The sequence below is a fragment of the Panulirus ornatus genome, chromosome 16 (assembly GCF_036320965.1).
Source record: "Panulirus ornatus isolate Po-2019 chromosome 16, ASM3632096v1, whole genome shotgun sequence".
Classification (NCBI taxonomy): Eukaryota; Metazoa; Arthropoda; class Malacostraca; order Decapoda; family Palinuridae; genus Panulirus; species Panulirus ornatus.
Window position 1 is genome coordinate 45,201,104 of NC_092239.1, and position 72,089 is coordinate 45,273,192.

The 72,089-nt window shown below is 39.5% G+C and overlaps 1 protein-coding gene across 1 annotated transcript; it reads left to right on the forward strand.

Moving 5' to 3' along the window:
• Positions 1 to 17,745: 17,745 nt before the first annotated feature.
• On the forward strand, positions 17,746 to 55,750 carry LOC139753924 (probable glutamate receptor). The gene is given in 13 exon segments (XM_071670882.1): positions 17,746 to 17,817; positions 18,496 to 18,612; positions 19,447 to 19,670; positions 19,828 to 19,956; positions 27,812 to 27,884; positions 27,886 to 27,971; positions 30,917 to 31,007; positions 32,565 to 32,865; positions 44,242 to 44,459; positions 54,529 to 54,709; positions 54,972 to 55,071; positions 55,379 to 55,508; positions 55,634 to 55,750. Coding segments are annotated over 13 exon segments (1,839 nt in total).
• Positions 55,751 to 72,089: the final 16,339 nt, after the last annotated feature.

Genomic DNA, 72,089 nt, shown 5'->3' on the forward strand with positions numbered 1-72,089 from the left:
GGGATAGGGATATCTCTGGGGATACGGGAGAAAGAATACTTCCCACGCATTCCTCACGTGTCGTAGAAGGCGACTAAAGGGGATAGAAACCCTCCCCTCCTTGTATTTTAACTTTCTAAAGTGGGAAACAGAAAAAGGAGTCACGCGGGGAGTGCTAATCCTCCTCGAAGGCTCAGACTGGGGTGTCTAAATGTGTGTGGATGTAACCAAGATGAGAAAAAAGGAGAGATAGGTAGTATGTTTGAGGAAAGGAACCTGGATGTTTTGGCTCTGAGTGAAACAAATCTCAAGGGTAAAGGGGAAGACTGGTTTGGGAATGTGTTGGGAGTAAAGTCAGGGGTTAGTGAGAGGACAAGAGCAAGGGAAGGAGTAGCACTACTCCTGAAACAGGAGTGGTGGGAGTATGTCACAGAGTGTAAGAAAGTGAATTCTAGATTGATATGGGTAAAACTGAATGTTGTTGGAGAGAGATGGGTGATTATTGGTGCATATACACCTGGTCATAAGAAGAAAGATCATGAGAAGCAAGTGTTTGGGGAGCAGCTGAATGAGTGTGTTAGTGGTTTTCATGCACAAGACCGGGTTATAGTTATGGGTGATTTGAATGTAAAGGTGAGTAATGTGGCAGTTGAGGGAATAATTGGTATACATGGGGTGTTCAGTGTTGTAAATGGAAATGGTGAAGAGCTTGTAGATTTATGTGCTAAAAAAGGACTGGTGATTGGGAATACCTGGTTTAAAAAGCGATATATACATAGTATTCGTATGTAAGTAGGAGAGATGGCCAGAGAGCGTTATTGCATTACGTGCTAATTGATAGGAGCGCGAAAGAGAGACTTTTGGATGTTAATGTGCTGAGAGGTGCAACTGGAGGGATGTCTGATCATTATCTTGTGGAGGGGAAGGTGAAGATTTGTAGGGGTTTTCAGAAAAAAAGAGTGAATGTTGGGGTGAAGAGAGTGGTGAGAGTAAGTGAGCTTGAGAAGGAGACTTGTGTGAGGAAGTACCAGGAGGGACTGAGTATAGAATGGAAAAAGGTAAGAACAAAGGAGGTAAGGGGAGTGGGGAAGGAATGGTATGTATTTAGGGAATCAGTGATGGCTTCCGCAAAAGATGCTTGTGACATGAGAAGCGTGAAAGGTGGGTTGTTTAGAAAGAGTAGTGAGTGGTGTGACGAAGAAGTAAGATTATTAGTGAAAGAGAAGAGAGAGGCATTTGGACGATTTTTACAGGGAAAAAATGCAAATGAGTGGGAAATGTATAAAAGAAAGAGGCAGAAATTCAAGAGAGAGGTGCAAGAGGTGAAAAAGAGGGCAAATGAGAGTTGGGGTGAGAGAGTTTCATTGAATTTTAGGGAGAATAAAAAGATGTTTTAGAAGGAGGTAAATAAAGTGCGCAAGACAAGATAGCAAATGGGAACTTCAGTGAAGGGGGCTAATGGGGAGGTGATAACAAGTAGTTGTGATGTGAGAAGGAGATGGAGTGAGTATTTTAAAGGTTTGTTGAATGTTTGATGATAGAGTGGCAGAAATAGGGTGTTTTGGTCGAGGTGGTGTGCAAAGTGAGAGGGTTAGGGAACATGATTTGGTAAACAGAGAAGAGGTAATAAAAGCTTTGCAGAAGATGAAAGCCGGCAAGGCAGCAGGTTTGGATGGTATTGCAGTGGAATTTATTAAAAAAGAGGTGACTGTATGGTTGACTGGTTGGTAAGGTTATCTCATGTATGTATGATTCATGGTGAGGTGCCTGAGGATTGGCGGAATGCTTGCATAGTGCCATGGTACAAAGGCAAAGGGGATAAGAGTAAGTACTCAAATTACAGAGGTATAAGTTTGTTGAGTATTCCTGGTAAATTATATGGGAGGGTATTGATTGAAAGGGTGAAGGCGCGTACAGAGCATCAGATTGGGGAAGAGCAGTGTGGTTTCAGAAGTGGTAGAGGATATGTGGATCAGGTGTTTACTTTGAAGAATGTATGTGAGAAATACTTAGAAAAGCAAATGGATTTGTATGTAGCATTTATGGATCTGGAGAAGGCATATGATAGAGTTGATAGAGATGTTCTGTGGAAGGTATTAAGAATATATGGTGTGGGAGGCAAGTTGTTAGAAGCAGTGGAGAGTCTTATTCGAGGATGTAAGGCATGTGTGCGTGTAGGAAGAGAGGAAAGTGATAGGTTCTTAGTTAATGTAGGTTTACGGCAGGGGTGTGTGATGTCTCCATGGTTGTTTAATTTGTTAATGGATGGGGATGTTAGGGACGTGAATGCAAGAGTTTTGGAAAGAGGGGCAAGTATGAAGTCTGTTGTGGATGAGAGAGCTTGGGAAGTGAGTCAGTTGTTGTTCACTAATGATACAGCGCTGGTGGCTGATTCATGTGAGAAACTGCAGAAGCTGGTGACTGAGTTTGGGAAAGTGTGTGAAAGAAGAAAGTTGAGAGTAAATATGAATAAGAGCAAGGTTATTAGGTATAGTAGGGTTGAGGGTCAAGTCAATTGGGAGGTAGGTTTGAATGGAGAAAAACTGGAGGAAGTAAAGTGTTTTAGACATCTGTGAGTGGATCTGGCAGCGGATGGAACCATGGAAGCGGAAGTGAATCATCGGGTGGGAAAGGGGGAGGAAATTCTGGGAGCCTTGAAGAAATTGAGGAAGTTGAGAACATTATCTCGGAAAGTAAAAATGTGTATTTTTGAAGGAATAGTGGTTCCAACAATGTTGTATGGTTGCGAGGCATGGGCTATGGATAGAGTTGTTCGCATTAGGGTGTATGTGCTGGAAATGAGATGTTTGAGGACAAAATGTGGTGTGAGGTGTTTAATCGAGTAAGTAATGATAGGGTAAGAGAAATGTGTGGAAATAGAAAGAGTGTGGTTGAGAGAGCAGAAGAGGGTGTTTTGAAATGGTTTGGTCACACGGAGAGAATGAGTGAAGAAAGATTGAACAAGAGAATATATGTGTCAGAGGTGGAGGGAACGAGAAGTGGGAGACCAAATTGGTGGTGGAAAGATGGAGTGAAAAAGATTTTGAGTGATCGAGGCCGGAACATGCAGGAGGGTGAAAGGCGTGCAAGGAATAGATTGAATTGGAACGATGTGGTATACCGGGGCCGGCGTGCTGTCAGTGGATTGAACCAGGTCATGTGAAGCGTCTGGGGTAAACCCTGGAAAGTTTTGTGGGGCCTGGATGTGGAAAGGGTGCTGTGGTTTCGGTGCATTATTACATGACAGCTGGAGACTGAGTGTGAACGAATGGGGCCTTTGCTGTCCTTTCCTAGCGCTACCTCGCACACATGAGGGGGGAGGGGGTTGCTATTCCATGTGTGGCGAGGTGGCGATGGGAATAAATAAAGGCAGACAGTATGAATTATGTACATGTGTATATATGTATATGTCTGTGTGTGTATATATATGTATACATTGAGATGTATAGGTATATACATTTGTGTGTGTGGACGTGTATTTATATTCATGTGTATATGGGTAGGTTGGGCCATTCTTTCGTCTGTTTCCTTGCGCTACCTCGTTAACGCAGGAGACAGCGACAAAGCAAAATTATATCATTATTACTATCAATAATTTCCTTTGTCGCTGTCTCCCGCAATAGCGAGGTAGCGCAAGGAAACAGACGAAAGAATGGCCAAACCCACCCATATATACTTGTATTTACATACACGTCCACACAGCAAATATACATATCTACACATCTCAACGTAAACATATATATATATATACACACACAGACATATACACACATAAATGATTCATACTGTCTGACTTTATTCATTCCCATCGCCACTCCGCCACACATGAAATAATAACCCCTTCCCCTCGCATGCGAGCGAGGAAGCGCTAGGAAAAGACTACAAACTACACATTCGTTCACACTCAGGCTCTTTTTGCCATGTAATAATGCACCGAAACCAAAGCTCCTTTTCCACATCCAAGCCCCACAGAACCTTCCATGGTTTACGCCAGACGCTACACATGCCCTGGCTCAATCCTTTGACAGCACGTCGACCTTGGTATACCACATCATACCAATTCACTCTATTCCTTGCACGCCTTTCACCCTCCTGCATGTTCAGGCCCCGATCACTCAAAATCTTTTCCACTCCATCTTTCAACCTCCAATTTGGTCTCCCACTTCTCCTACTTCCCTCCACCTCTGACATATATATCCTCTTGGACAATCTTTCCTCACTCATTCTCTCCATGTGGACAAACCATTTCAAAACACCCTCTTCTGATCTCTCAACCACATTCTTTTTATTACCACACATCTCTGTTACCCTATTATTACTTACTCGATCAAAACAACTCACACCACATATTGTCCTTAACCATCTCATTTCCAGCACATCCACCCTCCTCCACAAAACACGCCTCGCAACCATATAACTTTGCTGGAACCACTATTCCTTCAAACATACCCAATTTTGCTCTCTGAGATAACGTACTCCACTTCCACAATTCAACGCTCCCAGAGTTTTCGCCCACTACCCCACCCTATGTCTCAATTCCACTTCCATGGTTCCATCCGCTGCCAAATCCACTCCCAGATATCTAAAACACTTCACTTCCTCCAGTTTTTCTCCATTAAAACCTACCTCCCAATTCACTTGTCCCTCAACCTTAATGTACATAATAATAACCTTGCTCTTATTCACATTTACTCTCAGCTTTCTTCTTTCACATACTCTACCAAAGTCAGTTCCTAGCTTTTGCAGTTTCTCACACGAATCAGCCACCAGTTCGGTATCATCAGCGAACAACAGCTGATTCACTTCCCAATCTCTCTCATCCACAAGAGACCGAACACTTGCCCCTCTTTTTTCAAAACTCTTGCACTTACCTCCCTAGCAACCCCATCCATAAACAAATTATCAACCGTGGAGACATCACACACCCCTGCCGCAAACCAACATTCACTGAGAACCAATCACTTTCCCCTCTTCTTACACATACACATGCATTACATCATTGATAAAAACTTTTCACTGCTTCTAACAACTTGCCTCACACACCATATTTTCTTAATACCTTCCACAGAGTATCTCTATCATCTCTATCATAGTGCTTCACCAGATCCATAAATGCTACAAACAAATCCCTTTGCTTTTCTAAGTGTTTCTCACATATATTCTTCAAAGCAAACACCTGATCCACACATCCTCTACCACTTCTGAAACCACACTGCTCTTCCCAAATCTGATGCTCTGTACATGCCTTCATCCTCTCTATCAACACTCTCACATATAATTTCCCTGCAATACTCAGCAAACTTATGCCTCTCTAATATGAGGACTCACCTTCATCCTCTGTGCCTTTGTACAATGGCACTATGCAAGCATTCCGCCAATCCTCATGCACCTCACCATGAGTCATATATATATCAAATAACCTTACCACCCAGTCAACAACACAGTCACGTTCTTTCGTAATAAATTCCACTGCAATACCATCGAAAACCGCTGCCTTGCCGGCTTTCATCTTCTGCAAAGCTTTTACTACCTCTTCTCTGTATATCAAATCATTTTCCCTAACCCTCTCACTTTGCACAGCACATCGACCAAAACACCACACATCTGCCTCTCTATCATCAAACATATTCAACAAAGTTTCACAATACTCACTCCATCTCCTTCTCACATCACCACTACTTGTCATCACCCCCCCCTATTAGCACCCTTCACTGAAGTTCCCATTTGTTCCCTTGTCTTACGAACTTTATTTTCCTCCTTCCAAAACATGTTTATATTCTCCCTAAAATTTAATGATACTCTTTCACCACATCTCTCATTTGTATAAAAGAAAGAGACAGGAGGTCAAGAGAAAGGTGCAAGAGGTGAAAAAGAGGGCAAATGAGAGTTGGAGTGAGAGAGTATCATTAAATTTTAGGTAGAATAAAAAGATGTTCTGGAAGGAGGTAAATAAAGTGCGTAAGACAAGGGAGCAAATGGGAACTTCACTGAAGGGGGCAAATGGGAGGTGATAACAAGTAGTGGTGATGTGAGAAGGAGATAGAGTGAGTATTTTGAAGGTTTTTTGAATGTGTTTGATGATAGAGTGGCAGATATATGGTGTTTCGGTCGAGGTGATGTGCAAAGTGAGAGGTTTAGGGAAAATGATTTGGTAAACAAAGAAGAGGTAGTAAAAGATTTGCGGAGGAAGAAAGCCAGGAAGGCAGGAGGTTTGGATGGTATTGCAGTGGAATTTATTAAAAAAGGGAGTGACTGTATTGTTGACCGGTTGGTAAGGTTATTTAATGTATGTATGATTCATGGTGAGGTACGTGAGGATTGGCGAAATGCGTGCATAGTGCCATTGTACAAAGGCAAAGGGGATAAGAGTGAGTGCTCAAATTACAGAGGTATGACTTTGTTGAGTATTCCTGACAAATTATATGGGAGGGTATTGACTGAGACGGTGAAGGAATGTAGAAAGCATCAGATTGAGGAAGAGCAGTGTGGTTTCAGAAGTGGTAGAGGATTTGTGGATCAGGTGTTTGCTTTGAAGCATCTATGTGAGAAATACTTAGAAAAGCAAATGGATTTGTATGTAAGCATTTATGGATCTCGAGATGGCATATGATAGAGTTGATAGAGATGCTCTGTGAAAGGTACTAAGAATATATGGTGTGGGAGGCAAGTTGTTAGAAGCAGTGAAAAGTTTTTATCGAGGATGTAAGGCATGTGTACGTGTAGGAAGAGAGGAATGTGATTGGTTCTCAGTGAATGTAGGTTTGCGGCAGGGGTGTGTGATGTCTCCATGGTTGATTAATTTGTTTATAATGGTGTTGTTAGGAAGGTGAATGCAAGAGTTTTGGAAAGAGGGGCAAGTATGAAGTCTGTTGTGGATGAGAGAGCTTGGGAAGTGAGTCAGTTGTTGTTCGCTGATGATACAGCGCTGGTGGCTGATTCATGTAAGAAACTGCAGAAGCTGGTGACTGAGTTTGGTAAAGTCTGTGAAAGGGGAAAGTTAAGAGTAAATGCGAATTAGAGCAAGGTTATTAGGTACAGTAGGGTTGAGGGTCAAGCCAAATGGGTGGTAAGTTTGAATGGAGAAAAACGGGAGGAAATAAAGTGCTTTAGATATCTGGGAGTGAATCTGGCAGCGGATGGAAACATGGGAGCGGCAGTGAATCACAGGGTGGGGAGGGGGAGAAAATCCTGGGTGCCTTGAAGAATGTGTGGATGTCGAGAACATTATTTCCGAAAGCAAAAATGGCTATGTTTGAAGGAATAATGGTTCCAACAATGTTGTATGGTTGCGAGGCGTGGGCTATGGATAGAGTTGTGCGCAGGAGTGTGCATGTGCTGGAAATGAGATGTTTGAGGACAATATGTGGTGTGAGGTGGTTTGATCGAGTAAGTAATGTAAGGGTAAGAGAGATGTGTGGAAATAAAAAGAGCGTGGTTTAGAGAGCAGAAGAGGGTGTTTTGAAATGGTTTGGTCACATGGAGAGAATGAGTGAGGAAAGATTGACTAAGAGGATATTTGTGTCATGGATGGAGGGAAAGAGGAGAAGTACGACACCAAATTGGAGGTGGAAAAATGGAGCGAGAAAGATTTTGAGTGATCGAGGCCTAAACATGCAGGAGGGTGAAAGGTGTGCAAAGAATATAGTGAATTGGAATGTTGTGGTATACCGTGGTCGACGTGCTGTCAATGGATTGAACCAGGGCATGTGAAGCTTCTGGGGTCAACCATGGAAAGTTCTGTGGGGTCTGGATGTGGAAAGGGAGCTGTGGTTTCATTGCATTGTTACATGACAACTAGAGACTGATTGTGAACGAATGGGGCCTTTGTTGTCTTTTCCTAGCGCTACCTCGCACACATGAGAGGGGAGGGAGCTGTTATTTCATGTGTGGCGAGGTGGCGGTGGGTATGAATAAAGGCAGACAGTATGAATTATGTACATGTGTATTTATATATATATATGTCTATGTGTGAATATATTTTGAGATATATAGGTATGTATATTTTGTGTCCGTAGATGTGTATGTATATACATGTGTATGTTGGTGGGTTGGGCCATTCTTTCGTCTGTTTCCTTGCGCTACCTCGCTAATGCGGGAGACAGCGACAAAGCAAAATAAATAAAAAAAATGTACATATATATACATATATATATATATATATACATATATATATATATATATATATATATATATATATATATATATATATATATATATATATCTATATATATATATATATATATATATATATATATATATATATATATATATACATATATATATACATATATATATATATATACATATATATATATATATATATATATATATATATATATATATATATATATATATATATATATATATATATATATATATACATATATATATATTTATATATATATATATATATATATATATATATATATATTTTTTTTTTTTTTCTTTTTTTTTTTTGCTTTGTCGCTGTCTCCCGCGTTTGCGAGGTAGCGCAAGGAAACAGACGAAAGAAATGGGCCAACCCACCCCCATACACATGTATATACATACGTCCACACACGCAAATATACATACCTACACAGCTTTCCATGGTTTACCCCAGACGCTTCACATGCCTTGATTCAATCCACTGACAGCACGTCAACCCCGGTATACCACATCGCTCCAATTCACTCTATTCCTTGCCCTCCTTTCACCCTCCTGTATGTTCAGGCCCCGATCACACAAAATCTTTTTCACTCCATCTTTCCACCTCCAATCTGGTCTCCCTCTTCTCCTCGTTCCCTCCACCTCCGACACATATATCCTCTTGGTCAATCTTTCCTCACTCATTCTCTCCATGTGACCAAACCATTTCAAAACACCCTCTTCTGCTCTCTCAACCACGCTCTTTTTATTTCCACACATCTCTCTTACCCTTACGTTACTTACTCGATCAAACCACCTCAAACCACATATTGTCCTCAAACATCTCATTTCCAGCACATCCATCCTCCTGCGCACAACTCTATCCATAGTCCACGCCTCGCAACCATACAACATTGTTGGAACCACTATTCCTTCAAACATACCCATTTTTGCTTTCCGAGATAATGTTCTCGACTTCCACACATTCTTCAAGGCTCCCAGAATTTTTGCCCCCTCCCCCACCCTATGATCCACTTCCGCTTCCATGGTTCCATCCGCTGCCAGATCCACTCCCAGATATCTAAAACACTTCACTTCCTCCAGTTTTTCTCCATTCAAACTTACCTCCCAATTGACTTGACCCTCAACCCTACTGTACCTAATAACCTTGCTCTTATTCACATTTACTCTCAACTTTCTTCTTCCACACACTTTACCAAACTCAGTCACCAGCTTCTGCAGTTTCTCACATGAATCAGCCACCAGCGCTGTATCATCAACGAACAACAACTGAGTCACAAGTATATATGGCGGATGTTGGTGACTGAGTTTGTTAAAGTGTGCGAAAGAAGGAAGATGAGAGTAAATGTAAATAAGACGAAGGTTAATAGGTCCAGTAGGGTTGAGGGTCAAATCAATTAGATCAGTTTGAATGGAGAAAAACTGGAGGAATTGAAGTGTTTTAGATATCTGGGAGTGGATTTGCCAGCGGATGGAACCATGGAAGCGGAAGAGAATCATATGGTGGGAGAGAGGGCGAAAGGTTTGGGAGCGTTGAAGAATGTGTGGAAGTCGAGAACATTATCTCGGTAAGAAAATTTTGTATGTTTGAAGGAATAGTGGTTACAACAACGTTAAATGGTTTCGAGGCGTGGGCTATAGATAAAGTTGTGCGGAGGAGGGTGGATGTGCTGGAAATGAGATGTTTGAGGACAATATGTGGTGTGAGGTGGTTTGATCGAGTAAGTAATGATGGGATAAGCGAGATGTGTGGTAATAAAAAGAGTGTGGCTGGGAGAGCAGAAGAGGATGATTTGAAATGGTTTGGTCACATGGAGAGAATGAGTGAGGAAAGATTGACCAAGAGGATATATATGTCAGCGGTGGAGGAAACGAAGAGAAGTGGGAGACCAAATTGGAGGTGCAAAGATGGAGTGGGAAAAGATTTTGAGTGATCGGGGCCTGACCATGCAGGAGGGTGAAAGGCGTGCAAGGAATAGAGTGAATTGGAACGATGTCGTATACCGGTGTCGACGTGCTGTTAATGGATTGTACCAGGGCCTGTGAGGCGTCTGGGTTAAACCGTGGAAAGTTCTGTGGTGCCTGGATGTGAAAAAGGAGCTCTGGTTTCGGTGCATTTTACATAACAGCTAGAGACTGAGTATGAACGAATGGTGCCTTTGTTGTCTTTCCTAGCGCTACCTCGCGCACATGAGGGGGGAAGGGGTTTTTATTTCATATGTGGCGTGGTGGCGATATTATTGAATAAAGGCAGACAGCGTGAATTATGCACATGTCAAATATATATGTGTCTGTGTATGTATGTATATGTATACAATGAGATGTATAGGTATGTATATTTGCGATTGTGGACGTGCAAGTATATGCACGTATGTGTGGATGGGTTAGTCATTTTCTCATCTGTTCCCTTGCGCTACCTCGCTAACGTGGGAGACAGCGACAAAGCAAAATATATATATGTTGTTCGCTGATGATACAGCGCTGGTGGCTGATTCATGTGAGAAACTGCAGAAGCTGGTGACTGAGTTTGGTAAAGTGTGTGGAAGAAGAAGGTTGAGAGTAAATGTGAATAAGAGCAAGGTTATTAGGTACAGTAGGGGTGAGGGTCAAGTCAATTGGGAGGTGAGTTTGAATGGAGAAAAACTGGAGGAAGTGAAGTGTTTTAGATATCTGGGAGTGGATCTGTCAGCGGATGGAACCATGGAAGCGGAAGTGGATCATAGGGTGGGGGAGGGGGCGAAAATTTTTGGAGCCTTGAAAAATGTGTGGAAGTCGAGAACATTATCTCGGAAAGCAAAAATGGGTATGTTTGAGGGAATAGTGGTTCCAACAATGTTGTATGGTTGCGAGGCGTGGGCTATGGATAGAGATGTGCGCAGGAGGATGGATGTGCTGGAAATGAGATGTTTGAGGACAATGTGTGGTGTGAGGTGGTTTGATCGAGTAAGTAACGTAAGGGTAAGAGAGATGTGTGGAAATAAAAAGAGCGTGGTTGAGAGAGCAGAGGAGGGTGTTTTGAAATGGTTTGGGCACATGGAGAGAATGAGTGAGGAGAGATTGACCAAGAGGATATATGTGTCGGAGGTGGAGGGAACGAGGAGAAGAGGGAGACCAAATTGGAGGTGGAAAGATGGAGTGAAAAGGATTTTGTGTGATCGGGGCCTGAACATGCAGGAGGGTGTAAGGAGGGCAAGAAATAGAGTGAATTGGAGTCATGTGGTATACAGGGGTTGACGTGCTGTCAGTGGATTGAAGCAGGGCATGTGAGGCGTCTGGGGTAAACCATGGAAAGCTGTGTAGGTATGTATATTTGCGTGTGTGGACGTGTGTATGTGCATGTGTATGGGGGGGGGGGTTGGGCCATTTCTTTCGTCTGTTTCCTTGCGCTACCTCGCAAACGCGGGAGACAGCGACAAAGTATAAAAAAAAAAAAAAAAAAAAAAAATATATATATATATATATATATATATATATATATATATATATATATATATATATATATATATAGACTATCAGTAAATTTTAGGGAGAATAAAAAGATGTTCTGGAAGGAGGTAAATAGGGTGCGTAAGACAAGGGAGCAAATGGGAACTTCAGTGAAGGGTGTAAATGGGGAGGTGATAACAAGTAGCGGTGATGTGAGAAGGAGATGGAATGAGTATTTTGAAGGTTTGTTGAATGTGTCTGATGACAGAGTGGCAGATATAGGGTGTTTGGGTCGAGGTGGTGTGCAAAGTGAGAGGGTTAGGGAAAATGATTTGGTAAACAGAGAAGAGGTAGTAAAAGCTTTGCGGAAGATGAAAGCCGGCAAGGCAGCAGGTTTGGATGGTATTGCAGTGGAATTTATTAAAAAGGGGGGTGACTGTATTGTTGACTGGTTGGTAAGGTTATTTAATGTATGTATGACTCATGGTGAGGTGCCTGAGGATTGGCGGAATGCGTGCATAGTGCCATTGTACAAAGGCAAAGGGGATAAGAGTGAGTGCTCAAATTACAGAGGTATAAGTTTGTTGAGTATTCCTGGTAAATTATATGGGAGGGTATTGATTGAGAGGGTGAAGGCATGAACAGAGCATCAGATTGGGGAAGAGCAGTGCGGTTTCAGAAGTGGTAGAGGATGTGTGGATCAGGTGTTTGCTTTGAAGAATGTATGTGAGAAATACTTAGAAAAGCAAATGGATTTGTATGTAGCATTTATGGATCTGGAGAAGGCATATGATAGAGTTGATAGGGATGCTCTGTGGAAGGTATTAAGAATATATGGTGTGGGAGGCAAGTTGTTAGAAGCAGTGAAAAGTTTTTATCGAGGATGTAAGGCATGTGTACGTGTAGGAAGAGAGGAAAGTGATTGGTTCTCAGTGAATGTAGGTTTGCGGCAGGGGTGTGTGATGTCTCCATGGTTGTTTAATTTGTTTATGGATGGGGTTGTTAGGGAGGTAAATGCAAGAGTCCTGGAAAGAGGGGCAAGTATGAGGTCTGTTGGGGATGAGAGAGCTTGGGAAGTGAGTCAGTTGTTGTTCGCTGATGATACAGCGCTGGTGGCTGATTCATGTGAGAAACTGCAGAAGCTGGTGACTGAGTTTGGTAAAGTGTGTGGAAGAAGAAAGTTAAGAGTAAATGTGAATAAGAGCAAGGTTATTAGGTACAGTAGGGGTGAGGGTCAAGTCAATTGGGAGGTGAGTTTGAATGGAGAAAAACTGGAGGAAGTGAAGTGTTTTAGATATCTGGGAGTGGATCTGTCAGCGGATGGAACCATGGAAGCGGAAGTGGATCATAGGGTGGGGGAGGGGGCGAAAATTTTGGGAGCCTTGAAAAATGTGTGGAAGTCGAGAACATTATCTCGGAAAGCAAAAATGGGTATGTTTGAAGGAATAGTGGTTCCAACAATGTTGTATGGTTGCGAGGCGTGGGCTATGGATAGAGATGTGCGCAGGAGGATGGATGTGCTGGAAATGAGATGTTTGAGGACAATGTGTGGTGTGAGGTGGTTTGATCGAGTAAGTAACGTAAGGGTAAGAGAGATGTGTGGAAATAAAAAGAGCGTGGTTGAGAGAGCAGAAGAGGGTGTTTTGAAATGGTTTGGGCACATGGAGAGAATGAGTGAGGAAAGATTGACCAAGAGGATATATGTGTCGGAGGTGGAGGGAACGAGGAGAAGAGGGAGACCAAATTGGAGGTGGAAAGATGGAGTGAAAAAGATTTTGTGTGATCGGGGCCTAAACATGCAGGAGGGTGAAAGGAGGGCAAGGAATAGAGTGAATTGGAGCGATGTGGTATACAGGGGTTGACGTGCTGTCAGTGGATTGAATCAAGGCATGTGAAGCGTCTGGGGTAAACCATGGAAGGCTGTGTAGGTATGTATATTTGCGTGTGTGGACGTATGTACATGTGTATGGGGGGGTGGGTTGGGCCATTTCTTTCGTCTGTTTCCTTGCGCTACCTCGCAAAAACGGGAGACAGCGACAAAGCTGAAAAAAAAAAAAAAAAAAAAAAAAAAATATATATATATATATATATATACATATATTATCACTGGGGATAGGGGAGAAAGAATACTTCCCACGAATTCCCTGCGTGTCATAGAAGGCGATTAAAAGGGGAGGTAGCGGGGGGGGGGCTGGAAATCCTCCCCTCTCGTTTTTTTTTTTAGCTTTCCAAAAGAGGGAACAGAGAAGGGGGCCAGGTGAGGATATTCCCTCAGACGCCCAGTCCTCTGTTCTTAATGCTACCTCGCTAACACGTGAAATGGCGAATAGTTTGAAAGAAACAAAAAAGAATATACATATATATATATATATATATATATATATATATATATATATATATATATATATATATATATATATATATATATAGTGAGAGGGTTAGGGAATATGATTTGGTAAACAGAGAAGAGGTAGTAAAAGCTTTGCGGAAGATGAGAGCCGGCAAGGCAGCAGGTTTGAATGGTATTGCAATGGAATTTATTAAAAAAGGGGGTGACTTTATTGTTGACTGGTTGGTAAGGTTATTTAATGTATGTATGACTCATGGTGAGGTGCCTGAGTATTGGCGGAATGCGTGCATAGTGCCATTGTACAAAGGCAAAGGGGACAAGAGTGAGTGCTCAAACCATTTCAAAACACCCTCTTCTGCTCTCTCAACTACGCTCTTTTTATTTCCACACATCTCTCTTATCCTTACGTTACTTACTCGATCAAACCACCTCACACCACACATTGTCCTCAAACATCTCATTTCCAGCACATCCACCCTCCTGCGCACAACTCTATCCATAGCCCAAGCCTCGCAACCATACAACATTGTTGGAACCACTATTCCTTCAAACATAGCCATTTTTGCTTTCCGAGATAATGTTCTCGACTTCCAAACATTCTTCAAGGCTCCCAGGATTTTCGCCCCTTCCCCCACCCTATGATCCACTCCCGCTTCCATGGTTCCATCCGCTGCCAGATCCACTCCCAGATATCTAAAACACTTTACTTCCTCCAGTTTTTCTCCATTCAAACTTACCTCCCAGTTGACTTGACCCTCAACCCTACTGTACCTAATAACCTTGCTCTTATTCACATTTGCTCTTAACTTTCTTCTTTCACACACTTTACCAAACTCAGTCACCAGCTTCTGCAGTTTCTCACATGAATCACCCACCAGCGCTGTATCATCAGCGAACAACAACTGACTCACTTCCCAAGCTCTCTCATCCACAGCAGACTTCATATTTGCCCCTCTTTCCAAAACTCTTGCATTCACCTCCCTAACAACCCCATCCATAAACAAATTAAACAACCATGGAGACATCACACACCCCTGCCGCAAACGTACATTCACTGAGAACCAATCACTTTCCTCTCTTCCTACACGTACACAATGCCTTACATCTTCGATAAAAACTTTTCACTGCTTCTAACAAATTGCCTCCTACACCATATATTCTTAATACCTTCCACAGAGCATCTCTATCAACTCTATCATATGCCTTCTCCAGATCCATAAATGCTACATACAAATCCATTTGCTTTTCTAAGTATTTCTCACATACATTCTTCAAAGCAAACACCTGATCCACACATCCTCTACCACTTCTGAAACCACACTGCTCTTCCCCAATCTGATGCTCTGTACATGCCTTCACCCTCTCAATCAATACCCTCCCATATAATTTACCAGGAATACACAACAAACTTATACCTCTGAAATTTGAGCACTCACTCGTATCCCCTTTGCCTTTGTACAATGGCACTATGCACACATTCCGCCAATCCTCAGGCACCTCACCATGAGTCATACATACATTAAATAACCTTACCAACCAGTGAATAATACAGTCACTCCCTTTTTTTTTTATAAATTCCACTGCAATACCATCCAAATCTGCTGCCTTGCCGGCTTTCATCTTCCGCAAAGCTTTTACTACCTCTTCTCTGTTTACCAAATCATTTTCCCTAACCCTCTCACTTTGCACACCACCCCGACCAAAACACCCTATATCTGCCACTCTATCATCAAACACATTCAACAAACCTTCAAAATACTCACTCCATCTCCTTCTCACATCACCACTACCCTTTATCACCTCCCCATTTGCGCCCTTCACTGAAGTTCCCATTTGCTCCATTGTCTTACGCACTTTATTTACCTCCTTCCAGAACATCTTTTTATTCTCCCTAAAATTTAATGATACTCTCTCACCACAACTCTCATTTGCCCTCTTTTTCACCTCTTGCACTTTTCTCTTGACCTCCTGTCTCTTTCTTTTATACATCTCCCACTCAATTGCATTTTTTCCCTGCAAAAATCGTCCAAATGCCTCTCTCTTCTCTTTCACTAATAATCTTACTTCTTCATCCCACCACTCACTACCCTTTCTAATCAACGCACCTCCCACTCTTCTCATGCCACAAGCATCTTTTGCGCAATCCATCACTGATTCCGTAAATACATCCCATTCCTCCCCCGCTCCCCTTACTTCCAGTGTTCTAACCTTTTTCCATTCTGTACTCAGTCTCTCTTGGTACTTCCTCACATAAGTCTCCTTTCCAAGCTCCGTTACTCTGACCACCCTCTTCACCCCAACATTTACTCTTCTTTTCTGAAAACCCATACAAATCTTCACCTTAGTCTCCACAAGATAATGATCAGACATCCCTCCAGTTGCAACTCTTAGCACATTAACATCCAAAAGTCTCTCTTTCGCGCGCCTGTCAATTAACACGTAATCCAATAACGCTCTTTGGCCATCTCTCCTACTTACATACGTATACTTATGTATATCTCGCTTTTTAAACCAGGTATTCCCAATCACCAGTCCTTTTTCAGCACATAATTCTACAAGCTCTTCACCATATCCATTTACAACACTGAACACCCCATGTATACCAATTATTCCCACAACTGCCACATTACTCACCTTTGCATTCAAATCACCCATCACTATAACCCGGTCTCATGCATCAAAACCACTAACACACTCATTCAACTGCTCCCAAAACACTTGCCTCTCATGATCTTTCTTCTCATGCCCAGGTGCATATGCACCAATAATCACATATCTCTCTCCATCAAGTTTCAGTTTTACCCATATTAATCGAGAATTTACTTTCTTACCTTCTATCACATACTCCCACAACTCCTGTTTCGGGAGTACTGCTACTCCTTCCCTTGCTCTTGTCCTCTCACTAACCCCTGACTTTTCTCCCAAGACATATATATATATATATATATATATATATATATATATATATATATATATATATATATATATATATATATATATATATATATATATATATATATATATATATATATATATATATATATATATATATATATATATATATATGTATAAAGATCTAAGCAACATGGGAAGCAATGTAAAATCATTATTAAAAGAGATAACTATAAGGTTCTTGGTGTCAAGGGGAAGTTTAGGTTTAATTGTATAAAATGATTTCGGTGCCAACTTAAGGGATCTATCATTGAAAGATCTAGGATGCTTTAATTTGGCTCCTCAAATTCATCATCAATAAACTCTGGACTATAAATACAAATTATCCAATCTGAGCACACATTGGTAAGTTTTTTATATGTAGTAAACTTAAATTAGTTTCCTTCCCTAAGGACCATTCAATCTATTTATGGTGATATATTTTTTTTTTCATTTTCTACACTACTTTTGATGGAATGTACTAAATTGTTAAGTAAAGTGAGAACTGTTTGTAAATTTTCATTTGTTGGTCAAACACAAAGAACATCATCTACATATCTAAACTAAATTGCATTAGAAGATAAGATTTCCCTTAGGAACTTTGTTTCAAAGAATTCCATATAAAGATCACTTGGTACAGGTGAAACAGGGTTACCATGGCCATACCAAATTTTTGAGCGCAATATTCTCCATTAAATTGAAATACATAGTCTTTTATACATAATTTCATCAGTTCAATGAAAACAGACTTTGAAACAGGTAAATGAACATCATCCCAAACTTCAAATGAATATTTTAAAAGGTCATCAACTGGAACTTTTGTGAACAGTGAGGAAACATCAAAGCTAACCAGTTTGATCTCAAAATTAGCATTGATATCATTAAGTTTGTTAACTAAATCTACATTGTTCATGATATTAGAATCTGATATCCTAACTACTTATGGGCTTGATAAAGAAACTAACCACTTTGATGATCTAGATGTGATGGAGCCTCCTCAACTCACTATAGGTCTTGCTGGAAAATTTGGTTTATGTGTTTTGATAAGTCCATCCATATAAAGTAGTGAATGGAAAAAGATTATAAACTTTTGATTAAAGAACCATTACCTTTCAACAACAATTTCAGCTCTGTATTGAAATGAGAATTAAATGCTTCTAGGGTATTTTTACTGACTTAAAGTATGTTGTGTCATCGCTTAAGAGATCATTCATTTTATATAAATAATCACTTTTGTTCATAATCACATATCCGCGATTTGCGCCTTATGTTGCTCATGCCATTCATTTAACATAAGAATGTTAATTGGAGAGAGAGAGAGAGAGAGAGAGAGAGAGAGAGAGAGAGAGAGAGAGAGAGAGAGAGAGAGAGAGAGAGAGAGAGAGAGAGAGAGAGAGAGAGAGAGAGAGAGAGAGAGATGGTTATTTACCGTCTACCTTTTCAGGTGAGCAACAAACGCTAACCCGGGCACATGGGGCGCTAGATGGTATTCTAGAGCAAACATTACATCCCCGCTGCTCTGTAGTCTTCTTCACAGACGGTACCTCTCCGGACTCCGATGTTTATAAGGTGACATCCTCAAGTATTGCTAGATTATCTAGATCGTTCTACGTAACGTAATGCTATTTAAAGCTAATTACTTATATCCCTTCCCATATCAGGAATTGGGTCATCTGCGGGCGCTCTGGGGAGTTGGAGTGTTTGAGGTGACATTGACGAAGCAGGATGCAAACCTGACGCAGGCGAGGATCTCCCGGCTGGTGGGAGTGGCTCATGCGGTATGTAAGTGTTAGGTCACTGCTGTGGATGTGAGGAAACACCACTTACATTACCTTTGTGTTAGCAGGTCCCTCTTACTCTACTACTGCTAGAGAAGGCTGACTTTTCTTTCCTACCTCTGATGATCAAGAGGATCACATGAGGATTGTTTCTTAAGCAAATACTTCACTTTGCCTTGTTGGATGGAACTTCTGGGGAGGGTAGGTCACTTTAAAGTTGAGGAGTAGATTTGACACACGTATGATACTCATTGGGAGGGTACTTTACTTTCACAATGTTATCAACAGTGGATACGTCAATCATGCATTACTGTTCAGGTTCTGGGAGAGCAAGTGACGGGCTGAAGCAAGCTAAGTAAGACATGCAACTTACGACTGAGGCTGGTAGGTAGCTCTAATTACTGGTGTTTATAGTTATATGTAACACGTGCGCTTGCTCAGGTTGTTGCTTGTTCACTTCATATCTAGAGCAGAAACTTGTTGGTCAGTCTCGACACTGATGTACATACGGGTGTACTGAAAACTGCATCTGAAATTCATTTTTTGGTTATTTCAACATACAACTATGAAGTGGTGGGTCATTGTTACTTTACAGACAGAATGGGTGGGTCAGTTAGATTACTGCTGAAGGTTGTTATGACCCTCTCAGATCCTGCTCAGCAGAAAGACCATGCATCGTACATTTATAATTCACAAGTAAGTCATTCTAACGCTAAGAATCACCCTGACACCAGCAGTGCCTCAGAACTACATACACACCACTGAAGTTCTGTCACTCTCACATAGTCACGGAGAGGATGCAACGACCCTCACATTTAATACTAACGTCCACAGCTGCGTCAGTTATCATGGTGCGTGACGGTGGTGGTGGTGAGCGACGACCCAGCCTTCCTCACCACCTTCACCCAGCGGTCTCGAACGATTGGCCTCTTGGTGTGGTCGACGAGGCTCCTCGTCGTCACCCATCTGTCCATGTTGGAGATGCAGGATCTTCACGTGACCTTCTCCATGACGAACACATTGTTGATCATAACTGAGGACACCGCACTATCCTGGCGGTAACCGTTGCAGATTACAGTCATATCCAGATTAATATCTTGCAAAAAAAATTTCGCATTAATGATGATAGAACGTGACTAAGAGAGAAAACTGTGAAGAAGTAAAGTGAAGGTATTGGATAATAAAGCACGCCCCCTGATATCTATTTCGCCACAGTTGTGGTGTGTATGTCCAACTTCCATATGGCCCTCGCGGAAGCCAAGCCTTGCGGGTTGCCTCCTGGACGAGCCAACAGGGACTGATCCTCAACACCAGACTCCCACTCTTCCCTGAGAAATTTTCAAGGTGAGTTGAGTCATATAACATTTAGTACCTTCATGAGATTTCGATTCTTTCGAGCTGACGATCCCAGTGAGTAGTGTAATTTTCTCTTGCCTTATAGTTCATAAGCTACTGTACTGTTTTGTAATCTGGGTGATATATTACGCCCTTCTAAAATTTACCAAAATCATTCTACTTACTACTATGTTTTTGCAAGGGAAGAGACTTCTTGGTTTGAAAACCTACTTGGATTGTATCAAGTAACTTTTTGTGTTTACATGAAAAATACAGACAAAGTGTGTTTACATGAAAAATACAGACAAAAGGAAGCCTGATTGGCCCACGACCGGGTTGCCTGAAACAAAAAAGGACTTTCACATGACAAGAAAATGTATTTCCGCTCAGCAGTTTTTTAAGCTATCACCGACTCCCCACTACTGCACATCAGCCTTCTAGTGACCCCGTTAACACTGTCGTTTATACAGTTTATTTCTGGGGTTTTTCTCAAAGTATACCTGAATTCATAAGATATTCGTCTAAACGACTTTTGAAGGTAATCATAGTCTTAGCATTAACTACGTCTGACGGTAACTTATGCCAGTGCTCAACACACTTAGAGGAAAAGAAGCTTTTTCCCACGTTCGTACTACATCTTTTAGTTTGAATTTAATTACATTTGTCCTGGTAACCGTATTTTCTTGTATTTCCAAAAGATGTTCGTGATTTACGTTTAAGGGAGAGGAGATCTAATCGTTTTAGCCTCACCTCGTATGCAAGATTTCTAAGGGATGTGATCGACCTTGTCGAGCGTCTTGGTCCTTGCTCTGATTTTTCCTCGTCTTTTTTTTATAGTTTGGGGACCAAAAATGGATGCATATTCAAGGTGTGGTCTTACTAGAGAATTATAAAGAATGAGAATTCTTTCTGGTGCCTAGTAATCTATGCTCCTGGCTATGAAATCTACCATTTGGCCTTTTTTTACTTGCTGTTTGACACTGTCCAGTGTACTTTAGAATGTTGCTAAGGGCAACTTCATTTACTTTAAAGAGAGAGTTTCCGAATAGTTTGTATCCGTAACGTATATTCTTGGCTTCAAAGTGCATAACTTTACATTTGTCTATGTCAAGATTTATTTGCCATCTGTCTGACAACTCTACTAGTAAGTTAAGATCTCTTTGAATCATTTCGCATTCCCGCCTGTTTACAGCTCTACCTCCTAGTTTAGTATTGTCAGCAAATTTGGAAATCTTCGATATAAGACCGAGCTCTAGGTCATTGATGTATATCATGAAACAGTAGGGCCAAGGACCGACCCCTATGGCGCACCACTTGTTACGTCCAGCCAATTTGAGGCTTCGTCTTTTAATACTACACTTTATTTTTTTCGGTAAACCAGTCTCTGATCCATGTACAGAGTTCTTCACCGATTCCGTGTGCTTTTAGTTTAAGTAAAATTCTCATGTGAGATACTTTATCGAAAACCATTCGGAAATCTAAATATACGACATCAGACGGTAATTTTCCATCCCAATCCTGGTAAATAACATTATAAAATGCAAGCAAGTGTGTTAAGCAGGGTCATCTATCGCTGAACCCGTGTTGGTTGTCCAATATAATTTTGTGTTCTAGAAATGTGACAATATCGTCTCGTATTATTTTTTCCATCGTTTTACCCAACGCTAACGTAAGGCTGATTGGGTGGTAGTTCAAGGCATACTTTTTGTCTCCTTTCTTATATATATAGGAGTAACATTTGCTAGTTTCCAGTCAGCTGGCGCCTATCTATCCTATAGATTTTGCTGAATGATTTTGCTATGGGGTATATCAGCTGTTTTCTGACCTTTAAGAATCTTGGAGCTGAATTATCTGAGCCATTGGATTTGTAAGATTTGATTGGTCCAGGTTTTTAAGTACTTCAGAGCTCTTTATTTCTCTCTTCTTCATCAGATCCTTGAAACATTTTCACTGGTTGTGGTATGCTTAACTTATTACCACTTATATTAGCACTTACCCGGTGTAAGGGATCTTTCGTAAATAGTTTGTATCCGGGTATTGCTAACTCGTCGATTAATTGTTTATTCTCAGAGTTTACACACGCTTCTGAGATCGCGTTAATGTTCGGTTTTTCAGTAACTGCAAAGGATATAAGTTCATCATAGGATATAAGTTGATCATAGGATATAAGTCTATCATAGGATATAAGTTTATCGCGTTTCGTAATGATGCTCCGGTCATTTCCCTCGGAGTTGATATCTGGACTGACTCTACCTCTTTTTTACTGTCGGTATGCGTGTTTGTATTATCACTGTTAACGTCGGCGTGAGCAACAGTGGGAGAGAGACGGTTCACCATCTGTTTTGGGTTCGCCGCCTTACCCTGACCCTACCCATACTGGGCCCTACCAGCCTTGTTCTCACAAACTACCTGACAGTTGACCTGTACCTACTGCTGCTACTGCCTAAGTTGTCCCCAACTGACCCAACTTTGATTTTATTTGCAAATTCGTCTGCCTGTAAGGGTCCTCCAGCACCGACCCACCTCCCATAGCTACCCCTTCACCCTCCCCATTTTCCTAGCTCTGTCGTTAGCTCAGGCTTGATTTGCTCTTCTGAGTAGTTTATCTCCATCGAAAAAGGCTTGATGTTCTCATCCAATACTCTGCCAAGGTGGATTTTCTCTATTCCATTTAAGTGAAGACCATGCCTAGCGTACAGAGATCTATCATGATAAGAATGACCCCAGAGGTCTATACTAAACACTTTCCTACTGTTTATCTCCAGCATTCTACTGAGGGCACAGGAATGGACGTCACGATATCATACGCTTCCTACGACTTTCCTTAACTTGCTAATAAGTTCTCTATACTTAGCTAATATTTCTTCTGATCTCCCATTAATGGCATCGTTAATCTCCACCTGAACGACAAAAATGACTTTTTCGGGATCTGTTTGAGACTACGCCGTCAAACTTATCTAGGACGTGTTCTATCCTAGCACTTGGATAAGACAAGTTCGTCCAAGTTTCACCCTTTGCACAGAACTCTTGGTCCTGATAATGCTACGATTTGCTTGCAGGCTGGAAGGTGGAAGTATCTTCCAACTTCGTCTTAAAAGTTGCTATTCTTTTATCTAAGCAATCTACTCCAGATGACATACCTGTGTCTGTTTCCTGTATTGCAACCGCTTTCGCCGCCAAGAACGCAGTTTCCTCTTTCCACCCTTTAATCCTAACATTAGTTTCTCCACGCTTCGCTGTTTTTCCTAACACCTACCGATAGCCCATCAAACACGTTGCGGAACTCACAAAAAGTGTACCTACCTTCTTCCCTGAGGAGAAAATACCTGGCGAACTCTCGATGGCACCTAGGGCAGACAACTCGAGAAGCTGGAGCTATCATCAAGGATTTCACTACGATTCAAATTTCCCTAAAAAAGATTCAAAGATTTTTCTAAGTGGAAGTGGGTAACTAAGTGGCACACAAAAAAAACGTCTGTCCTCGACAAAGGTTGGCGGGCAACTGAGTATAATTATTCCTTTTTGTATTACTAGTATTTTTAATGTAAATAGTTTTCATCCCTGTGTTTAATTTCATCCCTTAACTTTGGAGTACCGTTCTCCCATTGTAGCGTAACAAGAAATTAGCAACCTCGCCAGGACTCTCTTCCCCTACGGTGTCCCTTACTCGTGGTTGATCAAGTCGTTGATCGGTGATGCTGACGTGGAATATTTTTGTCAGTATAAGCCTTCTCCAAGTGATATTGAATCTTCATAAAATTATAATTAAAGCTTGTTTCAGATAGGCTAAGATTTGAGTATGACCGGAATGCTCGTAGAGTTGGAGGCTTTGGTGGTAAGTGAGTTGGTTGGTGAGGAGTTGCGAGGTACTGTGCCCAAGATTGGAGCAGAGGGAGGTGAACCTGACATCAGAAAAGTGTTGATGATACCTGTTCTACCATCGAGGTTGGCAGAAGTTTTAGCCCCCGTCCAGCTCCTATTAATCTTAACCCTGAACACCAGCAGTTTCAACTAGAAATTGTTAAAATTAACGCACACGCATAGATTGAATAAGCTAGACTTAACGCACAGGCACAGAGGTTAAAGCCAGTGCCAGGGTTTGATTTTACAAAACATGTAATATTTGTAACAAAGTTCTGTGAAGATGATGTAACTAAATTTTTTCTCTACGCTTGATAATGTGGCCCATAATCTCTCTTGGCCCAAGCCGTTTTGATCGATTTTGTTATAACCTGTCCTTAGCGGTACCGCTCAGACTGCATACGCTGCGTTGTCTAGTGACCAGAGTACTGATCATGAAGTAGTAAAGGACGTTGTTATGAAAGCTTATGAATGAATTCCAGAAGGTTACAGACGCAAGTTTAGAAATAAGCGTAAGAACCTTGACCAGACCTATTTAGAATGTTTTTGTGAAAAGGGCAATTTATTAACGAAGTGGTTACGCTCCAAACAATTCATTTGGATGAAAGAGAAGTGAAGTCTGTTGACAAGGCTGGTTTGCTAGCAGAGCAGTACGCGCTGACTCACAAACATTTTGCGGAGAGACCTCGAAAAAAGTTTGATGGCAAGGGAAAATTTGTTAAGTGTAACCCTACCTGAGCAGCACCTTTGCCGAAGGCCTCTGTGAGTAACAATTCCGAGAGGGTTAAATCATCTTATCATTGTGGCAAAGTTGGACACCAGGTGCCGGAGTGCTGCATCAGGTTGAAAGAATCCAGATATTGTACGACAGGTCAGCCCGTAAATCTTATATCAACCTTCGACCCAACCTGAGGTGTAATTGTGGCTAACTCCTCTCAGTGTGACAGTGGGACCTGTGAAAGTGGTAGTAACTCTGTAGTTAAGGATCCGTTTATGGGGAACTACAACGTCTTCCCGTTTAAGGTTTATGTGTTAAGTTGTGGAGTGAGAAAAGAGGTGAAAGTATTGAGTGATTCCAGAACGCTGCAGTCCCTGATATTAAAGGTTTAGGTGCCTGTTGAAGAGTCAGAGAAACGAATATCATTTAGCGGGCTGTGGAGTCTGAAGGCAGCTCCACTAGCTAATGAGTGTGTGTGGAATCAGATCTCTTCGCGGGACTAGCTCTTGTGGAGATTGTGAATAAGGTGCCTGTCTTGGGATAGGGCAATGACCTAACGGGAGGAAAGATGAATCTTGAGCCAGTGTTGTCTGTGAAATCGGTGGAGTACACGGAGACAAAGCATCTTGAAGAAGAGGCGCCAGATAAATTCCCAGTGTGCGCAGTTACCAGGTCCCTGATAGCTAGATAAGTGGATAGTGTTTTTGAGCAGACAGAGGTTGAGCAGGAGAATGTAAGAACAACCTCTGATGTTGAAACCGGTGAGGTGGAGCTGTGATACCCTTTTTACTGGTTTGGAATCCGAACAACGATTAGTGGGTGAGGGTGCTGATTTGTCTCGGCAGAATCTGAATCAATTGCCGAGGGTCGAACCAGAATTTAAGAAACTGTCTGAGTCAGCTGAAGAATATGCTGACGTTTTTTCATATTCGGGATAGGTTGCTAATGAGGGAATGGTGTCAGGTGTCATGTAATTTGGAAGACGAAGAGTGGGAGGCAATCCACCAGGTTGTGATGCCACGTCCCTACATAAGGGAGATTTTGAAGCTTTCCCATGACTCGAACTTCGCAGGTCAATTAGGGTTGAGAAGGACTGTGGACAGAGCGTGGCGAAATATGTATTGGTCTAGTGTACGCCAGAATGTCGTTCAGTATATAAAGACGTGTCATACATGTCGAGTGATAGGGAAGCCTAATCAAAAGATTAAGGCTGCTCCCTTAGTTCTTATTCTCCCATTTGAAGATTCGTTTGACCGTGTTATAGTTGACACTGTGGGCCCCTTGCCAAAGTCCTCATCTGGTAACTATTACATTTTGAGTAATATTGATATGAACAGGAGATATCCCGAAGCGATACCTTTAAGAAGCATGAATGCAAAAGCTGTAGCCTGGGAATTACTTAGCTTCTTCACAAAGTTTGGATGATCCAAAGAGGCGCAATCTGATCAGGCCCTATTTTAGGTGCACGACTTTTCAACAAACTCTGAAAAAGCTGGTTATTGGTAAGATTGCTTTCACCACTTACCACCCTTAGAGTCAGGGCGCATTGGAACATTACCATTCTATACTTAAAGTCCAAGCTGAAAAAGTATTGTTTCGACAACACTAGAGACTGGGGTAAGGGACTGCTCTTTCTTTTGTTTGCTACCAGAGAAGTGCAGAACGAGTCTCTAGGTTTCTCCCCCTTCGAGCTGATGTTTGCCCACGGGGTCCGAGGGCCTTATAAGTTATTGAAAGATGTATGGCTAAACAAGGGTGAGAGTGTTGGAATGCTAGACTCCATCAGCGAATTAAAGGATAGACTACAGAAATGTTGGGAAGCAGCTCGAAAGCATCTAAGAGACCCAGAAACGAATGAAGAGCTGGTATGACAAACGATCTTTACTGAGGAGTTTTGCGATGAGTGACGGTGTTGCTTCTATTACCCCAACTAGGAAAACCACTAGCCACCCGATTTCAGGGTTCATGCGCCATTATCAGGAGGGTAGGGGACTCAAATTACCTTGTCTCGACTCTGACAGACGCAGAGGCCAGAGATTATGCCATGTCAACATGCTAAATCATATTTCATTCTAGACTTTCCCCCTTGTCAAGCAGAGTGTGTCGTTCTGCGTCATGGAACGTCCAGCAAGAGCCGGGTGTCTTAAGGACGATCCAGCTACGGGTCACCTGGAGATCTGGGGACCTGACGGAGGCACGGACAGGGAATAGAAAGCGAGAATCTCGCAACCGACGGGGGGGATATATCTGCCTTGCCGTCAAAACACTCAGAGTTTTTCCGAAGCACACCTAGATAGACCTCACCGACAAGCCATGATGTAGACGTAGTAGAGGCACGGCCTATTAAACAAGCTCCTTACCGGGTAAGTTTACAACGAGCGACAATCCTTCAGGAACTAAACTACGTACTGGGGCGCATTCTGATTGACCAGTGTCAGTCGGAGTGGAGCTTGCTCGTAACCCTTGTATCCAAGCCTGACGGGACCTATCGGTTTTGTATCGACTACCGATGAGTCAACGAGATAACTAGGACTGACAGTTACCCCCTGTCACGTGTGGAAGACTGCAGATCAAGTTGGCAATGATAGCTATCTGAGTGAAAAAAAAACCCGACCTCAAGAAAGGATTCTAGCAAATCAAATTGCCTTTTAGCATGCAATATGTTCCCTGGCACATTTCAGAGTCGTATGGACATTCTCGTTAAAGGCTTGCCTGGTTGTGTGGTTTATTTAGATGATATTGTGATAGATGGTCAGAGCAGGGACGAACATTTACAAAGACTTCATAACCTTTTAACTGTCTTCGGTATAGTTAATATTGTTCTCAACTGGGACAAATGTAAATTTCTAAAAGCTAAGGTGCAGTATTTGGACTATGTGATCGGCCAAGGTGAGCTAACTCCACCTACAGTAGGTCCAGGCTTTAGCCCAGATAGGTGCCCCTCGATCTAGAAAATAACTCAGATGCTTTGTTGGAAACGGTTGGATACTACAGGATGTTTATTGTTAACTTTGCCACTATTGTACCTCCCCTCACACATTTGTTGATGAAAGATGAAAAAATTTGTTTGGAATGAGTTGCGTGAAACGCCTTGGAGCTCCAAAAGCTCCATAAAGGTTGTTTTTATATACACATGTATATAATATATAAGTATATAATATATATATGGTTACTCGTGCTGAGAATGGTACAACATGGAAAGAGATTAAGTGGAAACGTGAGCAGGAAGTCACGTAAAGAGAATGCAATCCTTATATTTAACTCTGCAGTACCATTGTCTGGCAGGTTCATTCATCAGACAAGCCTAGTCGTGTCAGCCGAGGAATTCCCAACTCAGAAGGCATTGGTGGTGGATGACCCCTGATGCTCCCGGCGGAAAACGACTTACCTTCATGGGACCAGCGTCGAACGTGCTGGATTATATCGCCTCGGGCGTCAATTTCTCGTAAGTTATTTCACCTGAAATACCGTAGATACCAGACTGGATAGGAAAAGCTAGGCTCCACAGTAGTGAGGCATGGTTTTAAGACGAGGGTAATGTTTGGTTTCTTAGTATCGAAACAAGTGAAAAAGAATAAGAGGTAACTTAGAGGCATATACATTTTAGGACATGAGGAGGTATGGGTTCTGGATCAAATGACCTTTATACCAGTAGCACCTTGGGAAGAACTATGAAGACCAAGAGTGAAGATTATATGGGAGAAGTCATAGGTTCAATGAGGAGAGGTGGGGAGTAAGAGTTAGTAGTGGGATTCTCTCAAATAAATTCATAGGGAAAAATAAGAAGCCCAAAGGAACGGCTTCATCAACAGGAGACTCAGCTAAAGACTGATCAGTGCGGAGATGAGGAAGGAAGGCTGAATTGCTGAAGTTGTTGGAGAACGTTTGAGTTAATGACCGGTAAAGGTAATCTTTAAAGGGAACGTCAAATCAGCAGATTCTATTTCTATGGATGGATGTTTGACTCAACGAAGAACAACACATTAGCACTGATTCTCAGCAACAGTGATCATGTCGCAATTGAGAGGATAAAGATTTACCTCTCATTCATGGTATGCTGCAACTGGTTTCATTTCTTTTTCACCTGCCAACCTTTCTATTACCTATCCATTGCCACCCTCCACTTATTCAAACGTCTGGTATTCATTAGTGACACTCTTGTAATATGTCTTCCGAATTTACTATTATCTTGCTGTTTGTAATGACCATATATTCTATCATAACCAATTTATATTTAAATTGGATCACAAAAGTATTGGTGCACAGGGGGTCCGATACCTACCGAAATAATTCACACAACTGCTGATGTTGTGGAAGTGTTAGTATGCCTGGCTATGGCTGGTTTGGAAGGTCGGAATTACTGGAACAATGTTTCAGAAGGTCGTTCACGGAACCCTGACAGTCATCGTCGGGCTCCAGAATCATGCTTTTGTTAGATGTAGTGGAAACCTCACAGTCAACACGCGGAGCCATCGTAGCCCTCCATTTAGCAGGCCAAAGCGTTTGCGATATCGCGCGTCAGCTTGGCATCCAACGAAACACAGGAGCAGCAACGGGTGGCCAACATGCAGACATGCCACGGGTCGGCTGCCCACACTGCGTAACCGCCGATGATGAAGACCAGGCAAATAATGCGACTGACATGATAGAAAATGTTAGATTATGTTATGATTATGGTTATGTGTTAATTATGGCGTGGATAAGATATAGACAATGTTACGTAATACCGCTAAGAAGCAACCCTCTGTTTTCTTATCTTTTTTTTATTTTTACCAGTCCGTAGTTGATGGAATCACCGATGCTCCACAAACACATGCTGTCAGCATACATACTGACCTAGTTCTACAGTGCAGCAGGCTAGCGGAGGCATCACAGCAGGGTGGGTGTGAAAGGTCGCAGGCCAGCCGAAAAGCTGGACCTGAACGACGAGCGTAATGTAGAGGACAGGATGGAGTAGGCGCTCCAGGATGACGATAAACCTGCTGAGTTCTGGGAGCGTGTCGTCTTTTGTGACGAAAAGACGTTCAGTTCAGATGGTAATTCAAACATATTATGTTTGGCGCCCACCCAACACCAGGCTAGTCTCTCTCTCTCTCTCTCTCTCTCTCTCTCTCTCTCTCTCTCTCTCTCTCTCTCTCTCTCTCTCTCTCTCTCTCTCTCTCTCTCTCGTGTCTGCCTTAATAACTATTCGTGAAGATAGGCGCCTCAGCTGCATCCACGTCAATAGATCTGTGTTGTCTACAGGTTGCCACACTGCGGTACTAATGCAACGTAACTGAACGTCAAACGAATTACCGCTGTCAAATATGTTGAGATCCTGGAGGAGGTTCTACTGCCCTAGGTTCAGGCATGGCTGTTCCCTGAAAATGAGCCTCCTTCACGATAACAGCCCACTCCACACATGCCGGGCTGTTAGGTAGTGGTTTGACCAGCAGCCTGACATCACACATCCACCCAGATTCCCAGACATGAACCCTAGTATAGAGCAGGTCTGGCCAGCAATGCTGCCACATATGCCAGACTTGCAACGACCCTGGACCCGTGCTGCTGCTACTGCTGCTGTTATCGCTGGTGCTTTAGAGGCGTGGCAACAGCTGCGACCGACGTCCTCCTGGACAACACTTCACGAATGTGGCATCAACCAGGCCTGAGGCTGGGCTGACTGCTGTGTTAGGTGGAGGATATACTCGTTGTTGGTATATCAGTAAAGATGTGAAGCAGGTGTTACTTTTGTTTCCCTGAACATATGACACAATATATTGTATAGTATTGTATTACCATAGCGTAATAGAGTATACGATTTTGCCTAACGGATTATATTGTACTGATGGCCAGTTAGCGACCAGTTCATCAACCATACATGATTGTCACACATTGCAGTTCACGCGAGGTGATTGTCATATGATAAGAGTCGATGTAGTGTGTGAGGGTAATGAGCACATGACGCCGTCCATTGACAACATGCTACCATTATCGGCGCACAAAGATAGGCCTGTATACGTCACCACCAATGTGAGCCACGTTACCCACTATATATCTGTCTCCCAGGATACAGTGCCAACGTCTGGTTGTTATGAACATTTTCTGTTTATAAAAACATAACATATGCTATATGTTAGCCAGGGGTTATCGGTAGTTGCTATTTCATGGCACCTCCCAACCTCACGGCTACCAACATGTGAGTCGCACTATTGATTCAGTAACTTTCGTACAGTAGTCCCTAATGTTTCACGCATATTGTACACCGATACTTTTGTGATCCACTGAACCTAATTGAAATCATAAGCGTTTGCCTGCCAGGTACGTAATTACTTGAAATGTATACACATTTTACATGTAACAATTTTAGAATGTAAGTTATTCTACAAGAGTAATCATTTTGATTCTTAGGTACTCGTATGTACGACCAGACGACAGATCCTGGGGTGCCAGGCTGGAGGATGGTTCATGGTCCGGTATGGTGGGAATGGTGGTCAGACAGGTAAGTTGCTGTGGCATTTGATGTAGAATGAAGAAGACTTTCTAGTTCTTATGTGGTGGGCATGGTAGATCAGTGTAGCTGGACACCATGCTGGATAACGGGTTGATGATCTAGCTTGGCATGTAGGATGAGAGGGCATTAACTATATTGAGGCACCATGCGTGTTGATGGTTCCTGGTCAAATATAGTGGACATAGTGAGCTGGAGATATTGATATTGGGGTATGATATAGGATAATAGGTTTCAGCCAAGATTCATAAGCACAGTGAGTAGGAAGGTAAGGGATATCTAAACAAGGTGAAAGATCCTGGGCTGGAAAAGTGGATATAATGAGTATGAGGGTAACTCTAGTAGACGACAAAACAAAACAACAGAACTGAGGTAGGCAACAAAAATCGGAACTTACAACAGGTTGGTAGGTAGGCCTAGAACTTTTGCTGGGTTTTATATGTAAAAGGAACATGACTTTCAATTTAAGAGTGCTGGACTTCTCGTAGTTAAATCACAGAAGGAATTAGAAAGGTGGGCCGGTTTGATGATGCAAAATTAGTTCATAAGAGAAGGATGCTGAGAATAAATGCGAATGACAGGATGACACTATTTTTTGAAAGGGAAACAAGTCATATTGCAGAATCAGTTCACACAGTAAAGAAGTGGCAGCTACTGGTGAGTCCGAATGGTTGAGACACCATCATGAGAATTGTATTGAGGAAGCTGAAGTTGAGAGAAGAGTCATGTGAGGCCGACAGACTGAGTTACGCTGAAGATTTATGTGCGATGGGACAGAAATTAAACATAGTAGGTAAGAAGCCTACATGAAGGAGCCCTTATCCCAGGGCTGATGTATGGTTGCAAAACCATTAACGTATACAGATCAGTGTTAGGATGATCAACAGAACGATGATATAAGAAGGTTATGTGGCATGAAATCATTTTAAAGTTTAAGGATAAAAGTCTCTGAGGATGGTATGATCATGTGGAACGCATGGCAGATGAGATACTGATCAACAAGATACACAGCAGAACAGCAAAGGGTAAAATGCGAAAATGTAGAATATGAAAAAGACGGATATTCTGTAGGAAGAGAATTTATCAAAGCTGAGGATCCTTCTCACGAGATGTTAGAAGTATGAGTGAGAAATGAATGCAATGGTAATATATTTTGTATGGAGGCAGTGTGAAGGGAGAATTGGTCTGAATTGATGGATCAACTTAATGTGTAAAGTGTAAAGCTAAGAAGCACATATATAAGTGTCGAAGTCCATGATTTACTTCAGCATACTGGTCACGTGTTGAGGGAGTGTGTGAGCAAAGCTTACGGAGCCAGAGTTCCACGTGACTTGCCAAGTAAACTGGAATTAATTACCGATATATGAAAATAATTCTAATCTCTTTGGACCCAACATATATATATCAGTTAGGATCAAGAAAGTGGGACATGACATTAAAAACCAAATTAGTCCGTCAGTCATCTTTCAGTGGATCTTAGATTCGAAAGTAGCCTGTTTCCTTGTGATATTCGACAACAAACAATTCTATATCATTGAAAGTTTACAGGAAGCAGACTTTGCTCTTGGACCTTTTGGAACCAGTACGAGCCGAGCTGAAGTGATAGACTTCACATGGCCATTGTGGATTGATGATTGGAGGATCCTGGCAGGGAGAGGGCGACTAGAGGTGGACCCGTGGGGCTTCCTGCTGCCCCTCACGCCCCTGGTATGGGCGGCCATCCTGACGACGCTGCTGGTGCTGCCTCTTGTGATTCTGTGTCTGTCTTCGCTGTTTAACGCCAGTGTGCAATACCAGGATATGTGGCTAGATGAAATTTCCACTTTTATTCGCATTTTGTTACAACAGGGTAAGGTTTGTGCAAGAGCACAGAACTTGTTCATCATATTATCCAGAGGTACTGCATCTCACGTCTTGTATTATAATGTGACTTTTGTAGTTCGAAACGTAAAGCAAAACATGATATTGTTTTACAGGTGATATCATATATTGTCTTTTATCAGTCTCATAGAGGAAATACACCTCAAAAATAAGGACTTACTAAAACTCTTATTCAAAAGACAGAAACATTAGAAGAAACAATAATCTATTTGATAATTTCCTTTTTTTCCATTTCTTTCTCATTTTCTCCCTCGTTTTTACTCCCTTCACTTTTATTACGTAGTTCCTCTCAGTCAGTAACTTCACAGTTCTTCTAATCGTGTTCACTTCAACACCCCTTGGTCGGTTCCGTCAACCCGACTGCTCTTGATCCCGCATCTCACTCTTACATTGTTATCCATATAGTCCTTACACGACCAATCCTACTCACACTAAGGGATGTTCTCAGGCATTTCATTTGCAGCACATCCACATTCTCTCGTTCTGCCGCATACCAATGCCTCCCATTCCAGCAATATCCGTCGGACTACGATACCTTCAAATATATCCATCTTTGCAATAACGTTAACCTTCTTCTCAAACTCATCATCAATAAACTCTGGACTGCAAATACGTAATGCCCTAAGGAACATAGATTGAAATTATGATAGTTTAAGTCTGTCATGTTGAGATGAGTAATAATGGATATATGAGCATATATTGGTAGGTTTTGTGTGTATGCTAAACTTAAACTTGTTTCCCTCCCTATAAAAGATGCAATCTAATAATGGTAACATACCACTATTTTCATTTCTTACAGTAAAGTTGCTCGAAGGTACTGAATTTAACGTTAAGTAAGGGGAGAAATGTTTGTAAATTTTCATTTGTTGGCCAAACACAAAAAACATCATCTACATACCTAAACCAATTTGCATTAGAAGGTAAGATATCCTTTAGTAATTTTATTTCAGAGAGTTCCGTACAAGGATACTTAATGCAGGTGAATGAGGGTTACCCATTGCCATACCAAATTTCTGAGCATGATATTCTCCATCAGATGGAAATACACAGTATTTCATACACAATTCTATCAATTCAAAAAAACAGACGTTGAAACAGGTAAGATGAATATTGTCCAAGAGGTCATGAACTGGAACTTTTGTGAACATTGATAAAAATTCAAAGCTAACCAATTTAGAATCAAAATCAACATTGATATCATTAAGTTTGTTAACTAGATCTACATTGTTCATGATATTAAAATTTGGTATCTTACTGACAAATTGGTTTGATAAAGAACTGGCCACTTTGAAAATTTACATGTGATTCAGCCCACTGAACTCTCTATGGGTCTTGCTGGAAGATTTGGTTGATGTGTTTTGATAACTCCATGCTGGAAGATTTGGTTGATGTGTTTTGATAACTCCATGCTGGAAGATTTGGTTGATGTGTTTTGATAAGTCCACACATATATGGCAATGAAGGGGACAAAGATGATAAACTTTTGATTAAAGAACCATTACCTTTCAACAAAGTCTTCAGTTCTTTATCAAAATAAGAATAACTGCTTTTCAGCGGATTCTTACTGAGTTCAAAGTATGTAGTGTCATCACTTAAAAAATCATTAATCTTAGAAAGATAATCTGTTTCGTTCATAATCACAACTGTGTTAGCCTTTTCTGCTTTACTGATATGTATATCATTACATATTTTTTAGAATTATTAATAGATCATAAAAACATTTTAGGGGCAAGTAGGATCCACTGGTTTTGACAAACTGGCACACATAGAATATTTGCTGATGTTAATTTCATCACTAGATGATTTACAGTAAAATTTCGAAATTACAGAAAGATTTTGTTACATCAACGCGGTTGGCTTCCTTGTTGGAGCACAGAGAACTTAATCCGTACTCTAGGGTATTGACTGAGAGGCTGAAGTCATGTACAGAGCATCAGATCAGAGAACAGCAGTGTGGTTACAGAAGTGGTAGAGGATGTTTGGATTTGGTGTTTTCTCTGAAGAATGTGTGTAAGAAATACTGAACAAACGAGATGGATTTGCAAGTGGTATTTATGGATCTGGAGAAAAGTTAAGAGAGGATGGATAGAGAAGCTTTCTCGAAGATCTAACGAGTTGGGAGCTAAGCTGCTAGAAGGAGTAAGAATTTCTTATCAAGGATGTAAGGCATGTGTACGAGTAGAAAGAGCGAAGAGTGATTGGTTCCCAGTGAAGGTCGGTATGCTGCAGGGGTGTGTGATGTCCCCAAGGTTGTTAGATTTATTTTATTAAAGCGGTGGTTGGGGTAAAATGCAGAAATTTTTGGAGAGAGTTGCGAGTATGCAGTCTGTTGGGGATGATAGGGCCTAGGAAGTGAGTCAGTTGTTGTTCGCCGATGATACAGGGCTGGTGGCTGATTCGATTGAGAAACTGCAGAATTTGGTAAATTAGTTGGAAAAATATGTGAAGGGAAGAAAGTTGAGAGGAAATATTAATAGAAGCAAGGTTATTAGGTTTAGCAGGGTTGAGGGACAAGTTGGTTGAGATGTGAGTTTGAATGGAGAAAACTGGGGGAAGGGAAATGTTTTAGATATCTTGGAGTGGACTTAGCAGCGAATGAAACCACGGAAGTGAATGTGATTCATAGGGTGAGGGAGAGGGCAAAGGTTCTTTGAGCGATTAAGAATGTGTGGAAAGAGAACGTTATCTTGGAGAGCGAAAATTGGCATGTTTGAAGAAACAGTAGTTCCGACAACATTATATGGTTGCGAGGCATGGGTTATAGATAGGGTTATATAAAGGAGGGTGGATGTGTTGAAAATGAAATGTTTAATGGCAATATACTGTGTGAGGTGGTTTGATCGAGTAAATAATATTAGGGCAAAAGAGATATGAGGAAATGAAAAGTGTGGTTGAAAGAGCAGAAGAGGCTGTGTTGAAATGATTTAGACATATGAAGAGATCGAGTGAGGAAAGGTCAACAAAGAGGATATATGTGTCTGAGGTGGAGGGAACAAGGAGACGTGGGAGACCAAATAGGACGTGGAAAGACAGCGACCTGGGCCGGAACATGCAGGAGGTTGAAAGGCATGCTGGGAATACAAAGAAATGGAAAGATGTGGTATACTGTGGTCGACATGCTGTCAGTGGACTGAACGTCTGGGGTAAGCCACGGAAAGGTCAGTGGGGCCTTTATGCGAATAGGAAGTTATGGATTCGGAGTGTTACATATGACAGCTAGCGACTGAGTGTGAAGAGATGCGGCCTGTTTTTGTCAGTTTTCCTGACGCTACCTCGCTGAGGCAGGGTTTGGCGATGCTGTTTCCTGTGGGGTCGGGTTGCCCCAGGAATGAATGAAGGCAAGCAAGTATGAATATATACATGGGTATTTATTTCTAATGCTGTATATGTGTATATGCTGAGAAGTATATGCATATGTATACATATGTACATATATGAGCATGTATGTATATAGGTGTGTGTATGACTGGATGGATCTAACTTGGTATGTTGCCTGGTGTTACTGACGTGGGAAATGGGGATCTAGTGTCATGAATATGAAATAAATAAACGCAAACAAACACACACACACACACAAACACACATATATATATATATATATATATATATATATATATATATATATATATATATATATATATATATATATATATATATATATATATATATATATATATATATATATATATATATATATATATATATATATATATATATATATATATATATATATATATATATATATATATATATATATATATATATATATATATATATATATATTCCCATTTTAGAAAGTTGTGCGCAGGAGGGTGGATGTGCTGGAAATGAGATGTTTGAGGACAATGTGTGGTTTGAGGTGGTTTGATCGAGTAAGTAACGTAAGGGTAAGAGAGATGTGATGTGTGGAAATAAAAAGAGCGTGGTTGAGAGAGCAGAAGAGGGTGTTTTGAAATGGTTTGGTTACATGGAGAATGAGTGAGGAAAGATTGACCAAGATTGACCAAAAAATATATATATATATATATATATATATATTGACCAAAAAATATATATATATATATATATATATATATATATATATATATATATATATATATATATATATATATATATATATATATATATATATTTTTTTTTTTTTTTTTTTTTTTCTTTTTTTTTTTATACTTTGTCGCTGTCTCCCGCGTTTGCGAGGTAGCGCAAGGAAACAGACGAAAGAAATGGCCCAACCCCCCCCATACACATGTATATACATACGTCCACACACGCAAATATACATACCTACACAGCTTTCCATGGTTTACCCCAGACGCTTCACATACCTTGATTCAATCCACTGACAGCACGTCAACCCCGGTATACCACATCGCTCCAATTCACTCTATTCCTTGCCCTCCTTTCACCATCCTGCATGTTCAGGCCCCGATCACACAAAATCTTTTTCACTCCATCTTTCCACCTCCAGTTTGGTCTCCCTCTTCTCCTTGCTCCCTCCACCTCCGACACATATATCCTCTTGGTCAATCTTTCCTCACTCATCCTCTCCATGTGCCCAAACCACTTCAAAACACCCTCTTCTGCTCTCTCAACCACGCTCTTTTAATTTCCACACATCTCTCTTACCCTTACGTTACTCACTCGATCAAACCACCTCACACCACACATTGTCCTCAAACATCTCATATCCAGCACATCCATCCTCCTGCGCACAACTCTATCCATAGCCCACGCCTCGCAACCATACAACATTGTTGGAACCACTATTCCTTCAAACATACCCATTTTTGCTTTCCGAGATAATGTTCTCGACTTCCACACATTCTTCAAGGCCCCCAGAATTTTCGCCCCCTCCCCCACCCTATGATCCACTTCCGCTTCCATGGTTCCATCCGCTGCCAATATATATATATATATATATATATATATATATATATATATATAATTCCTATGAGTCCACGGGGAAAATGAAATACGAAAAGTTCCCAAGTGCACTTTCGTGTAATAATCACATCATCAGGGGAGAAACAAGAGAGGAATATAACAGTCAGTTGATATACATCGAAGAGACGAAGCTATTACGCCATTTGGTAAACATGTGATTGTCCAAAACATACAACGAGCGTTCATAAACTTAGCATTTTACAAATCTTATCAACAATAAAGTTATCTAATTTGTACAGACCATCACTAATATTAAGATTATAATTCTTTGTGCATTTAATAATAGAAGATTCAATGATATTTCTCTTGGTAATAGAGTTAGAGTTAACAACTGAGATGGCGTTACTCCAGTCAATACAATGACCATAGTTTTTAAAATGATTAAACAAGGCATTTGATTCTTGTCCCGTTCTTATACTATATTTATGTTGCTTAAGTCTAACAGAAAGATCCTTACCAGTCTGGTCAACATAAAATTTATCACAGTTTCCACAAGGAACTTTGTAGATGCAACCAAGAGAATTTTCTGGTGAATTCCTGATTAAGATATTCTTTATAGTATCATTGTTGCTAAAGGCAACATTTACATTAAAGGATTTAAGCAACATGGGAAGCAAAGTGAAATTATTATTAAAAGCGAAAACTAAAAGATTCTTGGTGTCAATGGGAGGTTTGGGTTCAACTCTATAAAATGATTTCTTTGCTAACTTAAGGGATTTATCAATGAAAGATCTAGGGTACTTTAACATAGATCCAATAGAATATATCTTCTCAAACTCATCATCAATAAACTCTGGACTGCAAATACGTAATGCCCTTAGGAACATAGATTGAAATGATGATAGTTTAACTCTGTCATGTTGAGATGAGTAATAATGGATATATGAGCATACATTGGTGGGTTTTCTGTATATGCTAAACTTAAACTTGTTTCCTTGTCTATGGATCATGCAATCTAAAAATGGTAACATACCATTACTTTCATTTTCTACAGTAAATTTGATGGAAGGTACTAAATTGTTAAGTAAGAGGAGAAATATTTGTAAATTTTCATTTGTTGGCCAAACACAAAGATCTTCATCTACATACCTAAACCAAACTGCATTAGAAGGTAAGATATCCTTTAGTAATTTTGTTTCAAAAAATTCCATATAAAGATTACTTAGTACAGGTGAAAGAGGGTTACCCATTGCCATACCAAATTTTTGAGCATAATAATCTTCATTAAATTGAAATACACTGTCTTTTATACACAATTTTATCAGTTCAATGAAATTAGACTTTGAAACAGGTAATTGAATATCCTCCAAGACATCAATTAATATTCTAAAAGGTCATCAACTGGAACTTTAGTGAAAAGTGAGGAAACATCAAAGCTAATTAGTTTGAAATCAAAATTAATATTGATATTGTTTAGCTTGTTGACTAAATCTACATTGTTCATGATATTAGAATTTGATACCTTACCCACTAAAGGGCTTAATAAGGAAACTAACCATTTTGATAATTTATATATGATGGAGCCTACTGAACTCACTATAGGTCTTGCTGGAAAATTTTGTTTATGCGTTTTGATAAGTCCATACATATATGGCAATGAAGGGGACAAAGATGACAAATTTTTGATAAGAGAAATGTTACCTTTCAACAACAACTTCATTTTTTTATTTAAGTGAGAATTAACTGCTTCTAAGGGATTTTTACTAAGTTTAGAATATGTTGTCTTATCATTCAGAAGATCATTCATTTTAGATAAATAATTACTTTTGTCTAAAATCACAATAGTGTTAGCCTTATCTGCTTCAGTAATATCTATATCCTTGTCTTTTTTTAAGGTGTTAATAGCTCTTATGAATCTTTTAGGGCAATTAGCTTCCACTGGTTTTGAAAACTGGCATAAATTACTTAACTGGCATACATTACTTAAATTACTGTATTTTTCTAAATAACAAAAAGACTGTGACATCAACAAAGCTGGCTTCTCTGTTAGAGCATACAAAACTTAAACCATAGCCTAATGCACACAAGGAATCTTTATGTAGTTGTTTATTAGACAGGTTTACCACAAAAGATGGGTTAGTGTTCTTGGTCCAGTCGCTGTTTTCAATAAGATGGTCCAACTTACGGTTTAGTGACACTTGTAGCCTAATGCGTTCTTTCCTTAATTCATCATAGCAATAGTCCAACATCCGGTTCTTCCATTGTGTCGGTATTGTCATTTGAAAGGCACGTTTCTTCTCTCTTGAAATGCGAAAAGCCTCCTCCATTTCAAGTTTCTTTAATTCAATATTTTTCTTTAAGATAATATTTTGAAATTGGTCAAATGGTCGACCAGACAGCTGCAGCAAACGTTGAGGTAGGACAGATCTTGGTATCACTTGTTCATCAAGGCATTTCCTAAGGAATTCAAATCGTAACTTCAGTTGGTGAGCCTTGATTAGCGATTTGAAGAAAGCATATATATATATATATATATATATATATATATATATATATATATATATATATATATATATATATATATATATATATATATATATATATATGTATATATATATATATATTTTTTTTTTTTTTTTATACTTTGTCGCTGTCTCCCGCGTTTGCGAGGTAGCGCAAGGAAACAGACAAAAGAAATGGCCCAACCCACCCCCATACACATGTATATACATACGTCCACACACGCAAATATACATACCTGCACAGCTTTCCATGGTTTACCCCAGACGCTTCACATGCCTTGATTCAATCCACTGACAGCACGTCAACCCCGGTATACCACATCGATCCAATTCACTCTATTCCTTGCCCTCCTTTCACCCTCCTGCATGTTCAGGCCCCGATCACACAAAATCTTTTTCACTCCATCTTTCCATCTCCAATTTGGTCTCCCTCTTCTCCTCGTTCCCTCCACCTCCGACACATATATCCTCTTGGTCAATCTTTCCTCACTCATCCTCTCCATGTGCCCAAACCACTTCAAAACACCCTCTTCTGCTCTCTCAACAACGCTCTTTTTATTTCCACACATCTCTCTTACCCTTACGTTACTCACTCGATCAAACCACCTCACACCACACATTGTCCTCAAACATCTCATTTCCAGCACATCCATCCTCCTGCGCACAACTCTATCCATAGCCCACGCCTCGCAACCATACAACATTGTTGGAACAACTATTCCTTCAAACATACCCATTTTTGCTTTCCGAGATAATGTTCTCGACTTCCACACATTCTTCAAGGCCCCCAGAATTTTCGCCCCCTCCCCCACCCTATGATCCACTTCCGCTTCCATGGTTCCATCCGCTGCCAGATCCACTCCCAGATATATAAAACACTTCACTTCCTCCAGTTTTTCTCCATTCAAACTCACCTCCCAATTGACTTGACCCTCAACCCTACTGTACCTAATAACCTTGCTCTTATTCACATTTACTCTTAACTTTCAGAAGTGGTAGAGGATGTGTGGATCAGGTGTTTGCTTTGAAGAATGCATGTGAGAAATACTTAGAAAAGCAAATGGATTTGTATGTAGCATTTATGGATCTGGAGAAGGCATATGATAGAGTTGATAGAGATGCTCTGTGGAAGGTATTAAGAATATATGGTGTGGGAGGAAAGTTGTTAGAAGCAGTGAAAAGTTTTTATCGAGGATGTAAGGCATGTGTACGTGTAGGAAGAGAGGAAAGTGATTGGTTCTCAGTGAATGTAGGTTTGCGGCAGGGGTGTGTGATGTCTCCATGGTTGTTTAATTTGTTTATGGATGGGGTTGTTAGGGAGGTAAATGCAAGAGTTTTGGAAAGAGGGGCAAGTATGAAGTCTGTTGGGGATGAGAGAGCTTGGGAAGTGAGTCAGTTGTTGCTCGCTGATGATACAGCGCTGGTGGCTGATTCATGTGAGAAACTGCAGAAGCTGGTGACTGAGTTTGGTAAAGTGTGTGGAAGAAGATATATATATATATATATATATATATATATATATATATATATATATATATATATATATATATATATATATATATATATATATATATATATATATATATATATATATATATATATATATATATATATATATATATATATATATCGAGGATTATCGAACCTAACTGTACAACGCGGAGTTATATGAATACGAATAAAGTGCATATGAACGCGCACCTTCATAAAACGCTATCAGCTGGCTATGTGCGTCTGTTCGGAAACATCCGGTATAGACCCCGTTGCTCACCATTGTGAGACGAAGGGTATTCGAGTACTTAGTATTTCGAATAGTTGTTTCCTGTTATACAGTCCCATAGCCTAGCGGTTAGCATGCCTGCCTCTTGCACAGGGGTCCCGGGTTCGATCCTGGCTGTTGGAGGTTTGTATGTTCTATGAAGGTGCGCGTTCATATGCACTTGATTCGTTATATATATATATATATATATATATATATATATATATAGAAGCAGTGAAAAGTTTTTATCGACGATGTAAGGTATTTGTATAAATAGGAACAGAGGAAAGTGATTGGTTCTCAGTGATTGTTGGTGTACAGCAGGGGTGCGTGATGTGTCCATGGGCGTGTATTTTGTTCATGGATGGGGTTGTTAGGGAGGTGAATGGAATAGTTTTCGAAAGAGGGGCAAGTATTCAGTCTGCTGTGGATGAGAGAGCTTTGGAAGTGAGCCAGTTGTTGTTCGCTGATGATACAGTGCTGGTGGCTAATTCGGCTGAAAAGCTACAGAAGCTGGTGACTGAGTTTGGTAAAGTATGTGAAAGAGGAAGGCTGAGAGTAAATGTGAATAAGAGCAAGGTTATTAGGTACATTAGGGTTGAGGGACAAGTCAATTATGAGGTAAGTTTTTAGAAAAACTGGAGGAAGTGAAGTAGATTTGGCTGCGGATGTAACCATTGAAGCGGAAGTGAATCATATGTTGAGTGAGGGGGCCTGAACATGCAAGCATTTCACCAGTTTTCACACCTCACCATGAGTCATACATCCATTAAATAACCTTACCATCAAATCAACAACACAATCACCCTCTTTTTTAATAAATTCCACTGCAATACCATCCAAATCCGATGCCTTGCTGGCTTTCGTCTTCTGCAAAGCTTTTACTACCTCTTCTCTGTTTACCAAATCATTCTCTAACCCTCTCACTTTGCACACCACCTAGGCTAAAACACCCTATCTATATATGCCGCTTTATCATCAAACACATTGAACAAACCTTCAAAATACTCACTCCATCTCCTTCTCACATCACCACTACTTGTTATCACCTCCCCATTCGCCCTTTTCACTGATGGTCCCATTTGTTTAATTTTTTACGCACTTTATTTATCTCCTTCCAAAACATCATTTTTCCGAAAATTTATTGATACTCTCTCACCCCAACTCTCATTTGCCCTCTTTTTCACCTCGTCTACCTTTCTCTTGACCTCCTGCCTCTTTTCTTTTTTTTTTTACATCTGCCAGTCTTCTTCATTATTTCCCTGCAAAAATCGTCCAAATGCCTCTCTTCTTTTTCACTAATAATCTTCTTCATCCCACCACCCACTGCTCTTTCTAATCAACCCACCTCCCACGCTTCTCATGCTACAAACATCTTTTCTGCAAGCCATCACTGCTTCCCTAAATACATCCCATTCCTCCCCCACTCCCCTTACCTCCTTTGTTCTCACTTTTTTCCATTCTGTACCCAGTGTCTCCTAGTATTTCCTCTTACATGTCCCCTTCCCAAGCTCACTTACTCCCACCACTCTCTTTAACATTCTCTCTTCTTTTCTGAAAAACCTCCAGAAACCCTCACCTTCGCCTTCACAAGATAATGATCTGACATCCCTCCAGTTGCACCCCTCAGCGCATTAACATCCAAAAGTCTCTTTTTCGCGCGCCCATCAACTAACACGTAATCCAGTAACGCTCTCTGGCCATCTATCCTATTACATACGTATACTTATGTATATCTCCCTTTTTATCCAGGTATTTCCAATTACCAGTCCTTTTTCAGCGCACAAATCTACAAGCTCTTCACCATTTCCATTTACAGCACTGATCACCCCATTACACCAATTATTCCCTCAACTGCCACATTACTCACCTTTGCATTGAAATCATCCATCACTATAACCCGGTCTCGTGCATCAAAACTACTAACACACTCACTCAGCTGCTCCCAAAACACTTGCTTCACATGATCTTTCTTCTCATGACCAGGTGCATATGCACCAATAGCCACCTTTCTCTCTCCATCCACTTTCAGTTTTACCCATATCAATCTAGAGTTTACTTTCTGACACTCTATCACATAGAGCGTAATATGTGTGTATGCATGTATGTATTTAATAATTTTTTCAGTAATCTTACCGCACACAGGAAGGTTATGTTATTTATTTCCTTTTTTCCTCAGACTTTCTTGTGACGACGGACTGGTTGTGGGAGCGGCTGGTGTTCGGGGTGTGGATGATGACGACAGTAGTGGTAACACGGAGCTACGCCAGCAATCTCATGGCCCTCCTAGCCGTGAGGCACATCTCACAACCTTACCAGTCTCTCAGGGATGTGCTCAATCACCCTTCTGCAGTCATGATATGGCAAAAGAATTCTGTGAATGTTCAGTATATACGGGTATGTTAATATAAATTTGAGTGTACTTGAGATATTGGAGTGAGACAGTAATATAGATTCTGAAGAAATTTGATTTTTAATGAAACGACAGCAAGGTCTCAAATTGCTCTCCGTCTATTTGTTAAACCAATATCAATGTGTTGATTGTTGATCCTTTCCGGTCTGCCGGGAGCTAGAGTCTTTATCTTTGTATTTTTCTTAATCATCATTAGTTAAGGTATCAATGTGATTTCCCATTCCGTGTAAAAAGATGACCATTATCAAGGAGACATGGATCCTGAACCAAAATATTTCATTTACACACCAGGACGTTCACTTCATTAAGACTTCAGAACTTGTTTAGATCAGATATACGTAAAACTGGCGTGAACATTTTTTCCGTATTTATTTCTTAAATGATGGGGTCTTTTATACACTGACCATAATATGATTTACCCATATAATAAAATCAAATCAAAACTGAAGGTTTAGATACGTAAAAAGCGAAAACAAACTTTTTCATAGAAATAAGAAATAAGTAAATTTCACTAAGTATTGTTGGTCCTAACCAGAAGCTGAAAAAATAAATTTATCCCAATTGGTTCGTAACAAAGTTTACTGGAAAGCTAAGAAGACATTTTATGCATCTAGCAACAATAATGTGGCAAGTGATGATAGCTCTAAATGCTTAGTGTTGCCCTATTCTCCCAACTAAGCAAATCTAAGAAAAGTACTGAAAAACAGTGCTTGTAATGTTGTTCTCCAGTAGAATAACACTATCAGTAAGAAGTTAATAAAAAGCCGGCCAAACCATTAAAGAATTGGAAGTGTTTACGCCGTCACATCCAAGGCAGATAAAGATGTATGCATTGGCCAGACCCGAAAAACTGCAACGAGGGATGTTGCTGGCACCACAAGCGGTACGAAGAGAAGACCACAAAAATGCGATCACCAAAGACTATCATAAGGATGATTCTGTAGATCTTAAACATTTAGTTGTGCTGATTATGCCAACAGCGACGTCAAGTAATCTGCCTTAATTGCTAATATTAAGAAGTTTATACCTGACAAAAAGCGAAAATAGAAGTGACCCATGACATACCAAGTCACCTAGGTGACTTTTGTATACGAATATATATATATATATATATATATATATATATATATATATATATATATATATATATATATATATATATATATATATATATATATATATATATATATGTATATGAATATATATGTATATGAATATATATATATATATATATATATATATATATATATATATATATATATATATATATATATATATATATATATATATATATATATATATATATATATATATATATAATCTTTCTTTCTTTCATACTATTCGCCATTTCCCGCATTAGCGAGGTAGCGTTAACAACAGAGTACTAGGCCTTTTAGGGAATATCCTCACCTGGCCCCCTTCTCTGTTCCTTCTTTTGGAAAAAAAAAAAAAATTGAGAAGGGAGGATTTCCAGCCCCCCGCTCCCTTCCCTTTTAGTCGCCTTCTACGACATGCAGGGAATACGTGGGAAGTATTCTTTCTCCCCTATCCCCAGAGATAATATATATATATATATATATATATATATATATATATATATATATATATATATATATATATTCTTCTTTCTTTCTTTTAAACTATCCGCCATTTCCCGCATTAGCGAGGTAGCGTTAAGAACAGAGGACTGGGCCTTTGTGGAATATCCTCACCTGGCCCCCCTCTGTTCCTTCTTTTGGAAAAAAAAAAAAAAAAAAAAAAACGAGAGGGGAGGATTTCCAGCCTCCCGCTCCCTCATATATATATATATATATATATATATATATATATATATATATATATATATATATATATATATATATATATATATATATATATCTTTTCTTTTTCTTTCAAACTATTCGCCATTTCCCGCATTAGCGAGGTAGCGTTAAGAACAGAGGACTGGGCCTTTGTGGAATATCCTCACCTGGCCCCCCTCTGTTCCTTCTTTTGGAAAAAAAAAAAAAAAAAAAAAAACGAGAGGGGAGGATTTCCAGCCTCCCGCTCCCTCATATATATATATATATATATATATATATATATATATATATATATATATATATATATATATATATATATATATAAGAAATACAATGCATATGAACGCGCACCCGGGTTCGATCCTGGCTGTTGGAGGTTTGTATGTTATATTTATATATATTTATATATATATATATATATATATATATATATATATATATATATATATATATATATATATATATATATATATATATATATATATATATATATATATATATATATATATATATATATATATATATATATATATATATATATATATATATATATACATATATGTATATATATATATATATATATATATATATATATATATATATATATATATATATATATATATATATATATATATATATATATATATATATATATATATATTTATATATATATATGTATATATATATATATATATATACATATATATATATATATATATATATATATATATATATATATATATATATATATATATATATATATATATGTATATATATATATATATATATATATATATATATATATATATATATATATATATATATATATATATATATATATATATATATATATACATATATATATATATATATATATATATATATATATATATATATATATATATATATATATATACATATATATATATATATATATATATATATATATATATATATATATATATATATATATATATATATATATATATATATATATATATATATATATATATATATATATATATATATATATATATATATATATATATATATATATATATATATATATATATATATATATATATATATATTTTATACTATTCGCCATTTCCTGCGTTAGCAAGGTGGCGTTAAGAACGGAGGAGTGGACCTTTGAGGGAACATACTCACCTGGCCCCCTTCTCTGTTCCTGCTTTTGGAAAATCAAAAAAAAACTGAGAGGGGAGGATTTCCAGCCCCCCGCTCCCTTCCCTTTTAGTCGCCTTCTACGACACGCAGGGAATACGTGGGAAGTATTCTTTCTCCCCTATCCCCAGGGAAAATTTTTATATATATATATATATATATATATATATATATATATATATATATATATATATATATATATATATATATATATATATATATTTATTCTTTATTTTGCTTTGTCGCTGTCTCCCGCGTTTGCGAGGTAGCGCAAGGAAACAGACGAAAGAAATGGCCCAACCCACCCCCATACACAATGTATCCACACACACACGTCCACACACGCAAATATACATACCTATACATCTCAATGTACACATATATATACATAAACAGACACATACATATATACCCATGCACACAATTCACACTGTCTGCGCCCATTCACTCCCATCGCCACCTCGCCACACATGGAATACCTTCCCCCTCCCCCCTCATGTGTGCGAGGTAGCACTAGGAAAAGACAACATAGGCCCCATCCGTTCACACTCAGTCTCTAGCTGCCACGCAATAATGCCCGAAACCACAGCTCCCTTTCCACATCCAGGCCCCACAGAACTTTCCATGGTTTACCCCAGACGCTCCACATGCCCTGATTCAATCCACTGACAACACGTCAACCCCGGTATACCACATCGATCCAATTCACTCTATTCCTTGCCCTCCTTTCACCCTCCTGCATGTTCAGGCCCCGATCACACAAAATCTTTTTCACTCCATCTTTCCACCTCCAATTTGGTCTCCCACTTCTCCTCGTTCCCTCCACCTCCGACACATATATCCTCTTGGTCAATCTTTCCTCACTCATTCTCTCCATGTGCCCAAACCATTTCAAAACACCCTCTTCTGCCCTCTCAACCACGCTCTTTTCATTTCCACACATCGCTCTTACCCTTAAATTACTTACTCGATCAAACCACCTCACACCACACATTGTCCTCAAACATCTCATTTCCAGCACATCCACCCCCCTGCGCACAACTCTATCCATAGCCCACGCCTCGCAACCATACAACATTGTTGGAACCACTATTCCTTCAAACATACCCATTTTTGCTTTCCGAGATAATGTTCTCGACTTCCACACATTCTTCAAGGCTCCCAGGATTTTAGCCCCCTCCCCCACCCTATGATCCACTTCCGCTTCCATGGTTCCATCCGTTGCCAGATCCACTCCCAGATATCTAAAACACTTTACTTCCTCCAGTTTTTCTCCATTCAAACTTACCTCCCAATTGACTTGACCCTCAACCCTACTGTACCTAATAAATTTGCTCTTATTCACATTTACTCTTAACTTTCTTCATTCACACACTTTACCAAACTCAGTCACCAGCTTCTGCAGTTTCTCACATGAATCAGCCACCAGCGCTGTATCGTCAGCGAACAACAACTGACTCACTTCCCAAGCTCTCTCATCCACAACAGACTGCATACTTGCCCCTCTTTCCAAAACTCTTGCATTCACCTCCCTAACAACCCCATCCATAAACAAATTAAACAACCATGGAGATATCACACACCCCTGCCGCAAACCTACATTCACTGAGAACCAATCACTTTCCTCTCTTCCTACACGCACACATGCCTTACATCCTCGATAAAAACTTTTCACTGCTTCTAACAACTTGCCTCCCACACCATATATTCTTAATACCTTCCACAGAGCATCTCTATCAACTCTATCATATGCCTTCTCTAGGTCCATAAATGCTACATACAAATCCATTTGCTTTTTTAAGAATTTTTCACATACATTCTTCAAAGCAAACACCTGATCCACACATCCTCTACCACTTCTGAAACCACACTGCTCTTCCCCAATCTGTTGCTCTGTACATGCCTTCACCCTCTCAATCAATACCCTCCCATATAATTTACCAGGAATACTCAACAAACTTATACCTCTGTAATTTGAGCACTCACTCTTATCCCCTTTGCCTTTGTACAATGGCACTATGCACGCATTCCACCAATCCTCAGGCACCTCACCATGAGTCATACATACATTAAATAAACTTACCAACCAGTCAATAATACAGTCACCCCCTTTTTTAATAAATTCCACTGCAATACCATCCAAACCTGTTGCCTTGCCGGCTTTCATCTTCCGCAAAGCTTTTACTACCTCTTCTCTGTTTACCAAATCATTTTCCCTAACCCTCTCACTTTGCACACCACCTCGACCAAAACACCCTATATCTGCCACTCTATCATCAAACACATTCAACAAACCTTCAATATATATATATATATATATATATATATATATATATATATATATATATATATATATTTTTTTTTTATACTTTGTCGCTGTCTCCCGCGTTTGCGAGGTTGCGCAAGGAAACAGACGAAAGAAATGGCCCAACCCACCCCCATACACATGTATATACATACGTCCACACACGCAAATATACATACCTACATAGCTTTCCATGGTTTACCCCAGACGCTTCACATGCCTTGATTCAATCCACTGACAGCACGTCAACCCCGGTAAACCACATCGCTCCAATTCACTCTATTCCTTGCACTCCTTTCACCCTCCTGCATGTTCAGGCCCCGATCACACAAAATCTTTTTCACTCCATCTTTCCACCTCCAATTTGGTCTCCCTCTTCTCCTCGTTCCCTCCACCTACGACACATATATTCTCTTGGTCAATCTTTCCTCACTCATTCTCTCCATGTGCCCGAACCATTTCAAAACACCCTCTTCTGCTCTCTCAACCACGCTCTTTTTATTTCCACACATCTCTCTTACCCTTACGTTACTTACTCGATCAAACCACCTCACACCACACATTGTCCTCAAACATCTCATTTCCAGCACATCCTTCCTCCTGCGCACAACTCTATCCATAGCCCACGCCTCGCAACCATACAACATTGTTGGAACCACTATTCCTTCAAACATACCCATTTTTGCTTTTCGAGATAATGTTCTCGACTTCCACACATTCTTCAAGGCTCCCATAATTTTCGCCCCCTCCCCCACCCTATGATCCACTTCCGCTTCCATGGTTCCATCCGCTGCCAAATCCACTCCCAGATATCTAAAACACTTCACTTCCTCCAGTTTTTCTCCATTCAAACTCACCTCCCAATTGACTTGACCCTCAACCCTACTGTACCTAATAACCTTGCTCATATTCACATTTACTCTTAACTTTCTTCTTTCACACACTTTACCAAACTCAGTCACCAGCTTCTGCAGTTTCTCACATGAATCAGCCACCAGCGCTGTATCATCAGCGAACAACAACTGACTCACTTCCCAAGCTCTCTCATCCCCAACAAACTTCATACTTGCCCCTCTTTCCAAAACTCTTGCATTCACCTCCCTAACAACCCCATCCATAAACAAATTAAACAACCATGGAGACATCACACATCCCTGCCGCAAACCTACATTCACTGAGAACCAATCACTTTCCTCTCTTCCTACACGTACACATGCCTTACATCCTCGATAAAAACTTTTCACTGCTTCTAACAACTTGCCTCCCACACCATATATTCTTAATACCTTCCACAGAACATCTCTATCAACTCTGAGTGTGTTAGTGGTTTTGATGCATGAGACCGGGTTATAGTGATGGGTGATTTGAATGCAAAGGTGAGTAATGTGGCAGTTGAGGGAATAATTGGTATACATGGGGTGTTCAGTGTTGTAAATGGAAATGGTGAAGAGCTTGTAGATTTATGTGCTGAAAAAGGACTGATGATTGGGAATACCTGGTTTAAAAAGCGAGATATACATAAGTATACTTATGTAAGTAGGAGAGATGGCCAGACAGCGTTATTGGATTACGTGTTAATTGACAGGCGCGCGAAAGAGAGACTTTTGGATGTTAATGTGCTGAGAGGTGCAACTGGAGGGATGTCTGATCATTATCTTGTGGAGGCTAAGGTGAAGATTTGTATGGGTTTTCAGAAAAGAAGAGTGAATGTTAGGGTGAAGAGGGTGGTGAGAGTAAGTGAGCTTGGGAAGGAGACTTGTGTGAGGAAGTACCAGGAGAGACTGAGTACAGAATGGAAAAAGGTGAGAACAATGGAAGTAAGGGGAGTGGGGGAGGAATGGGATGTATTTAGGGAATCAGTGATGGATTGCGCAAAAGATGCTTGTGGCATGAGAAGAGTGGGAGGTGGGTTGATTAGAAAGGGTAGTGAGTGGTGGGATGAAGAAGTAAGAGTATTAGTGAAAGAGAAGAGAGAGGCATTTGGACGATTTTTGCAGGGAAAAAATGAAATTGAGTGGGAGATGTATAAAAGAAAGAGACAGGAGGTCAAGAGAAAGGTGCAAGAGGCGAAAAAAAGGGCAAATGAGAGTTGGGGTGAGAGAGTATCATTAAATTTTAGGGAGAATATATACATATATATATATATATATATATATATATATATATATATATATATATATATATATATATATATATATATATATATATATATATATATATATATATATATATATATATATATATATATATGTATCTTTTTTTCATACTATTCGCCATTTCCCCGATTATTGAGGTAGCGCCAAGAACAGAGGACCGGGCCCCCGAGGAAACATCCTCACCTGGCCCCCCTCTCCGTTCCTTCTTTTGGAAAACAAAAATTGAGAGGGGAGGATTTCCAGCCACCCGCTCCCTTCCGTTTTAGTCGCCTTCTACGACATGCAGGGAATACGTTGGAAGTATATATACATACGTATATAATATATATATATATATATATTATATAATATATATATATATATATATATATATTATATATATATTAATATATATATATATATATATATATATATATATATATATATATAAGTAGTTATATAATATTTTATAATATAAAATATAATAATATTCGAAGATAATAGCAATGCAATATTGATTATATTATGATGAATTATAAAATATAAGTATTATTATATTATGATTGGTATATATATTAATTATATTATATATAGTATGATATATATGGTATTATTGTTTATGTCCATTTCAAAGCAGGTAGTGATGCTCAATCGGTAGTTTGTTGATCCTGTTTAGCGAGTGGGCAAGGAAACAGACAAAAGATGGCCAACCACCCACATAGACATCAGATTAACAGTATGCGTCTCACAGCGTAAAGAATTTGACGTTTAGCTTTAATGATTATAATAATACTAAACAAGCAACAGATTATACAATTAGATACTATAGCATATATGTTTCAGAGCCATCCCTGAACGCATACTCCACACATGGTGAGAGGCAAGTGTTAAAGCCTCCCGAAAAGTTTTCGAGGCGGGTAGGACAAAGGATAACAAGGAATCGAAGCACAGTTCAGCTGTCATGAAAGTTCCGGAAGCGTGCATGTCTCCCGCTTTTCAATTGCCCATATGAATTTAGGATAAACAAGAGTCTTGAACAGGGGGTCCAATCATTGGAGCGGATCGAGGCTCGGATGAGCCATCGCTCCTGATGTCAGCGCTGGCGGATTCAGTAACTGCAAGCGTGACGGTTGTATGTGGAAAATTAAGTATGTATAAGCAGATAGGTACATGGTAGGCCAGTCAATTGGCAGAGTTAATGAGAACGGAAGTGAGGTTTTAGTCTGGAGGATCTGTCAGCGATGAACCATGAAGCGAGTGATCATAGGTGGGGCCACCCCATTTCCCGGAGCCTTGAAAAGGAATCGTCGGACAATCCCAAGCAAAATGGTATGTTGACGAAACATGGTCCAAAAACCTCTTTGCTTGCACACGCTTCCTATAATGCCTGCCCCAGACGATTGCTGAAATCTGTATAACGACAACACTTCTTAAGTCTCACATAGAACATCAGCTGCCGCGTGCAACTAATAAAAGCGGCTGAAGCAAAGATTGCTTGAATATTCTGGAACAACCCAGATGTCAAGGACAATGTTCGACCAAGAAACCGCGAGGTCAGGAATCGGACTTAGGACATCCACGATTGCGAGTGAAGATCTCCAGCTCGAAAAATTTTATATATGGTATAACATAAGTGATAGAGGCAAGATAGATGATTTTGAGCTGTGGATCGGGTTACGTGCTCGTCGAGTGGTTGAATCAGGAGGGAGCGTCTCTGTAAACAGGGAATTATAAGTTTGCCTATTTCGCTGTGTGGGAGTGATGGTGACAGTGTGGTTGGGCCATTTCGTCTAACTGTTTCTTGCTAGATTCTCCGGACGGTACTTAACACTGAACAGTACAATATAAAAATAAAGAAAAAAGAATATACTTTCTTATAATGATGAATCATAAATATTAATCTATATTTTCATATTTATTTTAGTAATATATACACAATCTATATTATAATTGTATTTTTATATAATGTATTTATCCCCAGACGCTTCACACGCCCTGTTCCAATCCATTGAGAGCACGTCGACCCCGGCACACCACATCGCTCCAACACAGTCCATTCCCCGCACGCCCCTCACCCTCCCGCATGTTGAGGCCCAGATCACCCAAAACTCCCCTCACTCCATCTTTCCACCTCCAATCCGGCCTCCCACCCTTCCTCGCTCCCTACACCTCTGACACACACATCCTCCGGCCAACCCCTCCCCACTCACTCTCTACATGTGACCAAACCACCTCAAAACAACCTCTTCTGCTCTCTCAACCACACTCTCCCTATCTCCACACATCCCCCCACCCCCACACCACTTCCTCGATCAAACCATCCCACACCACACACTCTCCTCAAACATCTCACCTCCAGCACATCCACCCTCCCGCGCACAACTCAATCCACAGCACACGGCCCACAACCATACAACATTGCTGGAACCACTACTCCCTCAAACACACCCACTTCCGCTTTCCGAGACAATGTTCTCGACCTCCAAACACCCCCCAAGGCTCCCAGAACTTTCGCCCCTTACCGCATCCCACGATTCAACCCCGCTCCCACCCACACCCACTCATATATATATATATATATATATATATATATATATATATATAATTTGTACATACTTTTCTCAAGTCTGTGGAGTCTGGCTTGTTCCGTGAAGTGGCAGACCTGGAGGAGACTGGGCGCCTCATATACAGGGATTACTCACAGTTTCGCCACACCGTCGACACGCTGGTGAGGTCGGGCGACCACATCTTGGTTGATGTTGACGTCAACATTAAAAACCTAATGGCCTACGACTTCTCGGGAACAGGTTATCTTTAACTACATTGAACATATAAGTACAATTATTACTGATAGTTAATAATGAATTTTCTTTCTGTCTTCAATGAGATGAATGGCATAAATGGGATTACTCTTCATTTTCCATGCTTTCTGTTTGTGTAGATAATACCACAAATCTATATGTATCAATTTTTACTTATTTATCACACAGCGAAAAGGGCACCAGTGATGACACTGATTCTGATACAAACATTAAGAATTATGTTACAAACATACTATCATGCTGACAGGTCGGTGTGATTTCTACCTCTCCAGGGACAGGTATCTAGCATTCCCCTTAGCACTGGTCGTCCCCAAGCACAGTCCTCTCGGGCCCGTCCTAAGTAAGAGGTAAATATGCATCACTTCATTGTACTGAAGACATTAGTAACAATACGTTTAAAATATATATTTCAGGACGAGTGTGTATAAATGTTTATAGCTATATCTGAATATTTCTTGTATATTTCAAGACTTTTTTTTTTTTTTTTTCAATTTTCCAAAAGAAGGAACAGAGAATTGGGCCAGGTGAGGGTATTCCCTCAAAGGCCCAGTCCTCTGTTCTTAACGCTACCTCTCTAATGCGGGAAATGGCGAATAGTTTGAAAGAAAAAAAGAAAGATTTCAAGACTTTATCATTTATTCATCCTTTACGTAGGATTATGGCATTAACGGAAGCCGGGCTGTTCGAAGAATGGTTAAAATCCTCCGTTCCTAACTCGACGGTGTGTCTGCATTCGCCAGAGAAGATAACCATTACCACAAATCTTTCCCTGACAAATATATGGGTAATATATTCTATCGTATGATAGCTACATGCCAAAAGAAATCGCTTTAGATGTACAGTATGTCGTATAAGTAACTTTAAACATTTTTCATATTCTTGAACCGTAAAGTCATTCTTCCCTTTCAGGGAACGTTTGTCATTCTCGAAGCCGGACAGGCAGGAGCTGTGGCTGTATTCTTTCTTGAAGTTCTCATCTGCCGTATCGTTATGACAAAGAGCTCTTGTTACGGTGACCATCATTAAAGTGAAACTTACAATTTCTAATACATCAATTTGTTATGAGTATAGGAAATCTTCTCTCAGTCCTCTAAGTAATTATATATAGAATTTTTGGAAAGCAAAATACTTTATGGCATCTTACCTAGTAATATAATGGTAGAATTATTTTGATGAAATTCTGTGTTTGTGGCCAATTGATACAGATGAAAACTTATTTCTTAGCAACCTGTATTATTTGGTACCTTCCTGAAACTGTAACAGATAATACATTGGCAATCTTAGACTGTAATATTCATCTTAAACCTACAAATGTCTCTTGATATATTTACTATGACTTTACTCATCACAGTAAGATGAAACGCTCTGTATTCTCATGAATGTTTCTTAGAGTAGTTCGCACATGAAGTCCAGAATTCTTTAATGATGAACTCTGCAATGGCTCTAACATTATTTATGAATTGTAGTAACCCAGACGTTGTCTTAATTTACCTTTTGATTTTCCTAGAAAATGTTTTAAAAGTATTCAACCGAAAGAACCATTTGGGAACAAAAACTTGTTTGGATTACCCTATTGCAAGAACATGCTCATTATTCCTGTTTCATTTAATTTTTCAATGTTTATATATTCTTAAGCGGAAATGATACGGCTAGAGAAAGTCTATTCAAAAATTCTTCAACTATTCACAGGGGTTAAGTATTTAATATTCCCTGTAAAGAGTGCGATCAAATTTGTTGGTAAGGTTCTTAATTTCGGGGTTAACAACATAAAAAAAAGTGTTGAGTTTGATCAAGAATTCAATGCACTATTTGTCCTCCTTAAAGACTTCGGTCATCAAAAGGACTGGAATAGTGTATTAAAAAAAGACAAGGATATTCATATTACTAAAGCAGATAAGGCTAACACTGTTGTGGTTTTAGACAAAAGTAACTATTTATCTAAAATGAATGATCTTCTAAATGATGATACAACATATTCTAAACTTAGTAAAAATCCCTTACGAAGCAGATAATTCTCATTTCAAAAAAAAAATGAAGTTGTTGTTAAAAGGCAATAGTTCTCTTATCAAAAGTTTGTCATCTTTGTCCCCTTCATTGCCATATATGTATGGACTTATCAAAACAAATAAACAGAGTTTTCCAGCAAGACCTTTAGTGAGTTCAGTAGGCTCCATTACATATAGATTGTTAAAATGGTTAGTTTCTTTGTTAAGCCTTTTAGTGGGTAGGGTATCAAATTCTAATATCATGAACAATGGAGATATAGTCAACAAGCAAAATAATATCAATGTTAATTTTGATTTCAAATTAGTTAGCTTAGATGTTTCTTCACTTTTTACTAAAGTTCCACTTGAAGACCTTTTAGAACATTTATTTGATGTCTTGGATGATATCCATTTACCTGTTTCAAAGTCTGTTTTCTTTGAACTGATAAAACTGTGTATAAAAGACTGTATTTCAATTCAATGGAGATTATTATGCTCAAAAAATTGGTATGGCAATGGATAAACCTCTTTCACCTTTACTAAGAAATCTTTACATGGAATTTTAATAAAACAAAATTACTAAAGGATATCTTGCCTTCTAATGCAATTTGGTTTAGGTATGTAGATGATGTTCTTTGTGTTTGGCCAACAAATGAAAATTTACAAATATTTCTCCCTTACTCAACAATTTAGTACCTTCCATCAAATTTACTGTAGAAAATTAAAGTAATGGTATGTTACCATTTTTAGATTGCATGATCCATAGACAAGGAAACAAGTCTAGCTTTAGCATATACAGAAAACCCACCAATGTATGCTCATATATCCATTATTACTCATCTCAACATGACACAGTTAAATTATCATCATTTCAATCTATGTTCCTTAGGAATTACGTATTTGCAATCCAGAGTTAATTCATGATGAGTTTGAGAAGATGTATTCTATTGGATCTAAGTTAAAGTACCCTAGGTCTTTCATTGATAGATCCCTTAAGTTAGCAAAGAAATCATTTTATATAGTTGAGCCCAAACTTCCAATTGACAACAAAAATCTTTTAACTCCCCCTTTTAATAATAGTTTAACTTTACTTCCCATGTTGCTTAAATCCTTTAATGTAAATGTTGCCCCCAGCAACAATGATACTATAAAGAATATTTCAATCAGGAATTAACCAGATAATACTCTTGAATGCATCTATAAAGTGCCATGAGGTTGTTGTGATAAATTTTATGTTGGTCAGACTGGTAAGGATCTTTCTGTTAGACTTAAGGAACATAAATATAGTATAAGAACGGGACAAGAATCAAATGCCTTATTCAATCACGTTTAAAACTATGTTCATTGTACTGACTGGATTACTGCCGTCTCAGACATTAACTCTATTACCAAGAGAAATATCATTGAATCTTCTATCATCAAATACACTAAGAATTATGATCTTAATATTACTAATGGTCTATACAAATTAGATAACTTTATTGTTGTGAAATTTGTAAGATGATAAGTTTATGAACGCTCGTTGAATGTTTTGGACAATCACATGTTTACCAAATAGCGTCCTAGCTTCGTCTCTTTGATGGATATCAACTGACTTATATTCCTCCCTTATGTCTCCCCTGATGATGTGATTATTACGTGAAAGTGCATTTGGGAACTTATCGTGTTTCATTTTCCTCGTGGATTCATAGAAAAATATTGATCCCACGCAAAATTGTGATCCTTTCCAATATATATATATATATATATATATATATATATATACATATATATATATATATATATATATATATATATATATATATATATATATATATACATATATATATATATATATATATATATATATATATATATATATATATATATATATATATATATATATATATATATATATATATATATATATATATATATATATATATATATATATATATATGTATATATATATATATATATATATATATATATATATATATATATATATATATATATATATATATATATATATACATATATATATATATATATATATATATATATATATATATATATATATATATATATATATATATATATATATATATATATATATATATATATATATTATTTATTTATTTTGCTTTGTAGCTGTTAGCGTTAGCGAGGTAGCGCAAGGAAACAGACGAAAGAATGGCCCAACCCACCCACATACACATGTATATACATACACGTCCACACACGCAAACATATATACCTATACATCTCAATGTACACATATATATACACACACACACATATACATATATACAAATGTACATAATTCATGTTGTCTGCCTTTATTTGTTCCCATCGCCAACTCGCCACACATGGAACAACAACCCCCGACCCCCTCATGTGTGCGAGGTACCGCTAGGAAAAGACACCAAAGGCCCCATTCGTTCACACTCAGTCTCTAGCTGTCATGTAATACTGCACCGAAGCCACAGCTCCCTTTCCACATCCAGGCCCCACACAAATTTCCATTATTTACCCCAGACGCTTCACATGCTTTGGTTCAATCCATTGACAGCACGTCGACCCCGGTATACCACATGGTTCCAATTCACTATATTCCTTGCAAGCCTTTCACCCTCCTGCATGTTCAGGCCCCGTTCACTCAAAATCTTTTTCACTCCATCTTTCCACCTCCAATTTGGTCTCCCACTTCTCCTCGTTCCCTCCACCTCTGACACATATATCCTCTTGGTCAATCTTTCCTCACTCATTCTCACCATGTGACCAAACCATTTCAAAACACCCTCTTCTGCTCTCTCAACCACACTCTTTTTATTTCCACACATCTCTCTTACCCTTACATTACTTACTCGATTAAACCACCTTACACCACATATTGTCCTCAAACATCTCATTTCCAGCACATCCACCCTCCTGCGCATAACTCTATCCATAGCCCACGCCTCGCAACCATACAACATTGTTGGAACCACTATTCCTTCAAACATACCCATTTTTGCTTTCCGAGATAATGTTCTCGACTCCCACACATTCTTCAAGGCTCCCAGGATTTTCGCCCTCTCCCCCACCCTATGATTCACTTCCGTTTCCATGGTTCCATCCGCTGCCAGATCCACTCCCAGATATCTAAAACACTTTACTTCCTCCAGTTTTTCTCCATTCAAACTGACCTCCCAATTGACTTAACCCTCAACCCTACTGTACCTAATAACCTTGCTCTTATTAACATTCACTCTTAACTTTCTTCTTTCACACACTTTACCAAACTCATTCACCAGCTTCTGCAGTTTCTCACATGAATCAGCCACCAGCGCTGTATCATCAGCGAACATCAACTGACTCACTTCCCAAGTTCTCTCATCCACAACAAACTTCATGCTTGCCCCTCTTTCCAGAACTCTTGCATTCACCTCCCTAACAACCCCATCCATAAACAAATTAAACAACCATGGAGACATCACACACCCCTGCCGCAAACCTACATTCACTGAGAACCAGTCACTTTCGTCTCTTCCTACATGTACACATGCCTTACATCCTCGATACAAACTTTTCACTGCTTCTAACAACTTACCTCCCACACCATATATTCTTAATACCTTCCACAGAGCATCTCTATCAACTCCATCATATGCCTTCTCCAGATCCATAAATGCTACATACAAATCCATTTGCTTTTCTAAGTATTTCTCACATACATTCTTCAAAGCAAACACCTGATCCACACATCCTCTACCACTTCTGAAACCACATTGCTCTTCCCTAATCTGATGCTCTGTACATGCCTTCACCCTCTCAATCAATACCCTCCCATATAATTTACCAGGAATTCTCAACAAACTTATATCTCTGTAATTTGAGCACTCACTCTTATGCCCTTTGCCTCTGTACAATGGCAGTATGCACGCATTCCGCCAATCCTCAGGCACCTCACCATGAGTCATATATACATTAAAGGTTTTTTAATATATATATATATATATATATATATATATATATATATATATATATATATATATATATATATATATATATGTATATATACACCTTTTTCCATTCTATACTCAGTCTCTCCCGGTACTTTCTCACACAATTCTCCTTCCCATGCTCATTTACTCTCACCACTCTATTCACCCCGACATTCTCTCTCCTTTTCTGAAAACCTCTACAAATCTTCACCTTCGCCTCCACAAGATAATGATCAGACATACCTCCAGTTGCACCTCTCAGCACATGAACATCCAAAAGTCTTTCTTTCGCGCGCCTATCGTTTAACTCGTAATCCAATAACGCTCTCTGGCCATCTCTCCTACTTACATACGTATATTTATGTATATTTCTATGTGAAAACCATTATTCCCAATCACCAGTCCTTTTTCAGCACATAAATCTTCAAACTTTTCACCATTTCCATTTACAAAACTGAACATCCAATCGACACCAATTATTCCATCAACGGCCACATTACTCACCTTTGCATTCAAATCACCCATTACTATAACCCGATCTCATGCATCAAAACTACTAACATACTCAGCCGGTACCAAAACACCTGCCTCTCATGATCTTTCTTTTCATGTCCAGGTGCATAAGCACCAATAATCACCTATCTCTCTCCATTTAGTTTCATTTTACCCATATCAATCTAGAGTTTACTTTTTTACACTCTATCACATACTCCCAGCCCTCCTGTTTCAGGAGTAGTGCTACCCCTTCCCTTGCTCTTGTCCTCTCACTAACCTCTGAATTTACTCTCAAGACATTCCCATACCGCTCTTCCCCTTTACCCTTGAGCTTCGTTTCACTTATTGGCAAAAATCAAGGTTCCTTTCCTCAAACATACTAAATATCTTTTCTTCTATGTGATCTTGGTTACATTCACACACATTTAGACACCCCAATCTGAGCATTCGAGGAGGAAGAGCACTCCTTGCGTGAGACCTTCTCTTTCCCAGGACAGAAAGTTAGAATATGAGTGGAGGGTTTCTAGCTCCCCGCTCCCGTTCCCGTTACTCGCATTCTACGACACGTGAGGAATGCGTGGGAAGTATTCTTTCGTCTGTTACCTTGCGCTACCTCGCAAACGCGGGAGACAGCGACAAAGCAAAATGAATAAATAATACAAAATATATAAATATATATATTTATTTATTTACTTTGATTTGTCGCTGTCTCCCGCGTTAGCGAGGTAGCGAAAGGAAACAGACGAAAGAATGGCCCAAACCACCCCCATACACATGTATATGAATACACGTGCACACACGCAAATATACATACCTATACATCTCAATGTACACCTTTATATACACACACAGACATATACATATATGCACATGTACATAATTCATACTGTCTGCCTTTATTTATTCCTATCGCCAACTTGCCAAACATCTAATAACAACCCCCTCCCCCCTCATGTGTGCGAGGAAGCGCTAGGAAAAGACAACAAAGGCCCCATTCGTTCACACTCACTCTCTAGCTGTCACGTAATAATGCAACGAAACCACAGCTCCCTTTCCACATCCAGGCCCCACAGAACTTTCCATAGTTTACCCCTGACGCTTTAAATGCCCTGGTCCAATCCATTGACAACACGTCGAACCCGGTATACCACATGGTTCCAATTCACTATATTCCTTGCACGCCTTTCACCCTCCTGCATGTTCAGGCCCCGTTCACTCAAAATCTTTTTCACTCCATCTTTCCACCTCCAATTTGGTCTCCCACTTCTCCTCGTTCCCTCCACCTCTGACACATATATCCTCTTGGTCAATCTTTCCTCACTCATTCTCACCATGTGACCAAACCATTTCAAAACACCCTCTTCTGCTCTCTCAACCACACTCTTTTTATTTCCACACATCTCTCTTACCCTTACATTACTTACTCGATTAAACCACCTTACACCACATATTGTCCTCAAACATCTCATTTCCAGCACATCCACCCTCCTGCGCATAACTCTATCCATAGACCACGCCTCACAACCATACAACAATGTTGGAACCACTATTCCTTAAAACATACCCATTTTTGCTTTCCGAGATAATGTTCTCGACTCCCACACATTCTTCAAGGCTCCCAGGATTTTCGCCCTCTCCCCCACCCTATGATTCACTTCCGCTTCCATGGTTCCATCCGCTGCCAGATCCACTCCCAGATATCTAAAACACTTTACTTCCTCCAGTTTTTCTCCATTCAAACTTACCTCCCAATTGACTTAACCCTCAACCCTACTTTACCCAATAAACTTGCTCTTATTCACATTCACTCTTAACTTTCTTCTTTCACACACCTTACCAAACTCATTCACCAGCTTCTGCAGTTTCTCACATGAATCAGCCACCAGCGCTGTATCATCAGCGAACATCAACTGACTCACTTCCCAAGTTCTCTCATCTACAACAAACTTCACACTTGCCCCTCTTTCCAAAACTCTTGCATTCACCACCCTAACAACCCCATCCATAAACAAATTAAACAACCATGGAGACATCACACACCCCTGCCACAAACCTACATTCACTGAGAACCAATCACTTCCCTCTCTTCCTACATGTACACATGCCTTACATCCTCGATACAAACTTTTCACTGCTTCTAACAACTTACCTCCCACACCATATATTCTTAATACCTTCCACAGAGCATCTCTATCAACTCCATCATATGCCTTCTCCAGATCCATAAATGCTACATAAAAATCCATTTGCTTTTCTAAGTATTTCTCACATACATTCTTCAAAGCAAACACCTGATCCACACATCCTCTACCACTTCTGAAACCACACTGCTCTTCCCCAATCTGATGCTCTGTACATTCCTTCACCCTCTCATTCAATACCCTCCCATACATTTTACCCGGAATACTCAACAAACATATACCTCTGTAATTTGAGCAGTCACTCTTACCCTCTTTGCCTTTGTACAATGGCACTATGCAAGCATTCCGCCAATCCTCAGGTACCTCTCCAGGAATCATACATGCAGTGAATAACCTCACCAACCAGTCAACAATACAGTCACACCATTTTTTAATAAAACACACTGCAATGCCATCCAAACCTGCTACCTTGCCCACTTTCATCTTCCGCAAAGCTTTTACTACCTCTTCTCTATTTACCAAATCATTTTCCCTAACCCTCTCACTTTGCACACCACCTCGACCAAAACACCCAATATCTACCACTCTATCAACAAACGCATTCAACAAACCTTCAAAATACTCACTCCATCTCCTTCTCACATCACCACTACTTGTTATCACTTTCCCATTAGCGCCCTTCACTGAAGTTCCCATTGGCTCCCTTGTCTTACGCACTTTATTTACCTTCTTCCAAAACATATTTTAATTCTCCCTATAATTCAATAATACTCTCTCACCGCAACTCTCATTTGCCCTCTTTTTCACCAGTTGCACCTTTCTCTTGACATCCTGCCTCTTTCTTTTATAGATATCCCACTCATTTGCATTTTTTCCCTGCAAAAATCGTCCAAATGCCTCTCTCTTCTCTTTCACTAATAATCTTATTTTTTCATCCTACCACTCACTACCTTTTCTAATCAACCCACCTCCTACGCTTCTCATGCCACAAACATCTTTTGCGCAAGCCATCACTGTTACCCTAAATACATCCCATTCCTCCCCCACTCCCCTTACCTCCTTTGTTCTCACCTTTTTCCATTTCGTACTCAGTCTCTCCTGGTTCTTCTTCGCACAATTCTCCTAACCAAGCTCACTTACTCTCACCACTCTCTTCACCCAAACATTCTCTCTTCTTTTCTGAAAACCCATACAAATCTTCGCCTTCCCCTCCACAAGATAATGATCAGACATCCCTCCAGTTGCACCTCTCAGAACATTAACAGCCAAAAGTCTCTCTTTCTCGCGCCTGTCAATAAACACGTAATCCAATAGCGCTTCTCTGGCTGTCTCTCCTACTTACATTAGTATACTTATGTATATCTCGCTTTTTAAACCAGGTATTCCCAATCACCAGTCCTTTTTCAGCACATAAATCTACAAGCTCTTCACCTTTCCATTTACAACATTGAACACCCCATGTATACCAATTATTCCCTCAACTGCCACATTACTCATCTTTGCATTCAAATAACCCATCACTATAACCCGGTGTTGTGCATCAAAACCAGTAACACACTCATTCAGCTGCTCCCAAAACACTTGCCTCTCATGATCTTTCTCCTCATGCCCAGGTGCATATGCACCAATAATTACCCATCTCTCTCCATCAACTTTCAGTTCTATCCATATCAATCTAGAATTTACTTTCTTACACTCGATCACATACTCCCACAACTCCTGTTTCAGGAGTAGTGGTACTCCTTCCCTTGCTCTTGTCCTCTCACTAACCCCTGACTTTACTCCCAAGACCTTCCTAAACCACTCTTTCCTTTTACCCTTGAGCTTCGTTTCACTCAGAGCCAAAACATCTAAGTTCCTTTCCTGAAACATACTACCTATCTCTCCTTTTTTCACATCTTGGTTATATCCACACACATTTAGACACCCCAATCTAAGCCTTCGAGGAGGATGAGCACTCCCCGCGTGACTCCTTCTTCTGTTTCCCCTTTTAGAAATTTTAAAATACAAGGAGGGGAGGGTTTCTAGCCCCCCGCTCCCGTACCCTTTGGTCGCCTTCTACGACACGTGAGGAATGCGTGGGAGGTATTCTGTCTCCCCTTTCCCCAGGGATAAATATATATATATATTTATATATATACATATATATATATATATATATATATATATATATATATATATATATATATATATATATATATATATATATATATATATATATATTTATATATATATATATTTTTTTTTTTTTTTGATACTTTGTCGCTTTATCCCGCGTTTGCGAGGTAGCGCAAGGAAACAGACGAAAGAAATGGCCCAACCCCCCCCCCCATACACATGTATATACATACGTCCACACACGCAAATATACATACCTACACAGCTTTCCATGGTTTACCCCAGACGCTTCACATGCCTTGATTCAATCCACTGACAGCACGTCAACCCCGGTATACCACATCGCTCCAATTCACTCTATTCCTTGCCCTCCTTTCACCCTCCTGCATGTTCAGGCCCCGATCACACAAAATCTTTTTCACTCCATCTTTCCACCTCCAATTTGGTCTCCCTCTTCTCCTTGCTCCCTCCACCTCTGACACATATATCCTCTTGGTCAATCTTTCCTCACTCATCCTCTCCATGTGCCCAAACCACTTCAAAACACCCTCTTCTGCTCTCTCAACCACGCTCTTTTTATTTCCACACATCTCTCTTACCCTTACGTTACTCACTCGATCAAACCACCTCACACCACACATTGTCCTCAAACATCTCATTTCCAGCACATCCATCCTCCTGCGCACAACTCTATCCATAGCCCACGCCTCGCAACCATACAACATTGTTGGAACCACTATTCCTTCAAACATACCCATTTTTGCTTTCCGAGATAATGTTCTCGACTTCCACACATTCTTCAAGGCCCCCAGAATTTTCGCCCCCTCCCCCACCCTATGATCCACTTCCGCTTCCATGGTTCCATCCGCTGCCAGATCCACTCCCAGATATCTAAAACACTTCACTTCCTCCAGTTTTTCTCCATTCAAACTCACCTCCCAATTGACTTGACCCTCAACCCTACTGTACCTAATAACCTTGCTCTTATTCACATTTACTCTTAACTTTCTTCTTCCACACACTTTACCAAACTCAGTCACCAGCTTCTGCAGTTTCTCACATGAATCAGCCACCAGCGCTGTATCATCAGCGAACAACAACTGACTCACTTCCCAAGCTCTCTCATCCCCAACAGACTTCATACTTGCCCCTCTTTCCAAAACTCTTGCATTTACCTCCCTAACAACCCCATCCATAAACAAATTAAACAAGCATGGAGACATCACACACCCCTGCCACAAACCTACATTCACTGAGAACCAATCACTTTCCTCTCTTCCTACAGGTACACATGCCTTACATCCTCGATAAAAACTTTTCACTGCTTCTAACAACTTTCCTCCCACACCATATATTCTTAATACCTTCCACAGAGCATCTCTATCAACTCTATCATATGCCTTCTCCAGATCCATAAATGCTACATACAGATCCATTTGCTTTTCTAGGTATTTCTCACGTACATTCTTCAAAGCAAACACCTGATCCACACATCCTCTACCACTTCTGAAACCACACTGCTCTTCCCCAATCTGATGCTCTGTACATGCCTTCACCCTCTCAATCAATACCCTCCCATATAATTTACCAGGAATACTCAACAAACTTATACCTCTGTAATTTGAGCACTCACTCTTATCCCCTTTGTCTTTGTACAATGGCACTATGCACGCATTCCGCCAATCCTCAGGCACCTCACCATGAGTCATATATACATTAAATAACCTTACCAACCAGTCAACAATACAGTCACCCCCTTTTTTAATAAATTCCACTGCAATACCATCCAAACCTGTTGCCTTGCCGGCTTTCATCTTCCGCAAAGCTTTCACTACCTCTTCTCTGTTTACCAAATCATTTTCCCTAACCCTCTCACTTTGCACACCACCTCGAACAAACCACCCTAGATCTGCCACTCTATCATCAAACACATTCAACAAACCTTCAAAATACTCACTCCATCTCCTTCTCACATCACCACTAGTTATCACCTCCCCATTTGCGCCCTTCACTGAAGTTCCCATTTGCTCCCTTGTCTTACGCACTTTATTTACCTCCTTCCGGAACATCTTTTTATTCTCCCTAAAATTTAATGGTACTCTCTCACCCCAACTCTCATTTGCCCTTTTTTTCACCTCTTGCACCTTTCTCTTGACCTCCTGTCTCTTTCTTTTATACATCTCCCACTCAATTGTATTTTTTCCCTGCAAAAATCGTCCAAATGCCTCTCTCTTCTCTTTCACTAATACTCTTACTTCTTCATCCCACCACTCACTACCCTTTCTAATCAACCCACCTCCCACTCTTCTCATGCCACAAGCATCTTTTGCGCAATCCATCACTGATTCCCTAAATACATCCCATTCCTCCCCCACTCCCCTTGCTTCCATTGTTCTCACCTTTTTCCATTCTGTACTCCGTCTCTCCTAGTACTTCCTCACACAGGTCTCCTTCTCAAGCTCACTTACTCTCACCACCCTCTTCACCCCAACATTCACTCTTCTTTTCTGAAAACCCATACAAATCTTCACCTTAGCCTCCACAAGATAATGATCAGACATCCCTCCAGTTGCACCTCTCAGCACATTAACATCCAAAAGTCTCTCTTTCGCACGCCTGTCAATTAACACGTAATCCAATAACGCTCTCTGGCCATCTCTCCTACTTACATAAGTATACTTATGTATATCTCGCTTTTTAAACCAGGTATTCCCAATCATCAATCCTTTTTCAGCACATAAATCTACAAGCTCTTCACCATTTCCATTTACAACACTGAACACCCCATGTATACCAATTATTCCCTCAACTGCCACATATATATATATATATATATATATATATATATATATATATATATATATATATATATATATATATATATATATATATATATATATATATATATATATATATATATATATATATGTATATATATATATATATATATATATATTTATATATATATATATATATATATATATATATATATATATATATATATATATATATATATATATATATATATACATATATATATATATATATATATATATATATATATATATATATATATATATATATATATATATATATATATATATATATATATATATATATATATATATATATATATATATATATATATATATATTTATATATATATATATATATATATATATATATATATATATATATATATATATATATATATATATATATATATAAAATTTTTTTTTTTTTTGCTTTGTCTCTGTCTCCCGCGTTTGCGAGGTAGCGCAAGGAAACAAACGAAAGAAATGGCCTAACCCAACCCCATACACATGTATATACATACGTCCACCCAGGCAAATATACATACCTACACAGCTTTCCATGGTTTACCCCAGACGCTTCACATGCCTTGATTCAATCCACTGACAGCACGTCAACCCCGGTATACCACATCGCTCCAATTCACTCTATTCCTTGCCCTCCTTTCACCCTCCTGCATGTTCAGGCCCCGATCACACAAAATCTTTTTCACTCCATATATATATATATATATATATATATATATATATATATATATATATAAAGTATATATATATATATATATATATATATATATATATATATATATATATATATATATATATATATATACAAAGTATAATAAAAAAAAAAATAATATATATATATCCCCTGGGGATAGGGGTGAAAGAATACTTCCCACACATTCCTCACATGTCGTAGAAGGCGACTAAAGGAGAATGGTGCGGGGGTCTAGAAGCCCTCCCCTCCTTGTATTTTAACTTTCTAAAAGAGTAAACAGAAGAAGGAGTCACGCGGGGAGTGCTTATCCTACTCGAAGGCTCAGATTGGGGTGTCTAAATGTGTGTGGATGTAACCAAGATGTGAATAAAGGAGAGATAGGTAGTATGTTTGAGGAAAGGAACCTTGATGTTTTGTCTCTGAGTGAAACGAAGCTGAAGGGTAAAAGGGAAGAGTGGTTTGGGAATGTCTTGGGAGTAAAGTCAGAGGTTAGGGAGAGGACAAGAGCAAGGGAAGGAGTAGCACTACTCCTGAAAAAGAGTGGTGGGAGTAAATGATAGAGTGTAAGAAAGTAAACTTTAGATTGATATGGGTAAGACTGGACGTTGATGGAGAGAGATGGGTGATTATTGGTGCATATGCACCTGGCATGAGAAGAAAGATCATGAAAAGCAAGTGTTTTGGGAGCAGCTGAATGAGTGTGTTAGTGGTTTTGATGCACAAGACCGGGTTATAGTGATGGGTTATTTGAATGCAAAGGTGAGTAATGTATCAGTTGAGGGAATAATTGGTTTACATGGGGTGTTCAGTGTTGTAAATGGAAATGGTGAGGAGCTTGTAGATTTATGTGCTGAAAAAGGACTGGTGATTGGGAATACCTGGTTTATAAAGCGAGATATACATAAGTATATGTATGTAACTATGAGAGATGGCCAGATAGCGTTATTGGATTACGGGTCCCAGGTTCGATCCTGGCTGTTGGAGCTTTGTATGATATATATATATTATCTTATTATATTGTATTATTGTATTGTATTATTGTACTGTATTATTTTATTATATTGAGAGATTTGTGTCATGAGTTTTTTGTATGTTTTTCATAATGTCTGAATTTTATTGATTTCTTTTTTGCCAAGGGAGATCTACTTAATGATTTCAGTAATTTAAAGCAACATAATTTAAGACGTGTCATTAGAAAATCGATGCCTTCATCCAGTTTGCTAATAGCATATGGTCGTGTTCTTAAACCCACTTTTCTTTTGTAAAATAAAACCAGGGACCCTGTACCACCTCTAACAAGAGTTTTGTTTCAGTACACTCTTCCAGAAGTGCACCAGTAATGCTCTCTTTATGAGTTATGATCTTGAAAGGAGTGTTTTCATCTCATAAACTTCATTGTTGTCTCATTTGCAAGTAAGAGAGGAAACCGTAGAGCAATGGAATACATTACAAGAGATACTTTTCATTTATGATGTTATGCATTACAAATACTGTAGTTTCCATTTTGGGTACAGAATTACTCAGACCAGTGAAGGCTGTGCTGAAAATTCTGAGCAGGAACAGACGCTACTCACCTGTGAGCTGCCATTCTGCAGTCTTCTTATTTAGGCCTGTATCACACTAACTGATGTCAGCACCACCCAACCATCTTTTTTCACCAGTAAATAATTAGGAAGGGGAAAAGGTGTGTCAACCAAATTTTTGAAGTTAGACAAGTAATTAGGGGAGTTTAGGAGAAAGTATTTTGTTTAGGATTTATTGGTTTAAAATGCTTACAATGATATTAAATTGAATAGGAGAGCACTTTGGGAAGTTTTGACTTGAAATGATTTTTGAATGCTCTTAAAAGGTTGTATGACTGGAATAATGAATTTGTTAAAGTAAGTGATGATGTGAGTGAGTGGTTTGAATTGATTGTGAGAGTGCCTCACAGTTGTACGGTGTCTATGAGATTAGATAAAACAGCTGGGGGTAATCACAGGAAAGTCCATGGAACCTGATTGAGGATAGAGGGCTGTGGTTTTGGTAATCCTCACTGAAGTGTGCACTCACATTAACTGTTTGACATTCACTAGTTTTCTTTATCAAGTAATGTACTGCTATTGCATTAACTTTTGAAATAGAAAAGACAACCTTTCCCCTTCATGTATAAGTTTGCTAAACTTAAATCAAAATCTTTCATTTTATCAGAGCTTTGGTGTTGAATCTTAGTTAGATATTTGGGTTTGTAGTTATGCTTTACTGGGACCAAACGATGTAGACTTTTTCTGTATCAGTCTGTATTCTACGTGACAGTGAACAGTATATATAGGTAGGGACAAATGAATATACAGATTTGCTCCTTTATTGTACATTATGTGAAAGGAAAGTGCAATACTGGTAGTATTTAATTTGTGGAACTGTAGAGCCACTGCTCAAGTGTTCTGTGTATGTGTGTCCCTTCACTAAGACTTGGATGTGTGGTTCAAATCTGGTGATGCTTCCCATTGTTTCTTTCTGAGGATCATCCACATGAGGATTAATGTTTATTATAAGGTTTAATTATGGCTGCATAGTGAGCCAGCACCTCAGTGGTTGCCAAGTTGCACTCCTTTGATCCACGCAGTTGTCATTTCTTTCTGCTTCATTCAATGCTGGTATTCTGTCCACAAACTTACAATCTCCTTGTCACACACCTCATTCTTTGTAATTAGATTTTCCTGTGTTGAGTGCACATTCCCTGCCTTTTGGCAAAATGGTAGGAGTAATAGATAGAATGTATGGTGTAAACACTAGACAGGAGCATTAGTTAGAAATATTAGACTGGGGCATTAGGTAGAAGTAGAAAGTAAAAGCATTAACTGGGAGCATAAGGTTGAAGTATTAGGTTGAAACATTAGGTAGACCCATTAGGTAGAAGGAGTTGGTTGAATCTTAGGTAGGAATCTCGAAAAACACTGCACTAGAGTTGCCCTCTACCCATGGCCTGTCAAGGGTGAGGCACTAAAGCTAAGAAGCAGCACTAGAGTTTAACAGTTATGAAGACTTTTGCCGTGGCCAACCCCTTGAAGGAGTTCCTAAAGGGAACGGGCATCAGTGATACGAATAGTTAGAATGTCATGTGAAATGAGATGTAGAATTGGACTTG